Source organism: Chiloscyllium punctatum, chromosome 28 (assembly GCF_047496795.1).
Source record: "Chiloscyllium punctatum isolate Juve2018m chromosome 28, sChiPun1.3, whole genome shotgun sequence".
Classification (NCBI taxonomy): Eukaryota; Metazoa; Chordata; class Chondrichthyes; order Orectolobiformes; family Hemiscylliidae; genus Chiloscyllium; species Chiloscyllium punctatum.
Genome location: NC_092766.1, coordinates 55259955 through 55331783, shown reverse-complemented (window position 1 = coordinate 55331783; position 71829 = coordinate 55259955).

Genomic DNA, 71829 nt, shown 5'->3' with positions numbered 1-71829 from the left:
TCAGGGAGAGAACCGCGACAGAGAGAGACAGGGGACAGAGTGACAGGGGGACAGAGAGACAGGGGGACAGAGAGTTGGGGCACGGAGAGGGTGAGACGGAGAGGGTGGGACAGAGAGGGGGGACAGAGAGAGAATGGGGACAGAGAAAGGGGGTACATAGTGAGGAGGAAAGAGAGAAGGGGATAGACGGCGAGGGGACAGGGAGAGGGCGGCCAGAGAGAGGGGCGAAAGAGAGAGGGGCAGAGAGAGGGGGACAGAGAGAAAGTGAGTACAGAGAGACGCGGGGCAGAGAGAGAGGGGGCAGAGTGATCGGTCAGAGAAGAGGGGAGACAGAGGGCGAACAGAGAGAGGGGTTCAGGGGTAAGAGAGAGGGGGAGAGAGTGATGGGGGACCAGAGAGAGGGGCGACAGAGGAAGGGGGGATCAGAAAGAGAGAGGGGACAGAGAGGAGGATCGGGATGGGGGGACAGACAGAGAAGGGACAGAGAGAGGGTGTCGGTGGGACAGAGTGATGGGGACAGTGAGAGGACGACAGAGGGAGGGGGACAGAGAGAGGGGTACAGAGAAAGGGGGGATAGATAGAGAGGGGGACAGGGGGGGGGACAGAGAGAGGGAGGACAGAGAGAGGAGGCACAGAGAGAGGGGGGACAGAGGTGGGACAGAGAGAGAGGGGCAGAAAGAGGGGGACAGAGAGAGAGGAGGGACAGAGAGAGGGAGGACAGAGAGAGGGGTACAGAGAGAGAGCGGGACAGAGAGAGAGGGATAGAGAATGGGTGACAGAGAGAGAGGGGGGTGACAGTGCGATGGGTGGTAAAAGGGAGAGGGACAGAGGGAGGGGACAGAGGGAGGGTGACAGAGAGAGGGGGACAGAGAGAGGGGGACAGAGAGAGGGGGGACAGATAGATGTGGAACAGCGAAAGAATGGGGACAGAGAAAGGCGGGACAGAGAGAGGGGGAACAGAGAGAGACGGGACAGAGAGACGGGTGCAGAGAGAGGGAGGACAAAGAAGAGGGGACAGAGAGAGGAGGACAGAGAGAGAGGGGGACAGAGAGCGCGGGGAGATAGAAGGGGTCAGAGAGTGGGGGGACAGAGAGAGAGAGGTGACAGAGCGATGGGTGGACAAAGGGAAGGGGACAGAGAGAGGGGGACAGAGAGAGAGGGGGACAGAGAGGGGGAGACAGAGAGAGGGGGACAGAGAGAGTCGGTCAGAGAGAGAGGGGGACAGAGAGAGAAGGGACAGAATGACGGGTGCAGAGAGAGGGGGACAGAGAGGAGGGACAAAGAGAGGGGGCAGAGAAAGGGGGACAGAGAGCGTGGGGAGACAGAAGGGGTCAGAGATTGAGCAGACAGAGAGAGGGTGTCAGCGAGAGGTGGACGGGGTGAAGAGAGGGAGGGGCGGTGCAGAGTGAGGGGCAGAAAGAGGGGGACAGAGAGATGGGGAGAGGGAGAGGGGGACAGAGAGAGGGGACAGAGAATTTGGGGAGAGAGAGATTGGGGACAGAGAGAAAACAGAGAGAGGGATGACAAAGAGAGTGAGTGACAAAAAGAGGGGGGCAGAGAGAGCGGGCAGATAGAAGGGGACAGAGAGTGTGGGGACAGACAGCTGGGGGAAAGAGAGTTCGGGAATATAGTGGGGGGACAGAGAGAGGCGGTCAGAGAGAAGGGGTCAGAGAGAGGGGGACAGAGAGAGAGGCGGACAGAGAATGGGTGACAGAGAGAGAGAGCGGTGACAGAGCGATGGGTAGTAAAAGGGAGGGGGTCAGAGAGAGGGGGACAGAGAGAGGGGGGACAGATAGAGGCGGAACAGCGAGAGAGGGGGACAGAGAGTGGGAACAGAGAGACGGGTGCAGAGAGAGGGAGGAAAAAGAGAGGGGGCAGAGAGAGATGGACAGAGAGAGGGGGACAAAGAGAGGGGAGAGAGAGATGTAGACAGAGAGCGTGGGGAGACAGAAGGGGTCAGAGAGTGACGGGACAGAGAGAGGGGATCAGAGAGAGGGGGACTGGGGGAACAGAGGGAGGGGCGGTGCAGAGTGAGGGGCAGAAAGACGGGACGGAGAGGGAGAGATGAGACAGAGAGAGGGGGACAGAGAGAGGGGACAGAGAAATTGGGGACAGAGAGATTGGGGACAGAGAGAAAACAGAGAGAGGGGTGACAAAGAGAGGGAGTGACAAAGAGACGGGGACAGAGAGAGGCGGCAGATAGAAGGGGACAGAGAGTGTGGGGACAGAGAGCTGGGGGAAAGAGAGTTCGGGAATATAGTGGGGGGACAGAGAGAGGCGGTCAGAGAGAAGGGGTCAGAGAGAGGCGAACAGAGAGAGAGGGGGACAGAGAATGGGTGACAGAGAGAGAGAGGGGTGACAGAGCGATGGTTGGTAAAAGGGAGGGGGTCAGAGAGAGGTGGTCAGAGAGAGGGGGACAGAGAGAGGGGGGTCAGATAAAGGCGGAACAGCGAGAGAGGGAGGACAGAGAGGGGAGGGAACAGAGAGAGGGGGACAGAGAAAGTGGTCAGAGAGTGGGGGTACAGAGAGAGATTGGGTGACAGAGCGATAGGTGGACAAAGGGAAGGGGGCAGAGAGAGGGGGAAAGAGAGAGAGGGGACAGGGAGGGGGAGACAGAGAGAGGGGGACAGAGAGAGTGGGTCAGAGAGAGAGGGGGACAGAGAGGGGGGACAGACAGAGAGGGGAGACAGAGAGGGGGGGACAGAGAAAGAGGGACAGAGAGGGGGAACAGAGAGAGACGAGACAGAGAGACGGGTGCAGAGAGAGGGAGGACAAAGACAGGGGACAGAGAGAGGGGGACAGAGAGAGAGGGACAGAGAGCGTGGGGAGACAGAAAGGATCAGAGAGTGAGGGGACAGAGAGAGGGGGTCAGAGAGAGGGGGACTGGGGCAACTGAGGGAGGGGCGGTGCAGAGTGAGGGGCAGAAAGAGGGGATGGAGAGATGGGGACAGGGAGAGATGAGACACAGAGAGGGGGGACAGAGAGGGGGACAGAGAGAGGGGACAGAGAAATTGGGGACAGAGAGATTGGGGACAGAGAGAAAACAGAGAGAGGGGTGACAAAGAGAGGGGGACAGAGAGAGGGGGCAGATAGAAGGGGACAGAGAGTGTGGGGACAGAGAGCTGGGGAAAGAGAGTTCGGGAATATAGTGGGGGGACAGTGGGGGGACAGAGAGAGGCGGTCAGAGAGAAGGGGTCAGAGAGAGGGGGCAGGGTGAACAGAGGGAGGGGCGTTGCAGAGGGAGGGACAGAGAGAGGGGGACAGAGAGATGGGGACAGCGAGAGGGGAGACAAAGAGAGGGGGACAGAGAGATTGGGGACAGAGAGATGGGGACAAAGACAGAGAGAGAGGACAGAAAGAGGGGGTGACAAAGAGAGGAGGTGTCAAAGAGAGGGGGAGATAGAAGGGGACAGAGAGTGGGGGTACAGAGTGTGGCGACAGATTGGAGGAACAGAGAATGGTGAGACAGAGAAAGGGGGGACAGAGAAAGGGGCCGAGCAGAGGGGGGACTGCGAGTGGGGAACAGAGAGAGGGGTTTCAGGGAGGGGCGATGGAGAGAGGGGGGATGGGGGCACAGAGAGAGCGAGAGAGTGGATAGAGAGAGGTGGACAGAGAGAGATGGGACAGAGAGAGAGTGGACAGAGAGCGGGGAGTCAGAGAGAGTGGTACAGAGAGAGGGGTACAGAGAGAGACACGGGACAGAGAGACAGGAGGACAGAGAGGCACGGGCACAGAGAGATGCGGCATGGAGAGGGTGGGCCAGAGAGGGGGGCAGAGAGAGACTGTGGACAGACAGAGGGGGTACATAGTGAGGAGGAAAGAGAGATGGGGACAGAGAGCGAGGGCACAGGGAGAGGGGGGCCAGAGAGAGGTGGAGAGAGAGAGAGGACAGAGAGGGGCTGAGAAGGGGACAGAGAGGGGGGCAGAGAAAGTGGGATAGAAAGCGGGGGTACAGAGAGAGGAGGAGAGAGAGATAACGATAGAGAGAGGGAGTACAGAGAGACGTGGGGTGACAGAGAGAGAGGGGGGCAGAGAGTGAGGGGGACAAGAGTGTGGGGTGAGAGAGCGAGGGAGTGAGAGGGGGAGAGAGACAGGGGGTAGAGAGAGGGCGAAGAGAGAGAGTGACAGAGAGTGGCGACAAAGAGAGAGGGGGCAGAGAGGGGGAGAGAGGGGGTAACAGAGAGGGGGAGAGTGAGGGGAGCAGGGAGTGTGGGAAAGAGAGAGGGGGACATAGAGAGGCGGTGAGAGAGGGGGACAGAGAGAGGGATTTCAGAGAAGGGGGATAGACAGAGTGGGGGACAGAGAGAGAGCCGGGACAGAGAGAGAGCGGGGAGAGAGAGAGGGGGATAGAGAGAGGCGGTGAGAGAGGGGGACAGAGAGAGGGATTTCAGATAAGGGGGATAGACAGAGTGGGGGACAGAGAGAGAGACGGGACAGAGAGAGAGCGGGGAGAGAGAGAGGGGGATAGAGAGAGGGGATGGGGCAGAGAGAACGAGAGAAGGTATACAGTGTGGTGGGAGACAGAGAGAGAGAGGGGACAGAGAATAGAGAGAGGGGACAGAGTTGGGGGACAGAGAGAGTGGGACAAAGAGACGGGGACAGAGAGATCGGGCAGATATAGGGGAGACATAGCGAAAGAGACAGAGAGAGTAGGGCAGAGAGTGGGTGCAGAGAGAGGGGGCAGAGAGGGGATGCAGAGAGAGGGGGGACAAAGAGAGGGGGGACAAAGAGAGAGGGCAGAGAGGGGGTGGACAGAGAGGTGGGGAGAGAGTGGGGGGCAGAGAGTGGGGGAACAGAGAGAGGGGATGAAGAGGGGGAGACAAAGTGAGGGGGACAGTGAGAGGGGAGACAGAGAGAGGGCGGACAGAGAGAGGGCGGACAGAGATATAGGGGAATAGAGAGGGTGGGACAGAGAGAGGGGTATCAGAGGGGGAACACAAAGGGCGACATAGAGGGGGAGAGAGTGGGGACAAGAGAGAGGGGAGACAGATAGAAGGGGGTAAGAGGGGACGGACAGAGAGTGGGGGAACAGAGAGAGGGAGGGACAGAGAGAGGGTGATAGACAGCGGGGAGAAAGAGAAAGAGGGTGAGACAGAGAAGGGGTGAAGAGAGATGTGTGACAGAGAGAGGGGGGCAGAGTGTGAGGGGGACAAGAGTGTGGTGTGTGAGAGAGAGGGAGAGAGAGAGGGGGAGAGAGAAAGGGGGTAGAGAGAGGGGGAAGAGAGAGGGGGACAGAGAGTGCTGACTCAGAGAGAGGGTGGCCGAGAAGAGGGAGATAGAGAGGGGGGCAGAGAGGGTGGCCTAGAGGTGGGAGAGAGAGGGTGGCAGAGAGGGTGGCCGAGAGGGGGGAGAGAGAGGGGTGCAGAGAGGGGGGCAGAGAGTGTAGGGAAGAAAGGGGGGGTCAAAGAGAGGGGACAGAGAGGGGGGGAAAGAAGTAGGGGAGAGAGGGGGGGACAGAGAGATGGGGACAGAGAGACGGGGACAGATAGGGGGAGACAGAGAGAAGGGGACAGAGAGGGAGGCAGAGAGAGGGGGCAGAGAGGGGGGCAGAGAGGGAGGGACAAAGAGAGGGGGCAGAGAGGAAGAGGACAGAGAGGTGCGAGAGAGAGAGGGGGTACAGAGAGTAGGGGTGTAAGAGGGTGAACAGAAAAGGCGACAGAGAGGGGGAGAGTTAACGGGGATAGAAAGAGGGGAGACAGAGAGAAGGGGAGACAGAGAGAAGGGGGACAGAGGGCACGGACAGCGAGTGGGGGAACAGAGAGAGTGGTTGACAGACAGAGGGGGAGAGAGAGAAAGGGTGGGACAGAGAGGGGGGAGACAGAGAGGGGTGTGACAGAGAGAGAGTGGGCAGAGTGTGGTGGGGACAACAGTGTGGTGTGAGAGAGACGGAGAGAGAGGGGGGAAGAGAAACAGGGGGTAGAGAAAGGGGGAAGAGAGAGGGTACAGAGAGAGGCGACACAGAGAGGGGGCAGAGAGGGGTTAGAGAGAGGGGGACAGAGAGGAGGAGAGAGGTGGGGCAGAGAGGTGGCCTGAGATTGTGGGAAAGAGAGAGGGGGACAGAAAGAGTGGGAGAGAGAGGGGGAACAGAGAGAAGGGGACAGAGAGAGGGATGACTGAGAGTGGGGGGCAGAGAGAGGGGGACAGAGAGGGGGGACAAAAAGAGAGTAGAACAGCGGGGGGCAGAGAGAGGGGTGCAGAGAGGGAGGAGTTGCAGAGAGAGGGGGCAGAGAATGGATGCAGAGAGAGAGGAGGGACAGAGAGAGAGGGCTGGCAGAGAGGAGGGACAGAACGGGGCACAGAGAGACCAGGACAAAGAGACAGGGACAGAGAGAGAGGAGACAGAGAGAAGGGGTCAGAGAGAGGGGGACAGAGAGTAGGGGCAGAGAGAGAGAGGCAGAGAAAGGGGGAGACAAAGAGAGGGGGACAATGAGAGGGGAAAGAGAGCGGGGGACAGAGAAGGTGGACAGAGAGCGTGGGGAGTTAGAAGTGGTCAGAGAGTTGGAGGACAGAGTATGGGTGGACAGAGTGGGGGGACAGGGAGAGGGGAGACAGAGAGAGGGGGTCATTGAGGGGGGAGAGAGAGATGGGGAGAGAGAGATTTGGGACAGAGAGATTGGGGACAGAGAGAGAGGACAGAGAGAGGGGCTGATAAAGAGATGGGGACAGAGGGAGTTGGGAAATAGAAGGGGACAGAGAGTGGGGGGACAGAAAGTGGAGGACATAGTGGGGGAACAGAGAGAGTGGGTCAGAGAGAGGGATGCCCGGGCGTAACAGAGGGAGGGGCGGTGCAGAGTAAGAGAACGTGAAGAGAGAGAGGGGATGGAGTGAGGGGAGTGAGAGAGAGTGGGGACTGAGAGAGAGGCGATAGAGAGGGGGCGAGAGAGAGAGTGGAAAGAGAAAGAGAGGAGAGAGAGAGAGGCGAGATGGAGGGAAGAGAGATGGAGAGATGGGAGATGGAGAGAGGGGAGTTTCAGAGGGGAGAGAGAGAGGTGGGAAGAGAGGGGAGAGAGAGAAGGTAGAGAAACGGGGTTAGAGTGAGGGGGGAGACAGACAGTGCAGGGTAGAGAGAGGGGGAAGAGAGGGGGAGAGAGAGGGGGACAGAAAGAGGGTGGAAAGAGAGTGGGGGACAGAGAGAGGGGGACAGAAAGACGGGGACTGAGAGAGGGGGAACAGCGAGAGGGGGACAGAAAGAGAAGGGGGAACAGAGAGAGTGGGACTGAGGGAGCGGGGCAAAGAGAGAGGGGGCAGTGATTGGGGGACAGAGATAGGGGTAGAAAGATAGGGGACAAAGAGAGGGGGATAGGGAGAGGGGTGGGAGAAGGGTGAGCGAGAGATGGGGAGAGAGAGATGGGGAGAGAGAGAGGGAAAGAGAGAGGGGGAGAGAGAGAGGGGGAGACAGTGGGGGAGATAGTGGGGGGAAAGAGTAGGGGAGAGAGTGAGGGGGAGAGAGTTAGGGAAGAGAGTGGGGAAGAGAGTGAAGGGGAGATAATGGGGGCAGAGTGGGGTGAGAGTGGGTGGGAAATTGGTGGGGAGAGAGAGTGGGGAGAGGGGGTGGGGAAATTGGGGGGAAGGTGGGGGACAATGTGGGGAGAGAGGGGGAGAGAGACTGTGGTAAGAGCGCGGGGTATGAGTGCAGAGTAAGAGAGCGGGGAGAAAGAGGGGATGGAGTGAGGGGAGGGAGAGTTAGGCGATAGTGAGGGGCGAGAGAGCGAGTGGAAAGAGAGAGAGAAGAGAGAGCGGTGAGATACAGGGAGGCGAGATGGAGAGATGGGAGATGGAGAGAGGGGGGTTTGGGAGGGGAGAGAGAGATGGGAAGAGAGGTGAGAGAGTGGAGAGAGAAACGGGGTTAGAGTGAGGGGGAGACAGACAGTGCAGGGTAGAGAGAGGGGGCAGAGAGAGGGGGAGAAAGGGGGACTGAGAGGGGGGACAGAGAGTGGGGGGGCAGAGAGAGAGGGACAGAGAGAGTGGGCAGAGAGAGATGGACAGAGGGTGGAACAGAGTGAGTGGGACAGAGGGAGGGGGACAGAGATTGGGGTGTCAGAGAGTGGGGGGACAGAGAGGGTGGACAGAGAGGGTGGACAGAGAGGGGAACAAAGAGGGGGGACAGAGAGAATGGGAGAGGGGGCAAAGAGTGGGGGGACAGAGACAGGGGGACAGAGAGAGCGGGACAGAGAGAGATGGACAGAGAGAGGGGTAACAGAGAGAGGAGATGAAAAAGAGAGGGGACAGGGGAACAGAGGGGGGGGCACAGAGAGGGGGGCAGAGGGTGGGGGAACACAGGGTGAGGAGACAGATTCTTGGGGTCAGAGAGTGGGGGGACAGAGAGTGGGGAGAGAGAGAGTTTGGGACAGAGAGAGTTGGGGAGAGAGAGTGGGGGAGAGAGAGAGAATGGGAGGACAGAGATAGGGGGCAGAGATAGGGAACAAAGAGAGGGGGACAGGGAGAAGGGGACAGAGAGAGTCGGATAGAGAGAGGGGAAGGAGAGAGGTGAGGGAGAGATGGGGGAGAGAGAGATAGGGAGTGAGAGAGGGGGAGAGAGAGAAGGGGAGAGAGTGGGGGGGGGAATGTGATATTGGTCAGAGTTGGGGGGAGCGTGGGTGGGGAGATTGGGTGGGGAAAGTGGGGGGAGAGTGGGGGGAGAATGTGAGTTGGGTTGGAGGGAGACTGTGGTAAGGGAGCGGGAAGAGAGAGAGGATGGAGTGAGGGGAGCGAGAGAGAGGGGAGGGAGAGAGAAGCGATAGAGAGGGGGCGAGAGAGCGAGTGGAAAGAGAGAGAGGAGAGAGAGGCGAGATGGAGGGAGGAGAGATGGAGAGATGGGAGATAGAGAGAGGGGAGTTTGGGAGGGGAGAGAGAGAGGTGGAAAGAGAGGGGAGGGAGAGGGTAGAGAAAAGCGGTTAGAGTGAAAGGGGAGACAGACAGTGCAGGGTAGAGAGAGGTTGGACAGAGAGAAGGGGAGGGATGGGGACAGAAAGAGTGGGGACAGAGAGTGGGGGACACAGAGAGGGGGACAGAGATAGAGGGGAATAGAGAGAGGGGGACAGAGATATGGGTGTCAGAGGGGGAACAGAAAGGGCGACAGAGAGGGGGAGAGAGAATGGGGAAAAGAGAGAGGGGAGACAGAGAGAAGGGGGTCAGAGGGCACGGACAGCGAGAGGGGGAACACAGACAGGGAGGGACAGAGAGAGAGAGGTTGACAGACAGAGGGGGAGAGAGAGAGAGGGTGAGACAGAGAGAGGGGAGACAGAGTGAGGGGTGACAGAGAGAGAGTGGGCAGAGTGTGATGGGGACAAGAGTGTGATGTGAGATAGAGGAAGAGAGAGAGGGGGAGAGAGACAGGGCGTAGAGAGAGGGGGAAGAGAGAGGGGTACAGAGAGAGTCGACACAGAGAGGGGGCAGAGGGGGGGAGAGAGAGGGGGAGAGAGAGGAGAGAGGGGGGTGCAGGGAGGGGGCAGAGAGTGTGGGAAAGAGAGAGGGGGACAGAAAGAGTGGGAGAGAGAGGGGTGTCAGAGAGAGGGGGACAGAGAGAGGGGTGACAGAGAGTGGGAGGCAGCGAGAGGGGGACAGACCGAGGGGGGACAGAGAGAGTGGAGGACAGCAGGGGGCAGAGATAGGATTACAGAGAGAGGGGTTGCAGAGAGAAGGGCAGAGAGTGGGGGCAGTGAGAGAGGGGGGGACAGAGACAGAGGGCGGGCTGAGAGGAGGGAAAGAGGGGGGGACAGAGAGAGCAGGACAGAGAGACGGGGACAGAGAGAGTGGGACAGAGAGTGGGAGGCAGAGAAAGCGGGGGGACAAAAAGAGGGGAACAATGAGAGGCTCAGAGAGCGGGGTGCAGAGAGCGTGGGGAGATAGTAGTGGTCAGAGAGTCGGGGGACAGAGTGTGGGAGGACAGAGCGGGGGGACAGGGAGAGGGGAGACAGAAAGAGGGGGGTCAGAGAGGGGGGAGAGAGATGGGGAGAGATAGATTAAGGACAGAGAGCTTGGGGACAGAGAGAGAGGACAGAGAGAGGGGCGGATAAAGAGAGGGGGTGACAAAAAGATGGGGACAGAGGGAGTGGGGATATAGAAGGGGACAGAGAGTGGGGGAACAGAGAGTGGGGGACATAGTGGGGGAACGGACAAAGTGGGTCAGAGAGAGGGGTGACCGGGCGTAACAGAGGGAGGGGCGGTGCAGAGGGTGGGACAGAGATAGGGGGGACAGAGTGGGGTGGCAGAGAGAGTGGGACAGGGAGAGGGGAGACAGAGAGACGGGGACAGAGCGAGAGCAGAAAGATTTGGGGGGGAGAGATTGGGGACATAGAGAGAGGACGGAGAGGGGGGTGATAAAGAGAGGAGGTGACAAAGAGATGGGGACAGAGAGAGGGGGGAGATAGAAGGGGACAGAGAGTGGGGGACATAGTGGGAGAACAGAGAGATTAAGTCAGTGAGAGTGGTGACCGGGGGAACAGAGGGAGGGGCGGTACAGAGGATGGGACGGGGGGTGTTGACAAAGAGAGTGGGTGACAAAGAGAGGGGGACAGAGAGGCAGAGATAGAAGGGGACAGAGAGTGTGGGTACAGAGTGTGAGGACAGAGTGGGGGACAAAGAATGGGGGACAGTGAAAGGTGGACAGAGAAAGGGGGGACAAAATTTGGGGACAGAGGGAGGGGCAGAGCAGAGGGGGACAGAGAGTGGGACAGAGAGAGGGGGTTCAGAGAGGGGGAACAGTGAGAGGGGACGGGAGAGGGAGAGCGAGAAAGGGGATAGAGAGAGGCGGAGACAGAGGGAGTGGGCAGAGAGAGAGAGGGGACAGCGATAGAGAGACAGGGGGACAGAGGGACGGGGACGGAGTGGGTGGGACGGAGAGGGTGGGACAGAGAAGGGAGGACAGAGAGAGGGGGGCAGAGGGGGTAACAGTGAGAGAGACTGGGAACAGAGAGGGGGGGAACAGAGAGAGGGGGCAGAGAGAGAGAGAGAGAGGGGACAGAGATAGAGATACAGGGGGACAGAGAGACGGGGACAGAGAGGGTGGGACGGAGAGGGTGGGACAGAGAAGCGAGGACAGAGAGAGAGGGCAGAGGGGGCAGAGAGGGGTAACAGAGAGAGAGACTGGGGACAGAGAGAGGGGGACAGAGAGAGAAGGGCGACAGAGAGAGACAGGGGGACAGAAAGACAGGGGGACAGAGAGATGGGGACGGAGAGAGTGGGACGGAGAGGGTGGGACCCAGAAGGGGGGACAGAGAGAGGGGGGCAGATGGAGGCAGAGAGGGGTAACAGAGAGAGAGACTGGGGACAGAGTTAGGGGACCAAAGAGATGTGTGGACGGAGAGAGGCGGTCAGACAGAGGTATTACATAATGAGGGGGAAGAGAAATGGGGACAGAAAGCGAGGGGACAGAAAGCGAGTGGACAGGGAGAGGGGGCAGAGAGTGGGGCGGAGAAATGCACAGAGAAAGGGGGGAAGAGGTGCAGACAGAGAGCGGAGGGCAGAGAGAGGAGGGACAGAGAGGGGGGGCAGAGAGAGGGTGTGCAGAAGGGGAGACAGAGAGAGGGGGTCGTGAGGGTGTCAGAGAGAAGGGGCAGAGTTGTGGGGACAGAGAGAGGGGCGACAGAGGGGGAGACAGAGAGAGGAGGGTAAAGAGGGTGTGGACAGAGAGGTGGGGGAGTGAGAGGGGGACAGAGAGGGGGGAACAGAGAGAGGGTGTGTAGTGGGGGAACAGAGAGAGCGTGTGTAGAGGGGGAGACAGAAAGAGGGTGACAGAGAGAGGGGAGAAAGAGGGAGGTCGGACAGACAGAAGGGGACAGTGAGAGAGGTTGACAGAGAGAGGGGGACAGAGTGAAGGTTTCAGAGGGGGACAGAGAGGGAGGCAGAAAGGGGGAGAGAGAGGGGGAAAAGGGAGAGGGGAAACACAGAGAAGGGGCGCGGAAGAGAGAGGAGGACAGAGAGAGGGTGGGACAGCAAGAGAGGGGATAGAGAGGGTGGGTCAGAGAGACAGGGAGGACAGAGAGAGAGGGGGACAGAGAGTGAGGTGGACAAGAGTGTGGTGTGTGTGTGAGAGAGAGAGTGGGAGAGAGAGGGTGAGCGAGATAGGGGGCAGAGAGAGGGGGAAGAGAGAGAGGGGGACAGAGAGTGGCGACACAGAGAGAGGGGGCAGAGAGGGGGGAGAGAGAGTCGGGGACAAATAGGGGGAGGGAGATGGGAGCATAGAGGGGGCAGAGAGTGGGGGGACAGAGAGAGGGGGACAGAGAGGAGGGGTAAGAGAGGGGGAACAGCGAGAGGGGGAGGGAGGGGGACAGAGAGAGGGGGTACAGAGAGTGTGGGAACAGAGAGAGGGGGGACAGTGTGTGGGGATAGAGAGGGGGACAGAGAGAGAGGGACAGAGAGAGGGGGGGCAGAGAGTTGGGGGGACAGAGAATGGAGGTCAGAGCGTGGGGGACTGAGTCGGTGGGACAGAGAGAGAGGGGGCCAGAGATTGGGCGACAGAAAATCGGGGGTCAGAGAGGGTGGACAGAGAGGGGGACAGAGAGGGAGACAAAGAGGGGGTCAATGAGGGTGTACAGAGAGTGGGGGCACTGAGAGAGGTGATAGAGAGAGGGAGAGGAAGAGGGCGTGTGAGAGGGGGTAAACAGAGGGGGACAGAGAAGGGTAGGGAGATGTGGACAGAAGGGTTGCAGAGAGAGCGGTGCCAGAGAGGGGGGGCGCAGAGAATGGGGGTACAGCGATAGGGGGACAAAGAGGGGGACAGTGGGAACGGGACAGAGAGAGTGGGATAGAGAGAGGGGTGAGAGAGGGGTGAGAGAGATGAGGAGAGGGAGTAAGGGGAAGAGATGGGGGAAAGAGGGGGGAAGAGGGGGGAGAGAGAGTAGGGGAGAGAGTGAGGTCGAGAGAGTGAGGGGGAGATAATGGGGGCAGAGTAGGGGGGAGAGTGGGAGAGATTGGTGGGGAGAGTGGGTGGGGAAATTGGGGGGAGAGTGGTGGAGAATGTGCGGAGAGAGGGGGCGAGAGACTGTGGGAAGAGAGCGGGGTAGAGAGCAGAGTAAGAGAGTGGGAAGAGAGAGAGGGGATGGAGTGACGGGAGGGAGAGAGAGTGGGGACTGAGAAAGAGGCGATAGAGCGGGGGCGAGATAGAGAGTGGAAAGAGAAAGAGAGGAGAGAGACGCGAGATGGAGGGAAAAGAGATGGAGAGATGGGAGATGTTGAGAGAGGCGTTTGGGAGGGGAGAGAGAGAGGTGGGAAGAGAGGGGGGAGAGAGGGTAGAGAAACGGGGTTAGAGTGAGGGGGAGACAGACAGTGCAGGATAGAGAGAGGGGGAAGAGAGAGGGGGAGAGAGGGGGAGAGAAAGAGGGCCGTCAGAGAGTGGGGGCAGACAGAGAGGGACAGAAAGACGGGGATTGAGAGAGGGGGGACAGGGAGAGGGGGACAGAGAGAGGGGGGAACAGAGAGAGTGGGACAGAGGGAGCGGGGCAAAGTGAGAGGGGGCAGAGATTGGGGTGACAGAGAGTGGGGGACAGAGAGTGGGGGGACAGAGAGAGGGGGATAGAGACTAGGGACAGAGAATGGGGGGACAGAGAGGGTAACAAAGAGGGGGACAGAGTGTGGGGGGCAGAGAGAGGGGGACAGAGAGTGGGGAGACAGAGAGAGGGGGACAGATAGAGTGGCAGGGAGAGAGGGACAGGGGGGAACAGAGTGAGTGGGACAGAGGGAGGGGGCCAGAGATTTTGGTGTCAGAGAGGGGGGACAGGGAGAGGGGCGAGAGAAAGGGGGGAAAGAGAGGGGGACGCAGAGAGGGGGACAGAGAGTGGGGGACAGAGAGTGGATGAATGAGAGTGGGGGGACAGAGAGTGAGGGAACAGAGAGAGGGGGACAGAGGGGGGTAAACAGAGAGAGTGGGACAGAGGGAGAGGGACAGAGAGAGGGGGGACAGAGAGTGGGGGGGACAAGCCGGGCGGGACAGAGAGACGGTGGGACAGAGAGAGGGGGACAGAGAGAGGGGGACAGAGAGAGGGGGCAGGGAGAGGGGGAGAGAGAGAGGGGGCAGGGAGGGGGGACAGGGGGAACAGAGTGAGTGGGTCAGAGGGAGGGGGCAGAGATTGGGGTGTCAGAGAGTGGGGGGACAGAGAGTGCGGTACAGAGAATGGGGGACAGAGAGGGTGGGCAGAGAGGGTGGACAGAGAGGAGAACAAAGAGGTGGGACAGAGAGAATGGGAGAGGGGGACAAAGAGAAGGGGGACAGATAGTGGAGGGACAGAGAGAGAGGGACAGAGAGAGAAGGACAGAGAGAGGGGGAACAGAGAGAGGGGGGCAGTGGAACAGAGGTAGGGGACACAGAGAGGGGGGACAGAGGGTGGAGGAACTGAGGGTGGGGAGACAGAGTGTGGGGGTCAGAGAGTGGGGGGGACAGAGAGTGGGGACAGAGTGAGGGTGGGACAGAGAGAGAGGGGGAGAGAGAGTGGGGGCAGAGAATGGGAGGACAGAGATAGGGGACAGAGATAGCGGACAAAGAGAGGGGGTCAGGGAGAAGGGGACAGAGAGAGTGGGATAGAGAGAGGGGTGGGAGACGGGTGAGGGAGAGAGGGGGAGAGAGAGATAGGGAGTGAGAGAGGGGTAGAGAGAGAGGGGGGGAGGAGATATTGGGGCAGAGTGTGGGGGAGAGTGGGTAGGGAGATTGTGTGGGGAAAGTGGGGGGAGAGTGGGGGGAGAATGTGAGGATCGTGGGGAGGGAGACTGTGGTAAGGGAGCGGGAAGAGAGAGGGGGGATGGAGTGAGGGGAGGGAGAGAGAGGGGAGGCGATAGAGAGGGGGCGAGAGAGCGAGTGGAAAGAGAGAGAGGAGAGAAAGGCGAGATGGAGGGAGGAGAGATGGAGAGATGGGAGGTAGAGAGAGGGGAGTTTGGGAGGGGAGAGAGAGAGGTGCGAAGCGAGGGTATAGAGAGGGTAGAGAAACGGGGTTAGAGTGAGGGGGGAGACAGATAGTGCAGGGTAGAGAGAGGGGGGACAGAGAGAAGGGGAGAGATGGGGACAGAAAGAGGGGGGACAGAGAATGGGGGGAACAGAGTGAGAGGGACTGAGACGGGGGTCAGAGAGAGGGAAAGAGAGTGGGGGGACAGAGAGTGGGGGGACAGAGTGTGAGGGACAGAGAGAGAGGGCAGAGAGAGGGGAAGAGAGAGAATGGGACAGAGGGAGGGGGACAGAGATAGTGGGGGACAGTGAGTGGGGGGACAGAGAGAGTGTGGGACAGAGAGAGGGGAACAGAGAGTGGGGACCGAGAATGGAGGCAAAATAAAAGTGTTCAGAGAGTGCGGCGCAGAGAGTGGGTGTACAGAAATAGGGGTACAGAGATAGGGGGACAGGGTGAGGGGGACAGAGAGAGTGGGATAGAGACAGGGGTGGGAGAGGGTTGAGGGAGATGGGGAGAGGGAGAGAGGAGGAGAGAGAGATGGGAAGAGAGAGAGGGGGAAAGAGAGAGGGGGAGAGAGGGGGGCGGGGAAAGAGTAGGGGAGAGCTTGGGGGAGAGATTGAGGGGGAGAAAGTGGGAGGGAGAGAGTGATGGGGAGATATTGGGGGCAGAGTGGAGGGGAGAGTGGGGTAGAATTGGTGGGGAGAGTGAGGGAGAGTGGGGAGAGAATGGGGAGGGGGAGAGAGACTGTGGTAACAGGGCGGGGTAAGAGAGCAGAGTAAGAGAGCAGGGAGACAGAGAGGGAATGCAGTGAGGGGAACGAGAGAGAGGGGAGGGAGAGACAAGCGATAGAGAGAGGGTGAGAGAGAGAGTGTGGAAAGAGAGTGAGAGGAGAGAGACTCTAGATGGAGGAAGGAGAGATGGAGAGATGGGAGATGGAGAGAGAGGAGTTTGGGAGGGGAGAGAGAGGTGGGAAGAGAGGGGAGCGAGAGAGAGGGTAGAGAAACGGGGTTAGTGTGAGATGGGAGACAGACACTGCGGGGTAGAGAGAGGGGGCAGTGAGAGGAGGGAAAGTGAGTGGGGAGAGAGAGTTTGGGAAGAGACAGTTTGTGGAGGGACAGTGGAGAGAGAGGTTGGGGAGGGGGCAGAATGGGAGAGAGAGGAGGAGAGAGAAAGGGTGTGAGAGAGAGTCTTATAGACGGTGTAAGATATTGTGTGGGAGAAGATGTGAGAGAGGGGGTGAAAGGGGGAGAGTGGAGGGGAGAGAGGCGGTTGGGGAGAGTGGGGAGAAAGGGGAGAGAAAGGGGGAGAGAAAGCCAGAGAAAGGAGGGAGGGAGAGAGGGAGAGAGAGGGGAGCGAGAGAGTGAGGGGAGTGCGAAAGAGGGAGGGGGAGAGAAGGAGGGGATAGAGAGAGGGCGTGTGAGAGGGTGGAGAGAGAGGTGGAGAGAGAGTGGAGAGAGGGGGAGAAAGAGGGAGAGAGAGAGGAGAGCGAGAGGTGTGTGGATAGAGATGATTGAAGAGAGAGAGGGGTGAGAGAGAGGCGAGAGAGAGGAGAGAGAGAGGGGGCATAGAGAGGGGGCAGGTAGAGGGGGCAGAGTGAGGGGGCAGAGAGAGGGGGAGAGAGATGGGGAGAGAGATGGGGAGAGAGATGGAGAGAGAACGATGAGAGAGAGTTTGGGGAGAGATGGGGAGAGAGAAAATGGGAGAGAGAGTTTGGGGATAGAGGGGGGAGAGAGAGAGGTGGGTGGATAGAGATGATTGAAGAGAGAGAGGGGGTAGAGAGAGAGAGGCGAGAAAGAGGGCAGAGAGAGGGGGAGAGAGAGGGGGCAAGAGAGGCAAGAGAGAGGGGGAGAGACGGGGAGGTGGGGAGAGAAAGGGGATAGAGAGTTTGGGGAGAGAGAGTTTGGGGAGAGTGAGGGTCAAGAGCGTTTGGCATGAGGGGGAGAGAGGGGAGAGAAAGGGGGAGACAGAGGGTGTGAGAGAGAGGGTGTAAGCGAGAGTGTGTGCGAGAGAGAAGGTGAGTGAGAGAGAGTGAGATAGAGGCGGCGGGAGAGATGGGGTGAGAGTGGGAGAGAGGTGGAGAGAGGGGGAGAGAGAAGGTGTGAGAGAGAGGGTGTGTGAGAGAGGGGGTGAGAGAGGGGGAGGGGGAGAGCGCGAGGTGGTAGAGTAAGCGGAGAGAGCTAGCGAAGAGAGAGAGATGGGGACAGAGAGGAGTAGACAGAGGGGTTAGGGTTAGGGTTAGGGTTAGAGGGGGTGAGCGATGGAGGAGGGAGAGGGGAGAGAGAGTGGGGCGACAGAGAGGGGGAGACGGGGGGACAGAGGAGGCGAGAGAGAGGGGGCGAGAGAGAAGGGGGCGAGAGAGGGGGTCGAGAGAGGAGGGCAAGAGAGAGGGGAGGGAGAGGGGGAGAGAGAAGGGAGAGAGAGGGGGCGAAAGTGGGGAGAGAGAGGGGTGAGAGAGATAGGTGAGAGAGAGGGGGTAAGACGGGGAAGAGAGAGAAGGGGAGAGAGAGCTGGAGAGAGACGAGGAGAGAGGGGGAGAGAAAGGGGGAGAGAGAGGTTGGCTTGAGGGGGAGAGAGGGGGAGAGAGAAGGTGTGAGAGAGAGTGTGTTTGAGAGAGGGTGAGAGAGGGGTGAGAGAGAGGGGTTGAGAGAGGTGGTGAGAGAGGGGATGAGAGAGATGGGGTGAGGGGGAGAGAGACATGGAGAGAGAACGGGGAGAGAGAGGGTGGGAGAGAGAGGCTGTGAGAGAGGGTGTGAGAGAGAGGTTGTGAGAGAGAGGTTGTGAGAGAGCGGTTTGAGAGAGTTGGGGATAGAGAAGGTATGAGAGAGGGGGTGAGAGACAGGGTGTGAGAGCGGGTGTGAGAGAGAGGGGTTAGAGAAAGTTGGTGAGATGGGGGTGAGGTAGGTGAAGAGTGGGTGTGGGGAGAGAGGGCTCAGAGAAAGGGAGGAGAGAAAGCAGGAGGGAGATGGGACAGAGAGTGTGGAGAGCGAGGGGTACAGTGAGAGGGAGAGAGTGGGGTGAGAGAGGTTGGGGAGAGAGGGGGAGGTTGGCAGAGAAGGGGAGACAGAGAGAGGAGAGAGAGATGTGTGTGAGAGTGGGGAAGAGAGTGGGGAAAGACAGTGGGGGAGAGAGAGGAGAGAGTGAGAGGGAGAGAGAGGGAGGGAGTGAGAGAGGGAGAGAAAGGGGAGAGATTTAGGTGACAGTGTGGGGGAGAGAGTTACTGAAGAGAGAGGGGGAGAGAGATTGATGGGTAGGGAGAAGTGGTGAGCGGGGTAGAGAGAGGGGTAGAGAAGGAGGTGAGAGAGGGTGTAGAGGAGGGGGAGAGGGAGGGGTGAGAAGTGGAGGGAGAGAGGAGGAGAGAGGGGGACAGAGGGAGGGGGGTAGAGAGTGGAGGGAGAGAGAGGGGGAGAGAGAAAGAGTGGGAGAGAGGAGGAGAGAGAGGGGGAGAGAGGGGTGAAGAGAGTGGGGGGAGAAAGTGGGTGGAGAGAGTGGGGGAGAGGTTGGGGAGAGAGTGGGAGAGGGGGAGAGAGTTAGGTGACAGAGTGGTGAAGAGAGTGAAGAGAGAGGGGAGAGTCTGTGAGGGGTGGAGAGAGGGGATAGAGAGAGAGGTATAGAGAGAGTGGGTGAGAGAGAGAGAGACGGTATAGAGGGGGAGAGACGAGTGGCGAGAGATGGGGAAAGAGGAGGGGAGAGAAAAAGAGGGGAGAGTGCGAGTGTGGGGTGAGAGGAGGGGTGGAGAGAAGGGGAAGAGTGGCGGTAGAGAGAGAGGTAGAGAGGGGAAGAGAGACGGGGAGGGGGAGAGAGGGGGAGAAAGATAAGTGAGAGAGTGTGAGGGAGAGGGGAAGAGAGAGAGGGAGAGAGAGGAGGAGAGTGAGGAGGAGAGGGAAGGGAGAGAGAGATGTGTGTGGAAGGGAGAAGTGGAGTTGCGGAGTGTGGGGTTGAGAGAGTGGGAGAGAGAGCAGGGAGTGAGTGGGGGAGCGAGCAGATAGTGGGTGATAGTGCGAGAGAGGGAGGGAGTGAGAAAGGGAGGGAGAGTGAGGTGACAGAGTGAAAGGACAGAAAGGGGGCAGAGAGAGGGGCAGAGAGAGAGGAGTGAGAGAGGGAGGGCGAAAGAGACGATGGAAAGGAGACATGGAAGAAGGGGCAAGGGACGGGGGAGAGACGGGCGCGAGAGAGAGAGGCGAGAGAGAGAGAGGGGCAGAGAGTGGAGGGATAAAGGGGGTAGAGAGAGGGTGAAGAGTGAGGGGGAGAGTGAGTAGGGTGTGAGAGAGGTAGTGAGGTAGAGTGAGAAGGAGAGAGGGTGATTGAGAGGGCGGGGATTGAGAGGGCAGGGATGAGAGAGCGGGGGAAGAGAGAGGGGAGCGAGAGGGTGGGAGAGCATGGAAGAAAGGGTGGAGAGAGGGGGAGAGAGTGGGAGTGAGGGAGGGAAGAGGGGGGAGAGAGAGGGGAGAGTGATGGAGAGAGAGATGTGAGGGGGAGAGAGATGGGGAGAGAGAGGAAAGCGAGTCGGGGAGAGAGTGGCGAGAGAGTAAGGAGCTAGAGAGGGGAGAGTGGGAGGGAATGGTGGGAGGAGAGATGGGGGAGAGAGAGACAGGGAAGAGAGAGATGGGTAGAGAGACGGGGAGTGGGAGAGAGGGGGAGAGAGAGAGGTATGAGTGGGGGAGAGTGTGGGAGAGTAAGAGGGAGGGAGTGAGAGAGGGAGGGTGAGAGAGGGAGGGAGAGGTAGGTGACAGAGTAAGGGGAGAGAGCTAGTGAAGAGACAAAATGGGGAGATAGAGGGGTAGAGAGAGGTGGTTAGCGATGGGGAGGGAGAGGGGAAAGAGAGTGGGGGAAGAGAGAGGGGGAGACGGGGACACGGGGGTGGCGAGAAAGAGGGTGAGAGAGGGGGGTACAAGAGAGGAAGGCGAGAGAGGGGGTAGACAGAGGGGGAGAGAGGGGGAGACAGAGGGAGAGGGAAAGGGGATGAGAGAGAGGGGGTAGAGAATGTGGGAGAAGGGGGAGAGAAGGGGTGAGAAAGGGGGTGAGAAAAGGGGAGAGAAATAGGGAGGGAGAGCATGGAGAGAGAGGGGGAGCGGGGGAGAGAGAGGGGGGTGAGAGAGGTGGGAGAGCGGGGAGAGAGAGTGGAGAGATAGGGGTGAAAGGGGGTTAGAGAGGGGGGAGAGAAAGGGGAGAGAAAGGGGGTGAGAAAGGGAGAGAGAAAGGGGAAGAGAAAGGGGGAGAGAGGGGGAGACAGAGTTTGGGGAGAGAGAGAGGATAGTGAGTGATAGGTTGAGAGATGGAGTGAGGGTGAGAAGGAGGGGGTGAGAGAGAAGGAATGAGAGAGGGAGGGAAAGTGAGGTGCCAAAGTGAAGGGAGAGAGTGAGAGGGCAGAGAGGGAGGCAGAGAGAGGGGCGAGAGAGGGAGGGCGAAAGAGAGGAGGGAGAAGGGGCAAGGGAGAGGGGGAGGGAGAGGGGAGAGACAGAGGCAAGAGAGAGGGGGGGCAAAGGGAGTGCGAGAGAGGGAGGGGGAGGGGGGATGGTGGAGGGGGAGAGTGGGTGGAGATAGACAGAGAATCGTGGAGAGCGAGGGGGAAGAGAGAGGGGGGGTAGAGAGAGGGGTAGAGAGAGGGGTCAGAGAGCGGAGGAATAAAGGGGGTAAGAGAGATGGGGAGAGTGAGGGGAGAATGAGGGGGAAAGTGAGGAGAAGAGTGAGTAGTGCAAGAGAGAGAGGTAGAGAGAGAGGGAAAGAGAGTGGGATGAGAGAGCGGGGGCAACTGAGTGGGGGTGAGAGAGTGGAGGAGACTGTGGGGAAGAGAGAGAGGGGGAGAGCAATGAGAGAGCGCAGGGAGAGAGAGGGGGAGAGGGGGAAGAGGGAGAGGGGAGAGAGACGGGGAGGGGGAGAGAGAGAGGGGGAGAGTTTGGGGGAGAGAGTGGAGAGAGAGTATGGAGCAAGAGAGGAGGGAATGGTGGGAGAACAGGGGGAGAGAGACAGGGAAGAGAGAGATGGGTAGAGAGATGGGAGGGGGAGAGAGGGGGCGAGAGAGAGAGGGGAGAGAGTGGGGAGAGAGTGGAGAGAGAGTATGGAACTAGAGAGAGGGGAGTGGGAGAGAATGGTGGGAGGAGACGGGCGGAGAGAGACACGGGGAGAGAGAGACGGGTAGAGAGACGGGGAGCGAGAGAGAGGGGAGAGAGAGAAGGGAGAGGGAGTGGGGGATAGAGAGGGGAGTGAGTGCGGGAGAGAGGGGAGAGTAAGTGGGAGGGAGTGAGAGAGGGAGGGTGAGAGAGAGGGAGGGAGAGTGAGGTGACAGAGTAAGGTGAGAGAGCTAGTGAAGAGAGAGAGATGGGGAGAGAGAGTGGGGCAAGAGAGAGGGGGAGACGGGGGACAGAGGGGACGAGAGGGAGGGGGCGATGGAGAGGGGGTAGACAGAGGGGGAGAGGAGAGAGAGATAGTGAGTGATACGGGGAGGGAGGGAGAGACGGAGGGAGAGTGAGGTGACAGAGTAAAGGGAGAGAGAGGGTGGAGAGGGAGGGTGAAAGAGGAAAGGGAGAGGAGGCAAGGGAGAAGGGGCAAGGGAGACGGGGAGAGTGAGGGGGAGAGGGAGAGAGGCAAGAGAGAGATGGGCCAAGGGAGGGAGAGAGAGGGAGGGGGCCTGAGACGGAGGCGGAGAGAGAGAGAGAATCGTGGAGAGAGAGGGGGAAGATAGAGGCGGTAGAGAGCGGGGGCGGAGAGTGAGGGGGAGAATGAGGGAGGATTGAGGGGTTTGGGAGAGAGAAATTAGAAAGAGCGGGGAGAGACAGCGGGGAAGAGAGCGGGGAGAGAGGGGGGAGAGAGATGGGTTGAGATGGGGATAGAGAGGGGAGAGAGGGGGAGAGAGTGGGGTGGAGAGAGGGGGGTGTAGAGAGAGGGGGAGAGAGAGGGTGGGAGAGGGGGGAGAGAAGGGCGAGAGGGGAGAGAGAGTGCGTGGAGAAACGGGGAGAGAGATGGGGAGAGAGATTGGGGAGAGAGAGTGGGAGAGGGGGAGAGGTAGAGAGGGAGGGGGGAGAGAGAGGGGAGAGAGAGGTGGAGGGGAGTGATAGAGAGATGGAGAGAATGGGGGAGAGAGAGGGGGAGAGGGGCAGAGGGTGAGGGGGAGAGAGAGAGACGGAGAGAGAGGGGAGAGATTTAGGTGACAGACTGGGGGAGAGAGTTAGTGAAGAGAGGGAGAGGGGGATAGAGAAAGTGAGGGATAGAGAGAGGGGGTAAGTGGGATAGTGAGAGAGTGTACAGAGAAGGGGTGAGAGAGGGCGTAGTGAGAGGGGGGAGCGCGAAGGGAAGAGAAGAAATGAGGAGAAAGAGGGGAGAGTTGGGCAGAGAGAGGGTAGAGAGGGGGACGGAGGGAGGGGGAAAATGGGGGGGACAGAGAGTGGAGGGAGAGAGTGTGGAGAGAGAGGGGGAGAGTGAGGCAGAGAGAGAGGTGGGGAGAGAGAGTGGGGGAGAGAGAGTGGGAGATTGAGTGAGGGGAAAGAGTGGGGAGAGAGAGTGCGGAGAGAGAGTTTGGGAGAGAGTCGGGGAGAGAGTGGGGAGGGAGAGGGTTAGGGAGGGAGGGAGTGAGAGAGAGGGGAGAAAGTTAGGTGACAGGTGGGGGAGAGAATTAATGAAGTGAAAGAGAGAGGTGGTGAGATGGAGACGGTAGAGAGAGAGGGGAGATTGGGGAGAGAGGAGGGGAGAGAGGGGGTGAAGAGAGGGAGAGAGGGGGCGAGAGAGAGGCGTGGAGAGTGGGAAGGCAGGAGGGAGAGGGAGGTGAATGAGAGGGGCAGAGAGTGGAGAGAAAGAGAAGCGGAGGGAGATGGTGAAAGTGAAGGGGAGAGAGGGGAGGGAGAGAGGGGGAGAGAGAAAAGTGTGGAGGGAGAGAAGTGGAGAGATCGGAAAGTGTGGAATTGAGAGAGGGGAGAGAGAGAGAGGGAGCAGTGAGTGGGGGAGAGAGAGGATAGTGAATGACAGGGTGAGAGAGTGAGGGAGAGTGAGGCCACAGAGTGAGGGGAGAGAGAGGGGGCAGAGAGAGGGGCATAGAGATACAAGAAGAGAGGGAGGACAAAAGAGAGGAGGGAGAGGAGGCAAAAGAGAAGAGGCAAGAGAGAGCGGGAGAGAGAAGGAAGAAAGAGAGGGAGAGCGAGGCGAGAGGGTGTGGAGAGAGAGTGGTAGAGGGGGAGACAGAGGAAGAGACAGAGAAGAAGGGGAAGAGCGAGGGGGAGACTGTTGGGGGAGAGTGAGGGGGAGAGTGAGGGGGTGTGTGAGAGGTGGGGGGAGGGGGGAGAAAGAGGGAGAGAGGGGGAGAGAGTGCGGGATAGAGAGGGCAGAGAATGGGGGAGAAAGAGGGCGAAGAGATAGGGGTATGGTGTTGGGGGAGAGTGAGGGGGATGAGAGAGACAGGGTGAGAGAGAGGGGAGAGAGTGGGGAGAGACAGGAGTGAGTGGGAGGGGCGGGTAAGGAAGGGGGAGAGGGAGTGGGAAGAGAGGGGTACAGAAAGCGGGTAGGGGAGAGAGAGAGGGGAGAGTTGGGGGGTCGAGTGAGGGGGTTCCAGTGAGGGGGTTTGAGTGCGGGGGGTCGAGTGAGGGGGCGAGTAAGGGGGAGAGAGGTGAGAGAGGGGGAAAAGAGAGGGGGAGAGATTGGGGCAGTGAGGCAGGATAGAGAGGGAGTGGGGGAAAGAGGGGGAGAGAGAGAAGGAGAGAGAGGGGGAGAGGCGGTAGAGAGAGGGAGAGAGGGGAGAGAGGCGGGAGAGAGAAGGCAGAGAGAAAGGGAGGTCGAGAGAGGGGGTGGAGTTAGGGCAGTAGAGAGAGGGGGTCAAGGGAGGGGATGAGAGGGAGGGGGTCGTGTGAGGTAGTTTGAGTGAGGGGGGTCGAGAGACGGCGTCGAGAGAGAGGTTGAGAGGGAGGGGTTGAGAGTGATAGGTTCGATTGAGAGGGTCCGAGAGAGGGGGTTCAAGAGAGGGTAGTCAAGTGAGGGGATGGAGAGAGGGGCGAGACAGGAGGAGAGAGGGGGGAAAGTGGGGGAGAGAGAGGTGGGTCGAGAGAGGCGGGTTGTGAGAGGGTGTCGTGAGAGATGTTCGAGAGACGGGGTAAGATGAGAGGGTTCGAAAGAGGGGGATCAATAAAGGGCCGTCGAGAGAGGGGTCGAGCGAGGGGGTCAAGTGAGGGGGGTCGAGAAATGGGGTGAGAGAGATGGGGTGAGATGGAGAGACAGAGGGGAGAGAGAGAGGAGAGAGGGGGGAGAGAGAGGGGGAGAAAGTGATAGAGAGTGGAGAGAGAGTGAGGAGTGAGAGGGGGGAAGCGAGGTCAGAGCAAGAGAGACGTGCGAGAGAGGGGGCAAGTGAGAGAGAGAGGCGCAAGTGTGAGTGAGTGAGGGACGGAAATTAGAGAGACAGTCTGAGAGATTGAGAGAGAGATCGCGATAAGGGGATGAGAGAGAGACAGAAAGAGAGTAAAATAGAAGGGGGAGAGCGAGACAGGGAGAGATACACGGCGAGCCAGAGAGAGAGGGACATGAGGGAGATGCACGCGAGGGAGAGAGAGAGTTGGGTGAGAGAGAGGGATGAGGTGGAGAGTGAGTGAGGTGGTGGGAGCAAGACTGAGTGAGAGAAAAAGTGAATGAGGGGAAGAGCAATAGAGAGGGAGGGTGGGAGAAGGGGTGAGAGAGAGAATGAAAGTGAGGGGATGAGACATAGAGAGTGAAGGAGTCAGAGAGTGAATAGAGAAAAAGAGACAGAGAGTCAGAGCGAAAGAGAGAGAGAGATGTCTCAGGGAGGACTAATACAGCGGAGGTGAAAGCAGGACCCTCACAAGATGGTGGGAATGAAGTTTAGAATGTAGCTGTTCCTTACCCAGCTCTGTATCTATGTCCTGTCTTCCGGGTCTTAATACAGAAGGTCACTAATCCCAACCTGTCCTGTTTACTGTGAGTGATCTTACCGGCTTCAGGATTTACTGAAGGCTCCAGATCTCCCTCTCCATCTCTCTCTGGCTGACCAAGCGTCTTTGATGTGGTTATGGACGAGACAGGTGTTAGGAATTCGGCTGAGACAGGAACATCCTGATGACCTACTGGAGACAGAGAAATAGATAGAATGGGAAATTAGACTGATGCAGTGAGGGTTATACATGGAGGATAGCCCTGAGTCCCACAGAGATCTAGAAAATCCAATGGTCCATCCCTGGTCTGTGCTGTTGCGTCTCTCTGGAGCGGAGAGCTCTGTTGGGTCAGGATCTGGAGTAACTGCAAGAGCAAGAGACACTGAGAGAGGCAGCAATTCCATCCTCACAGTGAGGGATATCACATGGAGAGAGACTGAGTGATATGAGCAGGGTGCAGGAAGATAGCATGATTAAACAATGGTCATGATGAAAGGGGCTTGATTCATAGTGCATGGGGATCAGTACTCACTGACGAGTGGGACTGGTGATGGCCTCGTGCTATTGTCACCTAACTGTTCACCCAGGTTTTAATGCCAGAGTCCAAATTACCCATCTAACTGCCTAATATCATTTCAGGAAGGAAATCTGTTATAGGCAGTGGGTCTGGCCTACATATGAATCCAAACCCAGAGCAATGGGGTTGACTCTCAACTGCCCCCTGAAATGACCCAGCAAGGAATTCAGTTCAAGGGCAGCTCGGGGTGGGCATGCGATGCTGGCCAGCCAGAGACAGCAACATCCCATGAGTGAATTAAACATAACATTGCTGGGAGCAGTGTCCTGGCCAACCATGTCGGTAGGCAGAAAACTCAAAAAGGGATCATGTTGTAAGGTTTAGTGAAGTAAGGGTTGATGGGAAGGGTGAGAGCAGTAACAAATTAAAAATACTATACATGAATGCACGAAGCATTAGACATAAGATGGATGAGCTTGATGCTCTTTTGGAAATTGGCAGATACGATATTGTGGGGATAACTGAGACGTGGCTTCAAGTGGACAGGGCCTGGGAAATGAATACTCAAGGCTACACGTGCTATCGTAAGGACAGACTGACAGACAGAGGGGGGTGGGGTGGCCTTGTTGGTAAGGGAGGATATTCAGTCCCTTGCGCGGGGGGACCTAGAGTCAGGTGATGTAGAGTCAGTGTGGATCGAGCTGCGAAATACTAAGGGTAAAAAGACCCTCTTGGGAGTCATCTGCAGGCCGCCATACAGTAGTCTGGATGTCGGATGTAAGTTGAATCAGGAGCTGAAATCGGCTTGTCGCAAAGATGTTACTACAGTTGTTATGGGGATTTTAGCATGCAGGTAGACTGGGAGAATCAGGATGGTATTGGGCCTCAAGAAATAGACTTTGTGGAGTGCCTCAGAGATGGAATTTTAGAGCAGATGGTGGTGGAGTCGACCAGGGAGAAGGCAATTCTGGATCTGGTATTGTGTAACGAACCAGAATTGGTCAGAGACCTCGAAGTGAAGGAGCCATTGGGAAGTGGTGACCATAATACATTCAGCTTCAATCTGCAATTTGAGAGGGAGAGGGTACAGTCGGAAGTTACAGTTCTTCTTTTGAATAAAGGGAACTATGGAGCTATGAGGGAGGAGCTGGCCAAAGTTCAATGGTGCAATGCCTTAGCAAGGATGACAGTGGAGGAACAATGGCGGATATTTCTGTGTATAATGCAGAAGTCGCAGGATCAGTTAATTCCTAAAAGGAAGGAAGATCCCAGGAGGAGGCATGGGCAGCCGTGGCTGACGAGGGAAGATAAGAAACGTATAAAGTTAAAAGAGAAAAAGTATAACATAGCAAAGGTAAGTGGGAAAACTGAGGACTGGGAAGCTTTTAAAGAGCAACAGAGGATTACTAAGAAGGAAATACGCAGAGGAAAAATGAGGTACGAAGGTAAACTGGATAATAATATAAAGAAGGATAGTAAAAGGTTTTTTAGGTGTGTGCAAGGCAAAAAAAATGGTTAAGACTAAAATTGGGCCCTTGAAGACAGAAACAGAGGAATATATTACGGGGAACAATGAAATGGCAAAGAATTAAATGGGTACTTCAGATCTGTGTTCACTGGAGAAGACACAAGCAATCTCCCTGAGTTAACAGTGGCTGAAGGACCTGAACTTAAGGGAATTTATATTTGCCAGGAATTGGTGTTGGAGAGACTCTTAGGTCTGAAGGTTGATAAGTCCCTGGGGCCTGATGGTCTACATCCCAGGGTACTGAAGGAGGTGGCTCGTGAAATTGTGGATGCGTTGGTGACTATTTTCCAGAGTTCGATAGATTCGGGGTCGATTCCTAAGGATTGGAGGATGGCTAATGTTATACCACTTTTTAAGTAATGTGGGAGAGAGAAAGCAGGAAATTATAGACCAGTTAGTCTGACCTCAGTGGTGGGAAAGATGCTGGAGTCTATTATAAAGGATGAAATTACGGCACATCTGGATAATAGTAACAGGATAGGACAGAGTCAGCATGGATTTATGAAGAGAAATCATGCTTGACTAATCTTATTGAATTTTTTGAGCATGTAACTTTGAAGATGGACGAGGGAGATCAAGTAGATGTAGTATACCTGGACTTCCAGAAAGCTTTTGATAAAGGCCCACACAGGAGGTTCGTGAGTAAAATTCGGGCACATGGAATTGGGGGCAAAGTACTAGATTGGATTGAAAATTGGTTGGCTGATGGGAAACAAAGGGTCGTGATAAATGGCTCCATTTCAGAATGGCAGGCAGTGACCAGTGGGGTACCGCAGGGATACGTGCTGGGACCACAGCTTTTTACAATATATGTTAATGATATAGAAGATGGTATCAGCAATAATATTAGCAAATTTGCTGATGATACAAAGCTGGGTGGCAGGGTGAAATGTGATGAGGATGTCAGGAGATTACAGGGTGACCTGGACAAGTTAGGTGAGTGGGCAGATGCATGGCAGATGCAGTTTAATGTGGATAAATGTATGGTTATCCACTTTGGTGGCAAGAACAGGAAGGCAGATTGCTACCTCAATGGAATCAGTTAAGGTAAAGGGGCAGTACAGAGAGATCTGGGTGTTCTTGTACACCAGTCAATGAAGGCAAGAATGCAGGCACAGCAGGTCGTGAAGAAGGCTAATAGCATGCTGGCCTTCATAACAAGAGGGATTGAGTATAGAAACAAAGAGGTGCTTCTGCAGATGTACAGGGCCCTGGTGAGACCACACCTGGAGTACTGTGTGCAGTTCTGGTCTCCAAATTTGAGGAAAGACATGCTGGCTATTGAGGGAGTGCAGCCTAGGTTCACGACGTCAATACCTGGAATGGCGGGACTACCTTACACTGAAAGACTGAAGCGACTGGGCTTGTATACCCTTGGGTTTCGAAGACTGAGAGGGAATCTGATTGAGACATTTTAGATTATGAAAGGATTGGACACTCTGGCAGCAGGAAACATGTTTCCGCTGATGGGTGGGTGACGCACCAGAGAACACAGCTTAAAATTACGGGGTAGACCATTTAGGACAGAGATGAGGAGAAACTTCTTCACCCAGGGAGTGGTGGCTGTGTGGAATGCTCTGCCCCAGAGGGCAGTGGAGGCCCAGTCTCTGGATTCATTTAAGAAAGAGTTGGATAGAGCTCTCAAGGATTGTGGAATCAAGGGTTATGCAGATAAGGCATGAAGAGGATACTGATTAGGAATGATAAGCCATGATCATATTGAACGGCGGTGCAGGCACGAAGGGCAGAATGGCCTACTCCTGCACCTATTGTCTAGTGAAACCTTGATTCTGTGGTTAAAGGGCCCCAATATGGAAGATGAGGTTTTCTTCCTCCAGGCATCGGGTGACTGGGATTTGGTGGTGGAGGTGGCCCAGGAGTTGCAAGTCCTTGCTGGAGTGGTTGGGGAAGTTGAAGTGGTCGGCCACAGGATGGTGGGGTTGGTTGGTGCATGTATCCCAGAAATGTTCCTTGAAACATTCCGCAAGTTGGTGTCCTGACTCCCCAGTGGAGAAGAGACCACATCGAAAGCAAAGGCCATTGTAGGTGAGGTGTTTGGATGTGCAAGAAAATCTTTGCTGGATGTGGAAGGGTCCTTTGGAGGTGGGGGGGGGGGGAGATGTGGGCACAGGTTTTACATCTCTTGCATTGACAAGTGAAGGTGCTGGGAGTGGAGGGTGGGTTAGTTCGGAACGTAGATCTGACTAGGAATTCACAGGGAATGGTCTCTGTGGAATGCTGAAAGGAATGGTGGGATCTGAATGTAGGTGGTGGAATTGCGGAGGATGATGTGTTGTATCTGGGTGGAAATTGAGGACGAGGGGGTTCTATCCTTGTTGCAGTTGGAGAGGTGTGGTTCAATGGCAGAGTTGTGGGAAGTGGTGGAGATACACTTGAGAGTATTGTTGACCACATCGGAGGAGAAATTGCAGTCCTTGAAATATGGAGCGTTTTGGTATGTTCTCGAGTGTTCTGCCAGCATCATCAAGATTCACTGGAACACTGCAGTAAGCATGAGACAGATGTTAGCCAGGGAACAGACTCGTGTGTTAAAGTGACAGGCAACTGGAAGGTCGGGGTCTGTTTTCCAGCAGAACGTAGATCATCAGCTGCTATTTCCAGCACCTCCACTGAGATGCTGCCAGACACAGATTCCTGTCCCCTCCATTAACAGCTATGCACCCTCCCAGCCAGATTGTTATCCACTCCTTTGTCTTTCCAAATGTTACTGTCTCTCTTTTGGGCTCTGTCCCCACCTATTATTTACTCTTTAACCCCTATCTCCTGCAGTCCAAAGATATACAGGTTAGGTGAAATGACCAAGCCACATTTCCCATAGTGTTCAGGGATGAAAAGGTTAGGTGCATTAGTCAGGAGAAATGTAGAATAATAGGGTCGGGGAATGGGTTTGTTTGAGAAACTCTTCAGAGAGCGGGTGTGGACTTGTTGGTCTGAATGGTCTGTTTCCACACTGTAGGGATTCTAATTTTCCCAGCTGCCGTTGGTTCTCAGGAAGGGTCACTACACCTGGAATGACCCTTGGTGTGTATCGGAGGAGGAAACTGGAAAGGGGAGCTGGATCCAGTTTAGACTAGGAGGGTTTAATTATACTCTGTACATGTCGTTAGGCCTGAATTGGAAACTCTTGGTCAAACGTTGACAGCAAATGGGAAAATGGCTGTGGCCCTCAGGCAGTGATAGGGCCTGGGTTATGGCCACCATCTTTATTGGGGCAAGGTACAGCGAGGCACATGGACATGTCCTCTTCCTGGGTGGGGGAGGGGCAATTTGAAGAGGAGCATTTACACATCAAACACATACCAAGAGAAGTGTTTGCTTTCACTATTCATCCTGCATTGACTGTGAGTTTTGTTTTGTGAATTCATTTTATAGGATATTAATTGAGACAGGGATCTCAAAAGCAATTTTCTATCATCAGCAGGGTCATCAGGATCTGAATACCATTGACATTTAACTGTGTGTCTGTTCTGTCTGTGGGAAAGTATATATATTTTTGGAGCAAAAAGCAGAAAGATATTCAAATTTGTGGTTGGACCAACCTTTGGGTTTGTGCTCTGTTCTGGGCCCTGCAGCTGTGGAAGGAGATATTGCCCTGAGAGGAAGCACAGATTTATCCAAATTACATCTCGTCTCTTTGTAGGAAATGTCAGATTTTGTCCGAGTCACCCACTTCATGATGTTAACCTGTAAACTCCTTATTTCCAATTCACTGCAAACTTCTCATTAAAATTCCTTATGGACTCAAATTCCAGCACCATTTCGGGTGGAATGTTCCAGGTTCTGACAACAGTCTGTTCATTCAGAAACTGCTGAGGTCCATGTTGTCTCTGGGGTTACAAAGGGCTGAATTGAAAGATGAGATGTAGTTCCTCCGCTCCCACTGAGATTCATTAGAACAGTACAGGAGGCTGAGGGCAGTGTAGGTGTGAGAAGGCAATAAAACTGACAGGGCTGCACTGTGAGGGCTGCTTGGCTCAATGAGAGTGTTTTGGAGTTGATTGTAAACAGGGCGAGGGGAGACAGGGGGAAGGTGAAACCCTCAGCTTCAGTTTTAGTGCAGGCCATTCAGAAATTCGCATGGTCCCAATGGGAACAGGCAGTTTGTAAGTGATACCTGCTGAGTTTTTTTTTAAACAGTTTTTAATAATATAAAATGTCAGCTTAAGTCAAGATTGGGGCTTTTGATTATAATGGAAATGTTTGAAGTGAAGGAAGGTTTCTCGCTCATTTAAGTTCTCTTACTGGGAGTAACTAGCTGAATCTCGAGACACATTGTTACAGGAGACCTCAGACCTGTGGTGTGCTCCTCTAGTACAAGGTGGGACATAAGGGACGCTTCCAGTGTCCCTGAAGGCTATGTGTGCAGGAAGTGTGTCCATCTGCAGCTACTGGGAAACAGTTTTTCAGACCTGGAGCTGTGAGTGGACTCACTGTGGAGCATCTGCGATACTGAAAATGTTATGAACAGCACATTTAGTGAGTTAGTCACACTGCAGGTGAGGGTTACACAGACAGAAAGGGAATAGGTGATCCTCAGATCAAGTAAAAGGCTCAGGAAGGAGGTGCAGGACTCCCCAGTGACCATCCCCTTCCCAAACAGATATTGTGCACCGCTTGGGATTCTATAACCGGGGGAACAAGTGGGATGGACTCTCAGGGGAAATCAGCAACAGCCAGATTCATGACACCACAGATAGCTCCGCTGCATAGAACTGGAGGAAGGAGAATGGCAGAGCTATCGTGACAGGGGATCCAGTAGTCAGGGCCAGAGACAGGCGCGTCTGTGCCCACAGACATGAATCCAGGACAGTGGAATTGAACCCAGGTCTATTTATTGATAAGTGCACAGACCAATAAAGGTCAGCGTTCCAAATGCAACCTTCAGCACTTGGTCACCCTGAGACTCTACTTTCCAGGGACTGTGCACTTGTTCTGGGCCCTTCAGAGGGATTGAAGGGGATAGGGAGAAAACAGGAACAGGGTTGTGTTGTAGATCGACAAAATAACAGTCAACCTCCGCTCTCGGTCTCCCCCCTCTGTCTCCCATCCCCCATCATGCCTCCTCCCCACCACAGGGAAAAGACCTTGTGTATTTACCCTATCCATGCCCCTACTGATTTTCTAAACCTCTATAATGTCACCCATCAGCCTCTGACGCTCCAGGGAAAACAGTGTATTCAGCCTCTCCCTGTAGCTCAAATCCTGCAACCCTGGCAACATACTTGTAATACTTTTCTGACCCTTTTCAAGTTTCACAATATTGTTTTGATAGGAAAGAGACCAGAATTGCACTGAATATTCCAAACGTGGTCTAACCAATGCCCTGTACAGCGGTAATATGACCTCCCAACTCCCAACTCCTATGACTTCCCACCTCCTGTACTCAGTGCTCTGACCAATAAAGGAAAGCATATTAAACACCTTCTTCACTATCCTATCTAACTGCAATTCTGCTTTCAAGGAGCTATGAACCTGCACTCCAAGGTCTCTTTGTTCAGCAGCACTCCCGAGGACCTTACCATTAAGTGTATACATCCTGCTAATACTTGCTTTTCCAAAATGCAGCACCCCACATTTATCTAAATTTAACTCCATCTGCCAGTCCTCAGCACATTCAACCATCTGATCAAGATCCTGTTGTAATCTGAAGTAATCCTCTTCACTATCCTGTACACCTCCAATTTTGGTGTCATCTTACTAACATTACTTCCTATATTCACATCCAAATCATTTACATAAATTATAAAAATTCGTGGATCCAGTGCCGATCCTTTGTGACATCCCACTGGTCACAGGTCTCCAATCTGAAAAGTAACCTTCCACTACCACCCTCTGTCTTCTACCTTTGAACAAGTTTTGTATCTAAATGGCTCGTTCTCTCTGTATTCCATGAGATCTAACCTTGCTAACCAGTCTCCCACAGGGAACCTTATCGAACGCCTTACTGGCAACCACGTAGATTTTTTCCACCACTTTGCCCTCATCAATCCTCTTGTTGTTACTTCAAAAAAATTGACTCAAGTTCATGAGACGTGATTTCTCACACACAAAGCCGTTATTAATATCCAGGCACAACTCTGTACATTGGGATCTGCGTCACCCAGTTATGGGTGTTAATATTCTGGATAAAGATCACGTACATCACCTTTATGTTCGTGACTGTGTATTGAGTCTTGTTGATATCACCGACACAGGTGAGTTCCATTTGAAAGGTAGTCCCTATATCCCTAACCCCCAGCCATCTGCTTTGTCTCCTCCATCTCTACCATAGACAGTAAGTGGGAGGAGCTCATGGAGTTTCCATGTGAGTGAGATTGAGAAATTCTTCCCTTCTTTCCACTAGCCCAACAAGAAATGGTGGTAGTGTCCTTACCTCTGGACCAGGAGGATCGGGTTCAGAGTTTGGTAACAGCATCTTTGAAGAAGCTGATTGGAAAACGTGCCCAAGCCACCAGGCCATACTCTCTCCCAACTGTCCCTGCCTGAGTCTCCAAACAGAACCTTCCTGTAGTTTCTCTCCTGTCAGACTCTCCCATTGCTCAGTTTGTCCAGGATCCCGTCCTGCTGCTGCCCTGCTCCTGTCCCTCACTGACCTGTCCATACCCCAGTGTCCTTCACATTCATTCATTGGTTACAATCCCATTGTCCCAGTCCTCCAGCCCTGCCCCCTCCACCATATTGGGCAGCAGCTGCTGTCAATCGCCCAGGCTCCTGTGCGATTTGGAGTATGTGCTGTAGTGGGGAGACCAGTGCTCAGGCGCAGTGCTGGGCAATTGTTGGTGTATGTGCAGTATGGGTCAGTGCCATGGAGGCTGTGGGTGTGTGGGATTAATCTGTCATTGGCAGCTTCCTCCCTCTGAAAGCAGGACCCAGGAGACTGGCCCCTCCCCTGGTATCCTGACGAGTGGTCAAAGTATCAATGGGAAAGAATTTTGCAGAAAGTTATCAGAACTCTTGTGAAGATTCAGGAATGTTATGGAAAGGGACGGGGTGGGCCTGTAATTAGAGTTCTAATTTGTTTCATTTTAGTTCAGATATGATTTGGCCAGTGTGTGCAGGATGGTTCTCATCAGAGGCAGGAGTGGGGGAAATGAGAAAGAGGTTCCAGATTGGGGGGAAAAAAGATCAATGTGGGTCTGACCAGGAAGGAAACCCTGGGAGGTGGGGGGAGGATTCATCAACACCCAGGAGGCTCCGAGTCAGACTCATTGATTAGATTAGATTAGATTTTCTGCAGTGTGGAAACAGGCCCTTCGGCCCAACCAGTCCACACCGACCCCTAAAGAGCAACCTACCCAGGCCCATTTCCCTCTGAATAAAGCACCTAACACTATGGGTAATTTACCGTGGCTAATTAAACTGACCTGCCCTGTCAGTCTTTGGATTGTGGGAGGAAACCGGAGCACCTGGAGCACACCCATGCAGACACGGAGAGAATGAACCCGAGGCTAGATCGAATCTGTTACCCTCGTGCTCTGAGGCAGCAGTGCTAATCACTGTGCCATCGTGCCGCCTCTTTTTTTTTGGTTCTTAGTCTGCAGACAGGAGCAAGGAAACTGAATTCAAAGAGAGGAGAGCGTGTTCGAACTGGGTGTGGAGGGAAGGAGTGAAGAGATTGGTTTGGATTTCAGTTCACAGAAGAGAGAAATTGTGGGACTGAGATTTAAAGCTTTGGGGGAAACAAAGAAACTACAATTTAATCCTATAATTGTCTTATGAATTTCCATCCCGTATTAACAGTGGTGACTTGTTTTTTCTATTGTAGGGTTCTGAAAAGGCGGATTTGTGAATGAGAAATTCAAACTAAACTTCCTGTTCGGTTTTGATGGTTACTTGATCCGTGCCGATCTGAATATCATTGGCCTTTTCATGTGGAAGGAAAGGTGTGTATTCTGTCCGTGAGGGAATATTTCAAATGTCAGTGTGACTGGAAAAAAATACCGAGACACAGCCAAGTCCATGTTTGTGAGGTGACTGTTGAGAGAGAGTTCATTTGTTTTTAAAAGTCTGAAAAATGGCACATTTCCCAGGAACGATTAAGCTACAGATTTATTTTGTATGAGAACAAGTTTTAAATTAATCATGCAACCAGAAAGACACAAGGATACCTGTCACCATGGAAAATACTATGAAAACAGAGGTTAATTCTCGATCATGGTTTGTAATCCGTTGGCGTTGTCACGTCAGTTCCAATGCCGTGGGGAAACACTGGAATTATGATGAATGCAGTGTAGGTTTCAGGTATTAAACTGTAAAAAGGTGCAGAAGAAATTTACAAGGATGATGCCAGGTCTCAGGGGTCTGAGTTACAGGGAGAGGTTGGACAAGCGAAGATTCTTTTTTCTTTAGAGCAGTGGAGACAGAATGGGGGATGTTTTCTGGAAGTGTATAAGATCATGAGAGGCATGGGTAAGGTGAATGCACTCAGTCTTTTTCTCAGGAAATCAAGGAGTGGAGGGTATCAGTTTACGGTTAGAGGAGAAATTATGAAAGGGAACCTGAGGGGCAACTGTTTTACGCAGAGGGTGGTATGTATATGGACTGAGCTGCCAGTGGAAGTGGTTGAGGTGGGTAAATTAACAACATGTAAAAGACATTTGAACAAATACATGGATAACAAAGGGTCAGAAGCAGATGGGCCAAGTGCAGGGAAATGGGGTTAGCATGGATGGGCATTCTGATCAGCATGGGCCAGTTTGGGCCAAAGGGCCTGTCTCTGCTGTAGGACACTGATTGCAAGTATATTTACTATTTCTTCCGCTATCTCTGGAAGCACCCTGAGATGTATCCCATCAGGGCAAAGAGACTTGTCTACCCTAAGCTCCATTAGCTTGTCCAGCTCTAACTCTTCCATGATAATGGTTATTATCTAGGTCCTCACCTTCCTCAGTCTCCTTATCAATTACTGGCATGTTCTACGTATCCTCCACTGTGAAGACTGATTGCTGTGTACTTATATTCCTGAACTCTGCTGGATAGGAATAACTGGGCACAGAACTCTGAGAGGTCTTATTTGAGTCTTTTATTGATGAGACATGGCAGTTACCTGGATAATGTACATGCAGCATCAGGTAACTCCCTGCCTGTCCGATGTGCCGCTCCCATTCTTTTCCCTTTGTGGTTTGTGATTTTGAATGGATGCTGTCTCTCAGTATTATCTCCTTGGCAATGGCAGTTAAAAAGTACAGTTCAGCTCAGCACTTTGTGGTTAAACCACACACCCCTCGCTCACGCCCCTGTGGCTCAGTCAGGTATCTGACAGGCACTTCAATTTCAGTGGGGTATCTATCAGGATTCTGATATGGAGGAGCCGGTGTTGGTGCGGGGTGGGCAAAGATAAAAACCACACATCACCAAGTTATAGTCCAACATGTTTATTTGGAAGTACAAGCTTTTGGAGTGTGCTGTGATTTTGAACTTGATCAGGATTATCTCTATGGTAAAAGTTAAGTGCTTCAACAACTACAGAGGCCATATGTTCCCCACACAATAGGTTTCCCTCTAGCAGTGTAAACTGCTATTCTGGACCTGGGGATAGCTACTCATCACTTTTCTCCCCCAATCCCATCTCGCTTTCTGTTGATCATTAAAGTTTTTCTAATCTCCTAGTTTCTCCTTGGTCTTTGCCAATTTGTATGCTTTCTATTTCAATTTGATAGACTCCCTTATTTCCTTAGCCACCCGTGGCAGATTACTTCTTTTCCTACAGTCCTTCCTTTTCACTGATATATACGTTTGCTGTTGCGTTTTGAAAAATTCATTGATATTCCTCCACTGTCTGTCAACTGTCCCACCTTAAAATCTTTGCTTCCAGTCTACATTAGCCAACTCCTGCCTCATCCTATTGTAGTCTCATTTGTTTAAGCACAGGATATTGGGATTGGATGTAATCTTCCCGCTTTCCAACTGTATTCTAAATTCAACCAGACTTATCACAAGATTTTTTTTATCAGATTACGAGGTGAGGCGGTGTTACCTGGGTGTTTTGGTTTTCATTGTCAGAGACCTTGGCTTTGTAATAATGTACAGGATAGATATTCAAAACATAGTATTCTGGATGGTGTGAATGTACTACACAGTCTAAAACCATAAATCACTGTCTCCCCTTAGTTTCAATGATTTGGAGATTCCGGTGTTGGACTGGGGTGTACAAAGTTAAAAATCTCACAACACCAGGTTATAGTCAAACAGGTTTAATTGGAAGCACACTAGCTTTCAGAGCGAAGCTCCTTCATCATGATCCAATTAAATCTGTTGGACTATAACCTGTTGTTGTGTGATTTTTAACTCCCCTCAGTTTAAAATTGTAAAATCATTAGCTCCTCCATGCTTCCTCACTATCTAAGTTTGAAATGCTAATCCACCTGACTATCCTACATTTTCTGAAAATCTCCTTTGGTGAAGGTGGTGAGTTTTGGATTCAGCTTACGCGTTATTACCGTAAGAAGATAAGCCCTGCGCACAAGGGAGGCAATGCAGCCTTTCGAACCAGCTCCAACATTTAATGTGGTGATGATTGAGCTCATCTCGGTCTCAGCTGGATGTTCCCGCCTGCTCTCTCTCACCCTTCAACTGATTGCAAGTTCAACATCTGTATCTCTTCAGTAAATTTGCTCTTTGTCCTGGCATCCACCGCATTTTGAATAGGGAATTCCACAGATTCATAGCACATTGAGATAGGTACATTCGTCTTCATGAGAATGGAATAGAAACAGGGTAATCGTCCATGGAGTCCACACCAACCCTATGATGAGCATCCCATTCAGACTCACCCATTCCCTGTATTTCCCGTGGTTAATGGCTTAACCTGCACAGGCATGGACACAGGGAATTTCGCGTAAGCAAACTACTTAACCCGCACATCTTTGGACTGTGGGATGAAACTGGAGCACCCAGAGGAAATCCACACAGACACGGGGAGAACGTGTAAACTCCACACAGACACCTAAGGCTGAATCAAATCCAGGTCCCTGAGGCTGTGAGTCAGCAATGCTAACTATTGAGCCACCTCTACTTAAAGTCTGCACCTCCTATTAACCTCTCCACACCCCAGTTGGCTGAATCTGTATTCCTTACATCAGAAAATCAGGTTGTAGAAGCAAATGTCTCAGTCAAACCCAGTGACAATCCATATGTTCTGTGTGTCTGAATGGGGATCCGATACACAACACCCTCCAGTCCCCAGTCCACAATTTTCATTGACTTTCCAGAGACAGGGCTCCAGTGGCTTCATGGGGACTACATCTCCCACAATCCCTGAAGCAGGGCCCACACGTGTGTGGGGAAACCTGGCACTGTACATGTACCGAATGTGGGCAGGTTTTGGAGCATGTACTTTGGCTAAATATACTTTGCAGAAGGTTTTTCACACTATGATTGGCTGGCGGATGAATGTATCTGCTCATAGTATTGATCTGTTGGAGGAGGGGGTCAATGTGTTACTACGCCCATGTAGGATCACTCTCCATCCCCAATTCATTGTAATGGAGGGAATCAACTAATGGGGAACGAAGAAGGATCTGACCTATTCTCACAGACTGAAGGTTCCTCTTCTGTCCAGGATCTGCCACCTCCCTTTCTGTTTCCTTTTGTTTCATTCTGCAGTTACATTATTGACTTTCAGCAACTGAAGGGAAAGGAAGTGAACCCAGAAAGGGTGCAGAGTCTAACCAGGGACGGGAAGTGGTGGCATGGATCTGTTTATCAACAACTCCATGAGAATATAGAGGGTGTACATTAGTGGGTTGCAGAGTCAGAATGGTGGGAGAGAATTAGTGGGCTGGAGGGTTACAGCTTTGGGGGAAGAAAGGGGAAAAAGATATTCCAGAAAAACTAGAATTGTCTGTTCTGAATTTCTAATCTGTACATATTCCGTTATACAGGGTGCTAGATGGTGAAGATTTGCAGACTGAAATCTCAAAATCATGTGCAGATCATGATTATGTTAACCAGCATTTGAAGAAGCAAAGATAGAGAATCACTCGGCCAAAATCCTGCAACACTCTCCTCGAAGCATTTTCGATCTCTCTGCACCAAATTGACTGTGAATTGTACAAGACATCAGCTCAATACCATCTTCCCATGGGTAACTAGAAATGGGGAATAAATGCTGGCTGAGCCAGTGATGCCCATATCCTGGGAATGGTTTCTATCTCTAGTTGATGAACCCTGCTTGATGTTACTGCAGGATGATGAAGGATGCTGAGTGCATCCTCCAGGAGGCAGCACCATCACATTTCCCCCACCTACACCCACACAGCAACACAGCAACGTTACTGGAACAAAAGACAGTGGAGTCAAAGGAGGGCTTAGATATAGTTCTTCAAGGTAAAGTTATGAAAAGGAATTGGAACACAGCAGGAACAGGAGACTGAGCTGGATGGTCAGCTGTTTTCCATTGAATGGTGGAGCAGGATTGAAAGGCTAAATAGTCTCCTGCTGCTATCTCCCAGGTATGTATATAGTCATGGAGCCCGGGTAGGAAGAAGTGGGGAGGGATTCTCCAGGAGATTGCACTTCCACAACAGTTTTCAGTGAGGGATGGTTTGATGGATTTTATTTAACATTTATCTTTAACGCAAGGTTTGCAAATTTTGGTTTTAAAATGTTGTAAAAGTTTTTTGCACAGCAAATTAAATTAAAGAAAATAACGTAAACTGAACATAACAGTTTTAAAACTTTCAACGTTTATAAAACAAAATCCTGTCTATTCCCGGACACCATCACTTTCCAGCTACTCAAACTCCAAGGGAAATATTCCCTCCTTATCTGAACCTTTGGTTTGATTTAACTGCTTTTCAGTTCTCGTTCTGTGAGCTGTGAAGGGTTCTTTTTCCCCATTTCTCCGACCCAGAAACGTGATCACAGCAACCTTCCCATCATCAAAATCATCATTATGCTATTTTGCTTTTGGTTAACATATAATCACCAGCAGTGCAAAAGTGAGGACTGCAGATGCTGGAAACCAGAGACTAGATGAGAGGGGTGCTGGAAAAGGGCTTTTGACAAAACATTCATTTTCCAGCTCCTCGGATCCTGCCTAACTGCTGTGCTTTTCCAGCACCACTCTAATCTAGACATATCATCACCAGCAGTAAACCATTTGTATAACAGATTGAATATTTCCAAAGAAAGCCCATTGCGCGCCAAGCAAACCATTACAAGTGACAGAGTGAGAAGGGACTAACTCTAAGTAGAGTTGTGCGGAGGGGGCAGTGGTGGAGATAAAGCACTATATCCCCTACGGTGCCCTCCTCTATCTAAAGGCATCGAGAGCATTGATACACACCACATGCTCCTTCTCCAAGGGCACCCTGCTGTGTAGCCTTTATCCTCAATCATCGAATAAAATCCCTCCAGTGTGGGAGGAGAGCATTGGCCCATCAAACGTCACCGACCTTCCGAAGAACATCACGCCCAGAGCACTCCATCACTGTAACACTGCATTTCCCATGGCTGATCCACCTAGTCTGCACAATCCTGGATACAGTGGGCAAGTTGGCATGGCTGATCCACCTAACCTGCACATCTTTGGACTATGGGAGGAAACCAGAGCACCTGGATGGGACCCACACTATCATGGGGAGAATGTGGGAACTCCACACAGGCCGTTGGACAAGGCTGGACTCCAACCTTGTACCTGATGCTGTGAAGCAGCCGTGCTACAGTCACAATTTAAATCAAAACAGATGATCCCTGCTCATTGTCACATTGCTGTTTGAGGAGACGTACTGCCCAGAGAGACATCCTGAGGTTCAGAAAGTGGCAATGTAAGTTCAGTCAGCTCCAGCCCAGTTAATGTGGTTAACAACAACATCAATACTCCAGCAGTGTCATCGTGTACAAGGTCCACTCCTGACTCTGATGGACAGTAACATCAGAATCAGAGTCCTGCAGTCCACACGGAGCAGGTGGATGGCCACGTCCCTGTGAGCACTCACTGGTCTCTCAATCGTGTTGAAGACGCAGCAAATCCCTTGTCACACAGAGGGGTAAACAGCTCCTACCCAGTGTGAACACGCTGGGGTCTCGGGGGCAGGATGAATCATTGAATCCCTTCTCCGACACTGAGCATCTGAATGAGCTCTCCCCTGTGTGGGCTCACTGTGGTCTCAGTGGGACAGGATGAATCACTGAATCCCTTCTCCCACACTGAGCATTTGCATGGCCTCTCCCCTGTGTGGGCTCACTGGGGACTCCGACGGTGCTGCAATTGAGTGAATCTCCCCCCACACTGGGAACAAGTGAATGATCTTTCCCCAGAGTGAGCTCGCTGGTGTTTAAGCAGGTCAGAGGACTGAGTGAATCCTTTCCCACACACTGAGCAGATGAATGGCCTCTCCCCGGTGGGAATGCACTAATGTCTCCGCAGGGGAGAGATTTGAATGAATCCTTTCTCACACATGGAGCAGGTGAAGAATCTAAATCCACTGGGCCCTCTCTGGGGCCTCAGCAGGTTGCAAGATCGAGTAAATCCCTTCCCATACGTGGGGCAGGTGAACGGCCTCTCCACAGTGTGACTGTGTCAGTGAGTGTTCCACTGGAAGGGTTAAGTGAATTCCTTATTCAGATTGAGCCCGTCCTCCTGTTTAAAATCAGTTATTATTGACAATTTCACACCAGAACTTGTTCCAGAGTGTGTTCCAGAACAGGCAGAATGGTCAGCTGCAGCTGGTCATCTGACTAGTCACTGGTCCTGAAAGGTTCACTCTCCACAGATGCTGCCAGATCTGCTGAATCTTTCCAGCGATGTCTGTGGTTTTTTTTCTGATTTCCCAGCATTTGCAGATGTTTAGTTTTCCAATACTCATTTTGTCTGCTGCAGAGGAGTGTATTGATGAAATTAGAGGGTTTTGAAAATTGTACGTTAGGTCACACATCAGCTATGATCATCATGAATGGCAGAGCAAAGTCGACGGGCTGAATGGCCTCCTCCTGTTCCAATGAAAGTTATCCATTGTCAGCTTGTGGTAACAGTTCCCCTTACTGCTCACTTCACCTCCATGTCGAACACACTGTTACTGACTGAACAAACCTTCTGTGTTTGAACTAAACCTGCTAATGTTCAGTTGCTCCCTCTCCTGCCACCCGGGTTTAACTCTCATCATGGAATGCTGTCTTGTATTACTGCAGGAATGCCCACAAAGGACTCAGCCTGGAGTCTGTATCCCCTGGGATCCACAAACCCCGTTTATTTCCTTCTTCCTATTTCATTCTGGCTATTGAACTCTCGTTTTCAATCCTATCTCCTGTCATGCTCCTCAACATGTCCATGTGGGTGGACTAGAGGCAGCTGGGATTTAATGAAGGGAAGTGGGGATTAGGCGGAAGCACGAGGTGCGGTGACAGCAAAGACAGTTCTCATTGAAACGGCAGAGTTTCTCCATGACCCAGTGAGTGGTGAGGCACATGAGATTGTGGGCGGAGACAGATTCAATCAGGAATTTGGTGAGACACTCTGACATCCGATTGTTAACTCAGACAGATAGAAAGAAAGAAGCACATTTAGACAGCACCTTTGATGATCTGGGGCAATGAAACATGCTTCCAACCCAATGATGTCAACCTCAAATCTCTGAAAACACAGACACAAAGCTTTCTACTTGTAACAGGTTGTCTCTGGGTCTACTCCTTTCTTGAGAAAAGCGTTTTGAGCAGTTTAGCCTTTCCTCGTGATTATAACCGCTATGTTCCTGTACGATTTGTGACTGAACCTTTATTTTCCTGTTCCTTGTGAGTGATGAAAGGAGCAGAAACAGTTCCTGACCTGTGAGGGGTTTTGGTTGGAGTATTTATATTTACAAATCCATTCCCACCCTCACATACAGTGTGAAATTGATGTAAAACTGAAGGAAATGAGTGAGTGAGCACCCACAGAATCATAAAGTAAGCTTATGTATCTGAGTTGAATGAACCTGGCATGAGGAAAACAAGACAACAATCACAACTATTTAGAATCACAGAATCCCGTGGGTGCAGAAAGAGTCTATTCGGCCCATCGAGTCGACAATGACCTGCTCACCCACCCTACCCACATAACCACACCCAACCTCCCTAAATTGCACTCTACGACTATCTTAGCATAGCCAATCCAGTAACGTTACACATCTGTGGGAGGGTCACAAATTACATCCAAATGCTAGGAATTGTGGATGAAGGCTCACAAATACTTGACTCTGACACAAATGCTCTGCTTTTCAAAATAAAATTTGGGGGACACTGCAATCGTAAAAATTTCGGATTATCTGAGGAGGAAGACAATTCAAAACTCACGCCTTTGACCCAGGGGGTGCAGTGAAAGTTACAGAATTCTGGGAACCATCAGAAATGTAAAAACGTTGTGAGTAAGGTGTGGGTGAGAAAGGACATAAAGACAGTCTGTCACACGGGGGAAGGCAGGAGAGATTAAACAGCAGAAATGCTCACCCCTCAAGGCCATGGGAATGGAGTTAGAGCTGGGAAAGAAACAAGGAAATAGGTGTGCAACTGCCAAAGAAATACGTTAAAAAACAGATTATATAGGCACAGAGGGCAGAGTTCAGTCTGACATCTTTGCTCTCAAAGGTGAGTACAAAAAGCTGTAAAGCCTGGAGAGTTCTATTTCAGCCAACACATACTCAGGATTGGAAAAGTGTGCTGTAACTTTCTGATATATTTTTTTTCTGACATTTGTAGTTCAAGTCTGATGACGCGATTAACGTTTGAAATTGGACTGGAGTTTAAATTTCTGGAGAAATGTTAATAAATCACATCGATCACATGCTGCAGATCTTAGTCCATTACCCTGTATATTCCAGTATTTCAGTGACATCCATGTCCTGCCGGTGGGACAGGACATACAGGGATGTTCACGATGGTGTCTAGGACAATATAAGCTATGATTCTGTGCGTATGACTGTGTCAGCTTGTTGCTTGACTAGTCTGCGTTCCAGCTCACCCAATACCCAATAAGATGTTAGCAGGGTAAGACAGTACAGTTGGAGCTCCTCTGCCCGCCAATTCCTTTCCTTTCTGCTTTTTTAGAATTTCATTCTCTCTCACTTTCCCCTTTGCAGACTCTGACACAAGTGTCTCAACATTGAATCATGACAAAATTAAAAAAAGAACAAGAAAACCAATGGAGGAAAATATATTATTCTTGCATCAACTGCATATTTAAACAAAAACAATCGTGTTCAATAAACACTGTCTCATTTTTTCCTTCAATTCTATCAAGCGAGCTATTATATTTTGTCCCTCAGTTTACTGATCTTAATAAATATCCAATCATTTTCAGAGCAACATGCTGACAAATTATTGAACCAATTTATCTGTTTAGGTTTTACCATTAGTTATCAAGTCATTACCATTACAATAATTGCATAATAATAGGTCTGGGTAACAAGTATACTGAGGTTCACAATTTAATTTATTGACTGTTTGAAAAATGGTACAATATATCCTTTTTCAGGATTCTAACAATAATTATTAAGGCATTTGACCGACAATAATTATAGTATGCTTTAGTTCAATCTTGCTAACAACTACAGTGAAGTTCATACTTGAATTTAATCCAATCTTCCCAAGTACCTATACGGCAATATAAAAATCCATTTTATTTCCAATCAACACACCTACAAAAGAATCAATTATTTCTGATGCAACGTGCACTGTTAAAAATATGACTTTTGCTCATTTGAATGATCTGTGTAATCCCAGCGTTATAAATTTAGAAAATCCTAATTACTTTTCCCTGCAACAATTCCTGTTCATTTTTGGAGATAGCACAGTCAAATAGCAAGATGAAATTTATCATTATTCTTAAGTAAGCTAATAAAACTTTGAAAATCTATATGTTGCTAATATATAATAATTGTTCATTTCAATCAATAGAATATAGAAAAGTAGAGCACAGTACATGCCCTTTGGCCACAATGTTGTTCCAACCTTTTATCCTACTCTAATTCAAACTAACCAACTTGCACTTCATTTACTATCATCCATGTGCCTATCCAAGAGTCACTGAGATGTCCCTGATGGATCTGAATCTACTTCCACCACTGGCAGTGCATTCTTCGCACTCACCACTATCTATAAAGAAACTATCCCTCACAACTCCCCACAACTTCCCCCATTCATCTTAAAATTATGCCACTTTGTGGGAAAAAGTCTTTCATTATCCACTCTATCTATGCCTCTCATCATCTTACACAAAGCTATCAAGTAACTATCATCCTCTTTCACTGCAATGACGAAAGCCCCAGCTCTGTCAACCTTTATTCATAAGACATGCCTTCCAGTCCAGGCAACATCTTGATAAATCTCATCTGCATCTTCTCTAAAGCTTCCGCATCCTATGTCTAGTGAGGTGATCAGAACAGAACACAATATCCCAAGTGTAGTCTCATCAGGTATCCATAGAGCTGCAGCATAACCTCGTGGCTATTAAACTCAATCTCCCCGCTCATGAAAGCCAACACACTATGCACTGTCTTAATAACCCTATCACCTTGGATGTCAGCTATGAGGGATGTATGGATGTGCACCCCACGATCCCTCTGTTCCTCCACATTGTCAAAAATCCTGCATTTAATCTGAAAATATGCATTCGAATTTGAAATTCCAAAATGAATAACTTCGCATTTTCCCAGGTTGAACTCCATCAGCCACTTCTCAGCCCAGCTCTGCATCCTGTCAATGTCCCCGAGCAACCTACAAATGTCTTCCACACTATCCACTACTCCACCAACCGTCGTGTCATTGGCAATCTTCCTAACACACGCTTCCCCTTCCTCATCCAAGTCATTTGTAAAAATCACAAAGAGCAGAGGTCCCAGAACTAATCCGTTCAGAACACCATTGATCACCGTGCTCCAAGCTGAAAACTATCCATTTAATCTCACCCGGTCTTCTATGGGTTCAGCCAATTTATTATCTAACCAGGCAGCTTTCCCTATATCCCATGCCTCATTACATTCTAAATGAGCCTACCATGGGGAACCTTATCAAACACCTTGCTAAAATCCTTATACACCACATCCACTACTCTGTCCTCACCAATGTGTTTGCCACAACCTCAAATAATTAAATGAGGCTTGTGAGGCATAACCTGCCGCTCACAAAGCCATGCTGACCGTCTCTAATCAATCTGTGCTTTTCCAAATGATCATAAATCCTGTCTCTCAGTATCCACTCCAATAATTTGCCCACAACTGATGTAAGACTGACTCATCGATGATTCTCAGGATTATCTCAATTGCCTTTCTTGAATAAGGGAATAACATTTGCCAACCTCCAATCATCTGGTATGACTCCAGTGGACAGTGAGGATACAAATATCATTGCCAATACACAGTAATCACTTGCCTCCCTTTTCATAACAACCTATGGCCCAGGGGACGTATGCATCCCCATGATGTTTAAATATTTTCAGCACATTCTCTGTCTTAACATCGACCTGTTCGACCATATCAGCCTGTTTCAAGTTATCCTCACAAGGAACAAGGTCCCACTCACTCTTGAATACTGAAGCAAAGTACTCAGTAAGGACCTCCCCTACCTGCTCTGACTCCTGGCACAAGTTTGCTTCACTATAAGGGGTATAAATGTGGAATTATGTCTCAGCACTGAAATAATGTAAAGATATTGCAGTGTACTCGACTACTTTGAATATTGAACGATATTTTAACTGAGAAAACACAGTTGAATTGATTTGATTATATTTCACTTCATGCTAACATTTATTGTATTTAGAACCACGGTAAGAGTTTTGGGCGGCACGGTGGCACAGTGGCACAGTGGTTAGCACTGCTGCCTCACAGTACCAGAGACCCGGGTTCAATTCCCGCCTCAGGTGACTGACTGTGTGGAGTTTGCACATTCTCCCCGTGTCTGCGTGGGTTTCCTCCGGGTGCTCCGGTTTCCGCCCACAGTCCAAAGATGTGCAGGTCAGGTGAATTGGCCATGCTGAATTGCGAGTAGTGTGAGGTAAGGGGTAGATGTAGGGGTATGGGTGGGTTGCGCTTCGGCGGGGTGGTGTGGACTTGTTGGGCCGAAGGGCCTGTTTCCTGTAATGTAATTGAGTTTAATAGCCGCGAGGTTATGCTGCAGCTCTATGGATACTGTAATCTAATCTAATCTTATTACATATATGAAACTTACTTAAATGAATCACACGTTTATGTGAAGAAAATAAAATGAACATCTGCTTGTTCCTTCCTTTATCAATGACTGTTCGTTTTGAAATTGTGGAAGTTGTACATTGTTGAAAGGAAGGGAACTTGTCTTCGGCTGAATATTCACATTGAATGATTGATGCATTTTTAAAATTAAAGTACAATGATCACAGCAGTTTTGTCAATTTGTCTTTCAAAGAATTGTCATGACATTCCTCTTTATTTAAGACTATCATTCATTTTTTCTATTGTTATTGTAAAATATTGTTTAATTTCCAGTCCATTACACACAGAAACTACCTAATTAATTCCCATTCGAATTACTACAATAAACAGCTGATTAGTTTTCATTTGTGTAACCACTTTAATCATAATATTGCAGTCCTGCCGTCCTGAGTGGGAACATTACGAAAGGAGCCTGTGGAGCTGTGGCAGTGTCTCTGTTACGAGACCCGAGGGAAGGTTTCAAATCACACCTTCACCACAAATATATCAAGAGCTGCTCTGAATGTTGATTGCAGAGTACCTAAGCACAGATTGAACTGCTTTTCAATCCAACATTAAATCTGCTTTTATCAACAATCACAAAATCTGATAACTATTTCTGTCAGGTTACCAAGAAATATGTGTTCGAAAATTCGCTTCAGCCACTTTGCTTTTACAAAGGACTGACATCTGTCCCTGTTTTCTCGAACTGAAAGAAATATGAAGAGGATTTTCACTTTTACAAAAAAAGGGGAGGTGTTTCCCATATAAATTAATGCTTCTTCGATTTACCCCTTTTCAGTTTATGTAAAGTTTCATAATAACGCTCGACTTTCGGATAGTGGGGATACCTGTATCTAAGTCTGTTGCTTATAAGTTCATGGAAAATATTTGAAAATGTTGCAGAATTAAAAATGACGATGTCTAAGTAATGACATTGATCTTTTTTTGTTGCAAAGGGGCAAGTGCAAACAATTGAAACACATTAAACATTGTTCTCTCGTGCTATAAATTTGAAATAAATTTGATATCTTCTTCAGTAATCTAACAAATGCTACCACCTATTACTTGTCAGTCAGCTGATTACCTACTTTGTTACTAAATATTGTGATTCATCTAAATATTACTCTGTCCTTTGATCAAAGTGAATTTGTAATTGTTGTTTAGTTTATTAATTGTCCGAAACGTGTTTCTATTTTTCCATTCACCTGTTCATTTTGACCGTAAGAGTGAAATGCTTTGGAAATATGGGAGTTTGTTCATTAAAAAATAAGGTTTGCACATCTCTCACATATCTCACTTCTTGTATTATGATTCAAGAATGTTTTCTGGTGGAATTCTCATAAATACCAAACATTTGTTGGCTTCAAATCAGGTCTTTAACACCCAGTTATCAATCTGTTGTTAATGTTTCAGCTGTTACATTGACATTGATTAGGTACTCATTCAGAGAGATCAACTAACAATTATAATCTACTTGCAGATTTATTGAATTGAGAAAAAGAAACAGACGTTGAAACATTTTTTTAGAAGGAATTGCTTTTTCATTCAAATGTGTAGGCTGTTCAAGAATTCTATATCGCCTTCCATTGGTTTTCTTATCGAGAATGTAAATTTATAATTCATGTGAATTTTAATCTGTTCTGTATTTTGAAATTTGTATCAGATTTAAGAAGAAAAAGAGGAGCAACTAACATGAAACCTTCAGTGAATAGAAAGCACAGTAAATCAAATTGACAGAGGCAACTTTTAGTATTATACCTGAATATTTAGTCAAATATTTCTAATGGCAAGAACGTTGTGCCGGTAAAGCACAGCAGGTCAGGCAGCATTCAAGGAGAAGCAGAATCGACGTTTTGGGCATAAGCCCTTCATCAGGAATCTTTTTGATACTCCTGCTCTTTGAATGTGCCTGCACTTTTGCAACACCACAGCTTTCCTCACTTTCTCCAAATATGCTTAATGAACATGAACTGAAAATGTTAGCATCAGCAGTTGAACAAGACCAAATAAACACATTTTTTTGCAATATTTATAGTGAGAACTTCTTTGAGAACAAGCAACAATCAGATCGAACAACATCTCTTGCCGTTAGAACCCTTGACCCTTCATAATAAAGAATAATCATGCTTTGAACAACCAGTATAGTCTATAACGACTGAACTGAAATACCAGAGGACACGATTGCATTTATTGGAGGGAATGATAACCGGATCCTTACTGTGATAGTGGGGATTGATCTCAGAAACAATAAAATTTTACTGTGATTATTCCACTGAACAGTAATTAGATGGTCATGAAGATCTTTGTGTGGCTTTATGTGCAGTGTTTTGTTTGAACATTGATTTCAGTAACATGGAGATATTTTACAAGATTGACAATTGACAGTTAAAGATAAGCTTTCAATTGAACATTTTAAAAACTTGTCAGTTTTGTTTAGCGAAACACAATTCTAAGTTTAGGGAATCGATACTGTGTGGAAACAGACCATTTGTCCCAACAATTCTACACTGACGTTCCAAAGAATAATCAACTCAGCACCATTCTGCTCTCAGATTACTGGACATTTACCCATGACTAATGTACGTAACCTACACATCCCTGAACAGAACGTGCAGCTTAGCATGGCCAATTTACCTAACCTGCATATCTTTGGATTGTGGGAGAAAACCAGAACATGCAAACTCCACACAAACATGTGACCGAGGATGGAATCAAACCCAAGTGCATAACACTGAGATACGAGTGCTAACCACTGATCCTCTGTTCTCAATGCCCTGCCCCCATGTTCAAGAGGTCTATGTAGCTGTTCATTGCTTCTCTTGTCCAGATACTAACTTATAATTCAATCTCACTTTTATTGTGCCCGGAATTTTGAGATGTGTCTCAAAGTTAAGAAGAAAACGAGGAGCAATTAATATGAGAACTTGAGAGAATAGAAAGCACAGTAAATTTAAATTACAGACTGTGAGAATCAAAGCTCACTCACTTCAATAATTTCCGCCCAAGACAAGGCTGAAGCAATCAGTTTGTTTATTAGACGCTTGCAAGCGTGGTGCCTGGAATAAGGCACACAGAGTTGAGCAAATACATATCTTATATAGGACTCACTCCTCCAAACCCGGAGCCCATTAGTATTATTTCTCGCTTGCTTTATCCGGCCTTGTGCTTAACAAATTACAAGTTTTACTTGGCCATTTCACCACATCCTGCTGTGGTCCATTGTTAGGTATATCCTCCATCACCTCTAACTAAATCCCCTACTTGAGATATTCCCTCCCTTTCCCCAACCATATTGATCCTTATCACCTTTTAATTGGGGTTTGTTTTTGTGTTTTTGCAAAAGTGGGAAACAGATTTATAACTACTGCTTGTACAAGCATATCTGGCTTAACTTTCATCCTCACAGTGCCTTATCTCGTTGCCTGTACCATCTACCATTGTTTGCAGGCACGTTTCATTCTTGTATGCACATTTTAGCTAATACAAAAACATTTATATATTTTCTTCACATAGCTTTCATTCTTGTTGTCTCAGCTCTTGCTTGAAACAATTATACACTGTTGTGAGTGCATAAACCTTGCATAAATAATTTTGCTTGCAGAAGTGATACTACTTTAACTATATCCCAAAATTTCCCCCTTTTTCTTTAATTACCATTTGTTATCTTCTGCATTTTTCTTTTAAGCATTGCCCCCAAAATTCGCAAGCATCATTCTGGAGATTCTATCCATCTTGGTCTCACTCAACCCCTCATTATTTAATCGAAAAGGTTCCTCTGCCTGTTTCCATTTCAGGGGTATCTGTTTTATTAAGGCTGTCTGAATCAGTCTTTGGGTGAGCCCTCGTATACAGGGCATGATATAACAGCCAATGGCTACCAATACCTCGGCTACTACTATCAGGGAAGTAAGGATGGCAACACCACCCCCTTCCATTTTCCAAACCATGATTCACGCCATACCGTGAGAGATGTGTCTACACCTGAATTATCAGCCAGTTCCTCTGCTAAGGTAGTCAGTCCCCTTAACACCCGAGTAATTGAACCATCAGGTGCAGTGTTATTAGGAATAAAGGTGCAACAGCTTCCTCCTAACATCACTCATACACAGTTTTTGTTCTAGAATCATATCAAGGGCTATTCTGTTTTCCCATGCCATCCTACTTGTCGCATCAAGCTGTTCTGATATTCCTTTAAACGCATCTCGTGTATAATTTATAAATCACTGTTGATTATAAAAAATGTAATTTATCCAATCTACATTTTTATTAATTGTTACCCACCCAAGTATTTCAGTTCTCGCTCCACATATTGTGGTTTGTTTTTAGAAAATCGCAGTCCCTGATGACCCAGGAAATTCAATATTTTTTTTTAGTGGCTTCTGTTACTCTTTCTCTTCTCTTTCCTGTTACTAAGAGGTCGGTTTACATACTTCAACAGGGTAGTTCCCTTAGGGCTGCTAAATATCTCCAATATTTGTTCTAACATTTGTCCAAATAAATTCGGGGATTCCGTAAACCCCTGAGGGAGCACAGTCCACCAGTATTGCTGTTTCCATCCTGTCTCGGGATCGTAACTTTCAAAGCAAAAAAGTTCCTACTTTCCTCCGCCAAGGGACAAGCTCAAAAGGCATCCTTTAAATCTATCACACTAAACCATTTGTCATGAGGGATCTGACTTAATAAGGTTGAGGGCTTTGGCACCACTGGGTTGCGCCTGACCTGTTCTTTTCGATTCAATATTCTCAAATCCTGCACCAATCGATAAGTTCCATCGGATTTTCGGACTGGTAGAATTAGGACATTATAAGGAGACATACATGGCATCACCAGTCCATCTCTATCCCCTCAATTACTGGCTGCAGTCCTCGTTTACCTTCTATGGAAATGGGATATTGTCGCTCATAAACTTTTTAAACTTAATTCTAGGGGACGGATCTGTATTTATCCACGGTTCCCTTCTCTAGCCCATATAATAGGGTCTATCTCTCTTTCCACGTCTTCTGTCAACATTGCCATTTGTACAACTAATTCTTTTTCCTGAATTCAAACCTCCAGTCCGAAGAGGAAAATTAAATCTCTCCCGAGTAAGTTACTTCCTATATCAGGGATATACAACAGATCCCTTGTGATTGTATACTTCGGACCTTCTATCATCATAGGTTCAAATACTGGAACAGGAAATCCTTCCCCTTTTACTCCTGAAACAGTAATTGACTGTGTTGACATTCCTACTTTCTTTGGTTTAAAATTCAGCTACGACCGTGCTGCCCCCGTATCTACTAGGAAGACTACCTCTTCCCCACAGGGTGCCATCTTCAAGTTTATCAAGAGTTCCTGGTGGTTCCCGGGGGCAGGAACCCCTGCCACCCCGATTCTTCATCAAATGTCATAAGCGGAATTGCCCTTTCTTCCCTTTGTAGGTCAGGACACTCCCGCTTAAAATGCCCAAGTTTCTGCAATAATCGCATCCTGCCTGTGGAGACTTCCATCTCTGCCCCTGTCGCCCGAACCCTCTATCAAATGCTCCCCTTTGTCCTCTCCCTCTCCATCTTCCTCTCTGTCATACATGCTGCGACCCACCGCTCTGGTTGCTCACTATTGGTTCCATTCTTTACTTAACTCCCTCATCAATTGTAGCGACCATTATTTTTGCCTTCTGTTTTTTGCTTCTCATCCTCTCTCTTTGCTAAAACTTTCTGTGCCTCTCTTAACAATTCATCTAATGGTGTTTCGCTCCTCCCTTCTATCTTCATTATCTTTCTCTGTGTCTGGCTATGCCTTTGTCACAAAATGTACTTTCAAAAGACCCTGTGCCGTTGGGTCCTCAGGGTTCATTCCAGATTATTTACGCATTGAGTCTCTTAATGTTTGCAAGAAAGCTGAGGGAGTCACATCTTTCTCCTCTCTAACTTCAAAGGCTTTCATCAAATTCTGCGACTTTGGAACTGCCTCTCTTATTCCTTTTAGAATCAGGTCTTTCAATTCTTCCCTATGCTCCGGGTTTTGATTTTCCCACTGGGTGTCTCTGAGAGGAAACTCCGTCTCTCCCTGTCCAGTATCCCCATTCCCAATGGGAAGTTCCCTGTCCCATATTTTAATGGCTGCTCCTGGTATAAGTCCTCGTTCTTCCCCATTAAATAGTGTATTCAAAATAGACATTACCTCAGTCCACGTATACAGACCGGGCCCCAATAATTGATCAATTTGTTCAGAAACCCCTCCCGGATCCTCAACTAGGACCTTCATTTCCTTTTTAAATGTTCTGACCTCCCCACTGGTGAGGGGACACTTAAAATCCCAATCTCTTTGTCCCCTATTGGTACCTCCCGAAGGGGATAATCTTTACATTCTTCTGCTTTTTTTGTTCTTGTTTTTCCCCCTTAGTCTTTGGTTTAGGTACTCCAGAGGCCTCATCTACATCTACATTATCTTCCCTTTCTTTTGTTGAGGATAGGGAACAACAACATCCCTGTCCACTGCCCCTTCGTCCTCCTCTTGTGGGTCATCCGTTCCCTGTCCCTGTCTGTCTGTCTCTCCTCCTCCCCCATTTTCATCTAATCTGATTTTATCGTACCATGGCTGGGGGAGGGGGGGTGCAAGCAGGCCAAAGGATCCCAGGGACTGGATGGGGCAGAGGGGGAATCCTTTGTCTTTACTACCATCATTGCCAAAAACATGTCCTTCGGTCGACTTTGATTATTAACTCAACACTTGTCTCCGTGAAGCCGGCATTGTGCGCAACGCACAAATTAGATGCTTAACAAAACTCTCTCCATTTGCCGAGGTGGATGCAGCTTCAATACCACTGAAGGAATTGGACACACTCCACAACAATGCAGTCACTTAACTGTATATTGTTCAACACCTGAATATTTATTCCCTTAACTGCTAAGGCACAATTGTAGCAGAGTGCACCACACAGAAGATTCACTGGAGTAAGTCATCCAGGCTTTGTTGACAGAATCTTAAAAGCTCAAAAACTGTACCGACTGTAAGGACAAGGTTGAAGATGCACTGAAACTTCACCATTTGCAAATTACACTCCAAGGCAGATACCAGCATGACCTGGAGGGGAATCAGTGGTAAATTCATTGAGTGGTGAAGTAGTTTGATGGGCAACGATTTATACTTCAGTCGTTTTGGTACTTTGGCGACCAGAACTGTACAGAGTATTCTAAACGCGGCCGAACCAAACTCTTGTACAATTTTAGCAGGACTTGCCTGCTCTTATACTTAATACCCTATCCGGTGAAGGCAAGCATGCCATATGCCTTCTTGACCACTTTATCCACCTGTGCAGTCACCTTCAGGGTACAAAGAACCTGAACTCCCAGATCTCTCTTCTCATCCAGTTTACCCGAGGCTCTTCCGTTTACTGTATACTTGGCTCTGGAATTCGACTTCCCAAAATCATCATCTCACATTTTCTTGGATGGGACTCCATTTGCCATTTCTCCACTCAACTCTTCTGTCTATCTATATTCCCCTTCATTCTTTGACAGTCCCCGATGTTTTCTGGCTATTCCACCAACCTTTGTGTCATCTGCAAATGTAGTGGTGAGATACTGGGCTAGCAACCCCTGGAGATTGGAACATGGCAGTTGTTCATCCCATGCAGCAAGGAACCATGTTTGGATGCTTGTTCCCAGTGAAGTACCAATGTTTTCTGATGTAGATCAATAATTCAAACTTTTTTTTAGGAGTCATGATTTAGAAGTTTAATAACGATACATAGTCGTGTAGTTGACTATGATGAATAATGTCAGGGACCGCAGGGATGTAGCCATCAGGTGCAAAGGAAAAATGGCAAATGGAATTGAATCCAGACCAATGAGTGGTAGTGAATTTGGGGAGTTGAAGCAATAACAGTGAGGATTACAAAGAGGAATTCAGTTACATTGAAGCCATTGAATGTCAATCGAATATGATTAGATTCTCATTTGTCACAGTTATCTTCGCTGTATTTGGTCCTTTTGTGGGTCAATCCGATTCTAATCGCTTTCGGATTTCAAGTTCCAATTCCTGTCTGCGCCTGAAATTTCAACCCGTTTCCTCGCCGAAAGTTCTCCACCTGTCTTAATCATATGTAAGACGCTGCAAGGGACAGCGCAGACTTACTAACATGTTGCTAGCTCTGTATACAGTTGAAAAAAGTGGAATGATTGGTTAGGCTGGGATTATTCTCCTTGAAACAAAGGAGAAAGAGGGGAGCTTTACAATCACATAATAACAATCATAAACGCTCAATGTTCGTGGTATCTAGACAGGGTAGATATGGGCAGGTGGTTTGCCCTATGCTGCGAGGAGAGCACCAGAGGACATCATCTCAGAATTAGATATTGCCCATTTAATTCAGAAATGAGGAGTAATTTCTTTGCTCAGGGGTCAAAGAATCTGTGGCATTGTCCAGTAACCGCTGTTGAGACTGTTTGGTTGGGTATTTTCAAACTGTGCCAGATAGTTAATCAGAAAGATGATGAAACTTTGCCGAGCTAAGTGAGCAGAAAGGAATTCAAAATTATCAGATCAACTATGTTAAAAATCACACAACACCAGGTTATAGTCCAACAGGTTTAATTGGAAGCACATTAGCTTTCGGAGCATCGCAGTGTACAGAAGCTGCGATTGCTGAAGGAAGTTATACAGTTGGCAAGTCAGTAATCACGCTGGATGATGGATCGTTGTATGATTTACACACAGCAGAAATTTGTGAAAGAATGAAATGTTTGTTTCATTGGAGAAATTTTGCGGTTCCAATTACGAGTGACTGTTTGAACTATTGATCAGATCTTTGGGTGAAGTGTTCGATTAAAATACTCATGAACAACCCCACTGGATAAACTTGTGCTCCCGATCTCTTGTTATTTTTTTCTCTTTCTTTCGATGTAAATTCATAGAATGACAAGATGGAATGTAGGGCAGAAAGAAAAATGCGTTCCTTCTCATTCCACCAATTTCATCTACAATTGAATAGAATGACTGCTCTCATTCTTCATTTCGACTTTAATGTGGTGTCGATTATTTTTGAATCGCCCGTGCAGTGAAAGGCAAAAACAAGATTCTCGATCCAGTGTATACCAGACGTGTGAGGTGCAAAGAAAAACTGCTAGAGCGGTGCGTAAAGTTCACAACCAGAGTGTGACTCGAAGCCGTGAATGTGGAGCACAGCGGTATAGTAACCCACCAGCATAATCTCTTGGTCTCCTCTGCACATTTTGTTGAGGGGTGACATGTGACCTCATCAGGTTACATGTGGTGAAAGTCGTGTATGAAAAGGTTCCAGAGCGGAATCGAATCCACACCAATGTGTTTCTGCTTTCACAAGAATTATAATAACAGCAAATTCTAATAAATAGCAATGCTGGTCAGAATGAATAGCTGTCATTAATACATTCTGATTCAGAACTGAAACAGAATGAAACAGGAAAAGAATTTCCCGTCATATTTACACCTACATTTGACAGATAATTTCTTCAGTCACTTTCTCTCTCACATGAAGAAGTAGCCACGGTGAGTGAAATAAAGGTGATCTTGTCACTCAATGGTCTTTCTCATATGGCTGAACCTGAAATGGATTAAATTGCAATAAATGCTGACTTGTTCATTTCATTTAAATTTTGCTGAAACCTCACAATATTTATTGTAATAATCAGAAGTGAATTAGATATATCTCATTGGAACGATTATTGTTGTATTAAAATTTGCTCTGACTTTATTTCAGCTTAAGGAAAATACTGCTTATAAAAGCAGAGGGTTAAATTGCAAATGAAAATCCACAAGTTTTGTCGCTCGTTGCTTTGGCAGATTTCACTGAGTATTAAATGGACCAAACAGCATGGTGTTTGTTCTCACATCCTTAACGCATGTGATGAAAGCAGGAAGTCGATCTCCAAGCAACTAGTTACTTCCTATTCATTATGTAATATCTTCCCTTCACAATAAATAAAAATCCACTCAGTTCCATTTACAATGCTTTAGGTGGAATATTATGCCAAGTCTTTCAAAATGCAGAGTTTTGGAAGCGAATCTTATTCAGCTGCGCACATTAAAGAAAGTTCTTTGCATTTAAAGTCAACCGACTTAGACATTGTTTCCCGCAACTTACGACCGACTACACCCCACCTCTGCACCTTTACCTAGCCACACGCTGTCTCTCTCCTTGTGAAATTTATTCCTTGTATGTCACCAAATGTGCCTTTCCAAATATTTTGAAAAACAGATTCTTGGAGTGACAGCGATTCTGTTCTCATCATTTCTTTGTCCTTCCAAGGTTTTATCAAAGGTATTGAATGCCTGACAACTAGATGTTTAATTACTTGAAAGAGGGAATTTTACACCTATTTAGTCTGTTCAAACATTTCATAACCTGAAAAAAAATCATTTAGGTTTCCTTAGTTCAGGCATAACTCTTCTCAATTTTCCAAGAAGACAAGTGAATAAAATCTCATCCTTAATTCACCCCCATCAGCATCTTCTCTAATGGCTTTACTCCACAGTAAACACCGTCATTATCAATTCATAGAATCACGGAATCCTACAGTGCAGAAAGAGCATTTCAGTCAATCGAGCCGGTATCGGCACTCTGAAGAGCATCTCACCCAGACCTAGCTCCCCTCCCTATTTCCTTATATTTCACCTGAAGAAGAGGGATCCCTCCCCCATATGATTTCAAATAAACCTGTTGGAGTATAACCTGATGTCCTGTGACTTCTGACCTTGTCGCCGCGTCACCCATGACTAATTCACCTAACTTACTTAATTCACTCCCTGGACACGAGAGGGCAGTTTAACTTTGACAATCAACCTAACCCTCCCTCTGAACAGCAGTGCGAATTACTGAGACAATGCTGTATCATTTTTTAATGGTTTTATACCCTGGTAACAGCCTCATCAAAACAAATTAACCCAAATTCAATGTATCGAAACGCTACTCTGTCCTGTACAATTTCATTCGTGCTGCAGGAAATGTTCTGCACTCATATTTGAATGTGTTTATGTGGTTTCTTCCTCAGCTTCCTGCTTCTAGTAAACACTTCAATACCAAACAAGTCTGTCAAATGCTTTTCATTCCAACACAGTCACAAGGTGAAGTTTGCAGAAGTCACGTGTTTGGCCGTTCACTGACACTCTGCCTCCCTGAGAATTGCAGTCCTTCCCAACCTTTAAGGAGAAAGTGAGGACTGCAGATGCTGGAGATCAGAGCCGAAAATGTGTTGCTGGAAAAACGCAGCAGGTCAGGCAGCATCCAAGGAACAGGAGAATCGACGTTTCGGGCATAAGCCCTTCTTCAGGAATCAGGATTCCTGAAGAAGGGCTTATACCCGAAACGTCGATTCACCTGCTCCTTGGATGCTGCCTGACCTGCTGCGCTTTTCCAGCAACACATTTTCAGCTTCGCCACCTTTATTCAGGCAGCACTGTCCTTCCTGTGACATGCCCCATCGAGAATGGATGGACAGGTATCAATACCCGCACTTGGGAATGGAGCGACAGTTTTAAAACGTTTACATTGTCCCCAGCGGATAATTGAGCCCTGTGACAGGCGGGGACACTAACCATTACACTACTGAGGACAAGAGTATCAAAGGAGGCCCTTCAACTAAATGTGGCCTCACTTGTCAAAAACAACTGCCTAATGAACTGAATCCCATTTCAGAATGCTTACCCCACAGCCTTATAGGTCTTGGTATCAAAAGTTCATATCTGAATATTTATTCAGGTTATAAAGGTTTCTGCCGCTTTGAAAAATGCAGACAGTGTATTCCAAATTCCAACCACCCACTGCGTGATACACCTTTTCCGCACATCTTCTCAAGCCTTTCTGTCTTTCTCCTTACGTGTCTGGCCCCTGCTGATCGATCCCTCCATCAATGGGACACTCGTTCAGTCCACCCTGTCCAGACCCGAACTCAATCATGTCTTGTCTCCATCTCCTTTACACTGCGACAAACACTCCACTCTGTCCTATCTTTCCTCACAAGTGAAACTCTTCATCCCAAACAATATCCCGGGAAATATCTCCTGCAATTTTCTCAGTGTGATCACATCCCTGCTATAATGTGACTTGCAAAACTGCACACAATGCTCTTGCTTGAGCCTAATGAGCATTTGTTTTTAAATTTCTGGATTAGTATGAGGGCGATTCTGGCTACGCAGAATTTATTACCCATTCCGAATAGCCCAGAGGGCAGTTGAGACTCAACCATATTGCTGTGAGTCTGAAGTCACATGCAGCCCAGACCAAGTAAGGATAGCAAATTCCATCCCGAAATGACATCAGTGAAACAGATTTTGTTTTCAACAATTGTCAATGGATCTATAGGAATCATTAGATTCTTCCTTGCAGGTATTTTTTGAATCCAAATTTGACAATCTTGGGATTGACATGGTGGGATTCAAGCCCGAGTACCCAGACTATTACCTCGGTCTCTGGATTATCAGTCCTATGAAATTATCACAAGACCAACGCAGAAGGCCATAAAAGCTGATCTTTTCCAATAAAACGTCTTTTCACCAAAACTGCCCTGGCATTTGCCATGAGCCTGACGCTCCAATTGTCTCTGGCCTATGTCAGTAGAAGCTGGTACATGGGGATTGATTTCACAACCGCGGTATCCAAATGGATCGACTTGTTTGAAGGCCCCGATGGTGGGATTGGGGGACGTTCACCCAACAGTCACCGCAGTAACAGCACAGACAGAACAGTATGAGTGTGAAAGAGAGTGATAGGTTGGGCATTGCCTCAGAGAAATGGGGGGAGGGACGGAAAGGAGGTTGAATGATCGTGGGAAGGAGAGGAATCTCCGACAACGGGTGTGTTTGAATCCTGATATATGAAACACAGAGATGTAAGAGAGCGGAATTTGAAGGTAAAACGATTAATTTCTTTGCATTTGTCACACAAAGGACAACGGAGAGAATACAAAGTGCCGTGATTCGGTTTCAAATCGAGGTTGCTCTGGTCACAATTCAAAATACCGACAACCACGATCAACAGTAACAACAGAACAGGATGCTTGCAAGCAGCAATAAGTATACTAGCAGAGGAAATGTTCGGAAGAACAGGAAATGTACAATAACAGTACCCAGCGAACAGTGACAGACATGTGGGAACTGAGAATGAGCTGAATCGTTCAGGTTGATGTCCTCAGAGGCTGTGGAGATCCCTTGAATGAGAATGTTGAAAGATGAGATGATTGATTTCGACAAAACATCAAAGACTGGCGGGTCAGTACAGGATATTGTCGAAATGTATGCATCAATAGCATTTTAGCTTAACATTGGCACAGCCGCCCAGATCAAACCGGAAATGGGGATGGGAATGTGTGCGAGGAGTTACTCTCTGACTCCAGTGATGAAATAGGTGAACGTCCTGTCCTTCTGTGATGGTATAGGTGCGCAAGAAATTCCTCAGTGGAGTGTGCTCCTGCTCAAGGGAATGGTTGTCCCGGTTTATACTATCATAGCGATTTCCGGTGCAACTTTCTAAGACAGCTGAGTGGCACAAGTGGAGCGTGTTGAGCCCCTAACTTTGCAGTGGTGGGTTTAAAAGATGATTTTTCTATTTGGATCTGTGTTTCCGACACTGGCGGTGGCAGCTACATTTGCTCGCATCAGCTCAGTATCAGTTTCTTCCACACAGTCAAGACTTCAACCTGGAGAAGGTGGTGTTGGGGTGATATTTTAAACTAGTCATCCTTGGGGGTTGGGACACGGAAACGGTGATGTATACGTTCGACGAATAAAACATGAAATACAAGCCTGACCTCAGGAACAGAGATCATGACTTTAATTTCCTGCAATCCCATTCATTCATGACCCGTATGCAGGGGATTCAACCATCTTCACCCAGTTATGCCTACAAGAGACTCCAGGATCAGAAAAACATGAGCTGACCCTTAATTCAAGAATCTCCACAGTGTGGGGAAGCAGTCTAATCGGCCCTTCCAGTCCATACGGTACATCCGAAGCGCATCCCACCAGACCCCCAGGTTATTCTCTGTCCCTTAAGCCTGCATTTCCCATTGTTGATCTCTGTAACTGGCACATCTTTGGTCTGAGGGAGAAATAAAAACGCAAACACACAGAGAATGTGTAGACTGCCCACAGAGAGACATCCGAGGCTGGGATCACACCGGGTTTGTGGTGGAGCCAGACAGCAACGAACGAGGGGCGAAGAATAAATGTTGTCCTGACCAGCGATACTCACACCCTGTGGGTGAGTGAGGAAGAATGAAAACACATTCACAACATGGAATGTTTGTATCTGTGTTGACACAATTTGAAACGATCGTTCACCCTGTGTAGAAAAAAGGACACTGATACCACAGAGAAAGCAGGGCAATGTGGGAACTGTTGGAAGGGAATCAATTAACCATAGAAATGGAAACTCATTTAATCAGTAACACTGGGGAGAGACCGTTCACCAGTCCCGTGTGTGGGAAGGGATCACTGAGCAAAACAACCTCCGGAGACTCCAGCAGGATTACATATCCCATCAGGTGTTCGGTTATGCTGTCAATGCTGCTGTTAATCCCAACCAGCTGCTTGCTCCATAGCGTCAGTCAGAGTCATACAACATGAAAACAGGCCCGTCAGTCCAACCGATCCATGCTGAACATACTGCCAAACTAACCCATTCCCATCTGCCTCCTCCTGTACCCGCTGAGTGGTGATAATGCCCTTGTAGTTTTATTACTGTGTTGTCAATCCAAAACCCAGGTAATATTTTGGGGACAAGGGGTTCAGGTCCTGGGATGACAGAGAGTGGAGTTTGAATTCAATAAGTACCTGGAGTTGAAGAGTCTCGTGGTGACCTGAATCAGTTGTGTGGAAAATCCCATCTGATTCACTCATGCCAGTTCGGGAAGCAAACTGCCATATTCATCTGCTCTGTCCCACAGGAGACTCCAGATGTATAATATCGTGGTTGACTCTTAAATGCCCTCTGGGAAATAACTGATGTCCTCGGCATGAATAAATTTATTTTAAAAATCCCACTTTCCCATTCATGTTTGGAATCAATTGTCCTTTAAATGTTGCAAACATACCATCATCCATCACTTCCTCAGCAAATAAATTTCACACGTAAAACACCATCCCTAAAATAATGCTGCGCATGTCTTTTTTTAAAAAAATATCTCTTTTCATCGAAAACATATGCCCTCTCGTCTTGAAATCCCCCTCCTGGGAAAAGGCCGCTATCGTTAACTCTAAACTTACCTCTCAATAATTCATAAACTTCTGTCATGTCGCCGCTCAAACCCCGAAGCTAGAATGAAAGCACTCTCAACTAGGATAAAGTGAGAACTGCAGAGGAGAGATCAGAGTCGATCGTGTTGTGCTGGGAAAGCACAGCAGATCAGGTAGCATTTGAGGAGCAGGAGAATCGACGTTTCGCGGAAGAGCCTGGTGAAGGAAACTTGCGCGAAAAAATAATTATTCTCCTGCTCCTGGGATGCTGCCTTACCTGATGTGGTTTTCCAGCACCCCGATCTCGATTCTGAAAATAGTCTCAGCCTATCCAGCCTTTCATTATAACTCAAACCTTCCACAGGCAACACGCGTGTTTACCTTTTGTGAACCTACACCAGCTGAATACTATCATTCCTACAACTGGGCGGCCAGAACAGGCCATAATATTCCAGAAGAGGCCTCATCAATGTCCTGCAAAACTTCACGATAACGTCACAACTAATGTACAGAAACGAATGAGCAATGAAGGGAAGTATGTTAAATGCCTTTGAACCATCTTGTCTGTTGGTAATGCAAATTACAAGGAATTATGTACCTGCACACCGAGCTTCCATGTTCTCCAACATACGCAAATCCATACTCTTTTTGTTATACCAATTGCAATATCTTCCATTTATCCAGATTGAACTCCATGTTACATTTTTTAGTCCAACGACTCATTGGATTAAGATCCTTTTGAAACTTAGATAATCTTCCTCACTGTCTACAATTCTGGTATCGCCTGCAAACCTACGAAGCATGCCTGCTGTTAGTTCCACTGTTTTCTCATATAGATCAGTGATTCCTATTTACTTGTAGTTGCGGTGATTTAGCAGTGTGCAGATCATACAACAGTTAGTCATGCAATTAACCATGAGGAAGAAAGCCGCAGACTGCAGGGAGATATTAAACAATTGGAAATAAAAATTGTGAAAGCAATTCATTCCAGGGAAGTAGGTGATAGTGAAGCAAAATTAAACTTCAAACCAGCTGCCCGCGCTCCAGTTGTGTCACTCAGCTGTCTCAGCAAGATGCACTGTAGATTGCTGTTATTACAAACGAGAACAAATTTTCCCTTCTGCCCCGCCTTTGACCAGAAGCACTCCCAACCTCGGAATTGCTTGCGCCTCTAAACCATCATAGAAACACCGTACATTCTCACTTGAGCCATCGAGTATCTCTGCAACCTCATCCCATCTCGATTTCAAGTTGGATCTTCGCGACTGCGCCACTCAGTTCCTCTGATTCTGGGGCTGGGAACTGGGACTATATGGCAGCAGTGGTTACTGCCTTGTGTGGGAAACCTCGTGAAGTAACCGAAGTTAAACTGCATTGCTATTGAAATATACATTTCAACAAAAGCTTGGTAAAAAAAATGACTGCAGATGCTGGAAACCACATTCTGGATTAGTGGTGCTGGAAGAGCACAACAGTTCAGGCATCATCCGAGGAGCAGTAAAATCGACGTTTCGGGCAAAAGCTTTTCATCAAGAATTCAGGCAGAGAGCCTGAAGGGTGGAGAGATAAGTGAGAGGAAGGTGGGGGTGGGGAGAAAGTAGCATAGAGTACAATAGTCAATTAGGGGAGGGGATGAAGGTGATTCGTCTGGGGGGAGGGTGGAATGGATAGGTGGAATAGAAGATCGGCAGGTAGGACAAATCAGGACAAGTCATGGGGACAGTGCTGAGCTGGAAGTTTGGAAATGTGGTGAGGTGGGGCAAGGGGAAATGAGGAAACTGCTGAAGTCCATATTCATGCCCTGGGGTTGAAGTGTTCCGAGGCGGAAGATGAGGCATTCTTCCTCCAGGTGTCTGGTGGTGAGGGAGCGGCGGTGAAGGAGGCCCAGGACCTCCATGTCTTCGGCAGAGTGGGAGGGAGAGTTGAAATGCTGGGCCACAGGGCTGTGTGGTTGATTGGTGCGGGTGTCCCAAAGAAGTTCCCTAAAGCGCTCTGCTCGGAGGCGCCCAGTCTCCCAATGTACAGGAGACTGCACCGGGAGCAATGGATACAATAAATGATATTGGTGGATGTGCAGGTAACAAAAGCTGCACTGTCCCCGGCGTCTTTGATGTTTTGGAGAAATCTATTTATCTCAGCCTTCAACACATTAATGATGGAATCACCACAGCCACTGGGGGAACCGATATTAAATGGTCAGCCCATTCTGAGTTCCCACATATCTGCCACTGTTCGCTCAGCACTGATATTGTGGATTTGGTGCTCTGCCTAACATTCCTTATGATACTGTAGTTATTGTGGGCATTTTGCGTGTTTGTCTGTGGGTTGCCGTGATCATATAGTGGTTAGTACTCTGCGTTGTGGCCGCAGCAACCTCGGTTCAAATCCGAGTCATGGCACTAATTGCACCATGTGCCTCAAGCTCTTGTGAAACACAAAGGAATAAGTTGCTTTGATTTTCTCCAAGGTGATGTTTTCTCCTTCAAGCTCTGCTCACTTACATCTCTGTGTTTCATATGTCAGAATTCAAATCCACCCGTTCTCAGAGATTTCTTCCCTCCTACGATCACTAACCGAACTTTCCATCCCATACCCCCATTTCATTAATTTGGAGATGCCGATGTTGGACTATGGAGTACAAAGTTAAAAATGACCCAACACCAGGTTATGGTCTTACAGGTTTAATTGAAGCAGTAGCTTTCGGAGCGCAGCTCTTTCATCTTGTGTTTGCGGAGTCATTTCCTATTTCACGAAGGCATTGCAGAATCTAACACTGACTCTCCCGTTGATACCGATCAGTCTGTGCTGCTGCGGTCACTGTTGCTGGGTGAACGTGCCCCAACCCCACCATCGGGACCTGCAGACTAGTTGATCCATTTGCTTACCACTGTTGTGAGATCAATACTCATGTAGCAGCTTTTACTGATTTGGACCAGATACTAATGGGGGGAGGGGAGGTGGTCAAGGTCAGGAAAATGGCACAGAACAGTATCAGGGGAAAGCGACTTAATTGGATAATATCACTTTTACTGCATTTCTGCAATGGCCAAGCGCTCTTACCACTGAACACTGAACTGTTAAATCTCTCACCAGGGACCTGGGTTTGACTCCGACCATGCTAGGTGGTAGAATTGGGATTCAATAAATATCTGGAATTACGAAGCTAATAACTCCTATAAATCCATGTTCAATTGTTTAAAAAACGACAAAACCATCTGACGTCATTTAAGGAATGAAACTGCCACTCTTACCTGCTCGGGCCTCCATGTAACTCCAGGCTCACTACAAAACTTTTGAGTCTCAACTACCCGCTGTGCAATTCGGGATAGCAATCAATACTGCCGAGTCAGCGACGCTCTCATACTGGAACAGATTAGAAAAAAAAGTTCATTCGGCCCTGGCTCGATTACTGTGTGCAGTTCTGCAGTTCAGAGTACTGCATGGATGTGATCGCACTGGGAACGTTGCAGTAGAGATTCACTGGGATATTGTCTGGGCTGAAGAGTTTCAGTTGTGAGGAGAGATTGGACAGACTGGGGTTGTTTGTCGCTGAGCAGAGGAGATTGGAGAAGACATGACTGAGATGTACTAAATAATGAGGGATATGGATAGGATAGACTGAAATAAGCTTTTGTTATTGATGGAGGGATCGAACACTGGGGCCAAGAGACTTCGGGAAAAGGCAGAAAGGTTTGAGTAGATTTGTGGAAAGGGTCAGAGGGGCGAAAATCATTCTAACCTTAAAAAAGTTTTGAGATGTTAAATTGTGATGACAAAACATGTAAGATTATGGGCTAAACGATGGAAAACTTGATTCAGGTCGTTAAGAATTGTGTTGGGCAAGTGCAGCCACAACAGGCTGAAGGGCCTCCTTCGATGTTGTTGTCCTCCACAGTATCGTGGTTAGTGTCCCCGCCTGTCACAGGGCTCAATTCTCCGCTGGGGGCATCGTGAATGTTTTAAACCTGTCGCTCTGTTCCCCAGTGAAGGTTATTCATGGCTGGCCTTCCACTCTCGAAGGGACATGTCACAGGAAGGACAGTGTCGACTGAATCAGCTGGGGAAGGACTGCAGCTCCTGCAGAGAGAGAGTGTCAGTGAAATTGCAAACACGTAACTTCTGCAAACTGCAAATTGTGTTTGTTTTGCAATGAAAACCATTATAGAGAGTTGTTCCTGATCGATGTGTTTATTTAAAGCAGGAATCTGAGGAAGAAAACAGAGTAAACCCATTCAGATCTGAGTGCAGAAACATTTCCAGCAGAACTACTGAGGTTGTATAGCGTAGAACCGCGTTTGGATGGATTGAATTCGGGTTGGTGGGCGCAGCTTGCTTTCACTAGGCTGGGTTTACACCAGTGTGTAAAGCCATTACACATGATACAGATAGTGTTCAATGTGATGGTACATTTGCTCAGTGGTTCGAACTGCTGTTAAGTCTGCAGGTTTGGTAAAATGGTCATGTTAAACTGCACTGATGTGTCCAGGGAGTGAATTCAGTAAGTTAAGTGAGTTAGCCATGGGTAACGCAGTGATAAGGTCAGCAGTCACACGATGCCAAGTTTTATTCCAGCAGGTTTATTTGAAATCACAAGCCAGAGGCCTGTGGGGATAGAGACGAGAGCTAGGTCTGGTTGAGATGCTGTTCAGAGTCTCCCTACAGACTCGATTAGCTGAACTATACTTTCTGCCTTGTAAGGAATCTGTGATTCTATCAGAGAGGACACTGCCAGGGTTTACTGGGCCGCTAAGACATTAGAGACGATGCTGACGGCGTTTAGTGGGGATGGAATTTTATTTATTTGTGTGTTGGAAAATTTGAAACTAAACCAAGGAAAACGGAATGGAAGTTTTCCAGAATATTTGAGGTTTGGAGAGAGTAAATATGTGGTAAATTCACTCTTCCAAGTTCATAAATTTCTAAAAGTCAAGATTTCAAATCCATCGATGTTGGACAAAGATTAATGGGAGCAGAATTTCTGTCACTCAGAGAATCCGTTTCCAAAATATTTGGAAAGGCACATTTAGAGACACGCAAGCAGTGAGTTTCACGAGGAGAGAGACAGCCTGTGGCCAGGTAAAAGTGTAGGGGGGTGTAAGGGGTCGACGGTGCGAGGAAACAATATCTAATTTGAACGACTTCAGATGCAAATAAATATCGGAAACGAATGCAGCTGAGTAAGATTCAGCAAAAAAAAACTCAGAGTTTTTAAAGATTTATATTAATATACCACATGAAGCATTATAAATGGAACTGAGCAGATTTGGTATATTGTCAAGGAAAGCTATTCCATAATGAATAGGAAGTGACCCGTCTCTTAGAGATCGATTTCCTGCTTTAATCCCATGCCTTAAAGCTGGGAGGACAATCGCCATGATGTTGGGTTCATTTGACACCCACTGATATCTGCCAAAGTAACTGAGCATCAAAACTGGCATCTTGTTTTGTAGTTTAACCTTCTGTTTTTCTCATCAGTATTTTCTTTAATCTGAAATAAATTCGGAGCAAAATTGAATACAACATTAAACGTTCCAATCATATAAATCCAATTCACATCCGATCATTGGAATGAACAGAGTGAAGTTGCAGCAAAATTAACAAAATGAAACGAACAACACTGCATTTCCGGGAATTTTACCCAGTTCAGGTTCAGCCATATGAGAAAGACCATCGAGCTAAAACATCACCTTTACTTCTCTCTCTGTATATACTTCTTCACGTGAGAGAGAAACTGTCTGAAGAAATTATGCGTCAAGACGAAATGTACCTGTGAATGTGACGGGGATTTCATGCTTGCTGGGTCATTCTGAGACAGTTCCGACTCGAAATAAATCAAGGACAAGGTATTCCTTCCAAGGACGAGTTCAATCCCTTGGATTTTGCTGGTATTATTATTCCGCTGAAACCAGAAACATAATGGTATGAATTCGATTCCGCTCAGGGAATTTCTCATCCCCGAGGTGCACCATATGTGATCTTAACGAGGTCACATGTGAGCCCCTTTGCAATGGGCTGAAGTGGCCCAGAGGTTAAGGCGACGGGTTGCTCTTCCATTGCGCATGTGTGGATTTGAATCCTTCTCTGGCTGTTACTTCCATCATAAGCAACTGTGGTTTCCCTTTGTGCCTCGCATCTTTAGGATACTTTGGGTGGAGAATCTTGCTCTTGCCCTTCATTGCACCAGAGATTTGTGATAAATCGATACCTCATCAAAGTCGAAGTAAAGAAATTTGTTTTTGTTTTTCGTTACATTGGGATAATGAAAAGGAGTGCAAACGTTTCTTTTCTCCTTTCATTCCATCTTGACTTTCTATGCATTTACATCGAATGAAAGTGAAACAAATAAGGAGATATCGGGTGCAATAGGTTATCCAGTGGGATTGTGAATTTTAATGTAATACTCCACACAAAGTTCTGATCAGTCATTTAAACAGTCAATTGAATTGGAACCGCAGGAAACGTTTGCAATGAAACGAATCTTTCATTCTTTCACAACCTTTTGCTGTTTAAATCATACCGCGATTCAACATCCAGCGTGATCACCAAGTTGGCAACAATATTAGATCCACCAATTCTCTTTAGCAATCACATCTGCACATACCCATCTGCGGTGTGCACAGTGCCATTTGTTGTATCCAGGCCACAGCACATTTCCTGTTCATGAACTTATGAGCTCAGTTCCTGATCTGTCTTTTCAGTTTGAGAAACCTTTTCTATCACTTCATCCCATCCTTTCAGAATTCTAAAAGTATCAATAAAATAAGGCGTTAGACCAAATGATGTAGGATTGGAAGTCGGCCATTCAGCCCATCGAGTCTGCTCCACCATTCAACTAATTAATGGCTGATCTGATAATCCTCAACTCCATTCTCCAGCACTGCCTCGACAAAGCTTCATCCCCTTTCTGGTTAAATATCTGTCTGGCACAGTTTGAAAATACACAACAACTCAGCCGCAACAACAGTTTTGGCAAGGAGTTCCACCGATTCATTGGCCCCTGAGCAAAGAAATTACCCCTCATTTCTGAATAAAATCGGCAATATCTAATTCTGAGTTCATGTCCTCTGGTGCTCTCCTCATACCAGAGGGTGAACCACCTGACCGTATCTACCCTGTCAAGATCCCATGAATATTGAACGTTTATAAATATTATTATGTGATTATAGAGCTCGCCTCCGTCTCCTTTGTTTCAAGGAGAATAATCACAGCCTAACCAATCATTGCAAGAAGCTTCATTTTCTCCAGTGTTGACAACATGTTCATTAATCTCTGCTGTCCCCTGCAGCGTCCTTACATATCAGTAAGGCAGGTGGAGACATTTATGCGAAGAAACGGTTGAAATTTCAAGCACAGACGGGAATTGGATCTTTCCCTTAGGCATCTGTTGATGAAATTGTGAGGGTATCCGTTTTTGGCGAATACCTTGTAGAGGTGTTCCTCTTCCTCTTTTTGCAGTTCTGGTATGCTGCAGTGTGTTGTGGCCCTTTTGAATAGTGTCCTGATGCAACTTCGTTTGTGTGTGTTGGGGTGGTTGCTTTCATAGTTTAGGACTTGGTCTGTGTGTGTGGCTTTCCTGTAAACCTTTGTGGTGAATTCTCCGTTCGGTGTTCTCTGTACCATCACGTCTAGGAATGGGAGAGACAACGGAACGAGGACATGCCACAACCCAAAGGACGAGCCACACGACCATATATCAGGAGCATTTCTGAACTGACAGCCAGACCACTGAGACCAATAGGACTCATAACAGCACACAAACCAACAGCCACTCTCAGACAGCAACTCACCAGAACGAAGGACCCGATACCCAGCATGAGCAAAACTAATGTCGTGTACAATGTACCATGCAAGGACTGCACAAAACACTACATTGGACAAACAGGAAGACAGTTAACGACCCGTATACATGAACACCAACTAGCCACGAAACGACATGACCAGCTATCCTTAGTAGCCAAACACACAGATGACAAGCAATATGAATTCGACTGGGACAACACTACCATTATAGGGCAAGCCAAACAGAGAACAGCCAGGGAATTCCTAGAGGCATGGCACTCATTCACAGACTCTATCACCAAACACATCGACCTGGACACAATATACCGCCACTACAGCGGACAGCTCGAACTGACAACTGGAAGCGGCAGAGACAGGCCCGTATAAATGCCGGAGGAAACAGCACAGAAGCGCTTCACAGGAGGCTCCCAAGCACTGAGGATGTCACCCAGACAGGGGACGAAACGTTTGCAAGACAAATTCCCAACTCAGCGAACAGAACCACAACAACGAACAGCCGAGCTTCAAATCTTCTCCCAAACTTTGAAGGGGAACATATCCCTGGTGGTGGATTTCGTTTAGAGGTGGCGAAACTGTCAGTGGATGGTGTGATTTGTGCAGAGGTTGGAGGGCTAGAAGATGAGGACCAGGGAGGTTCTGTCCTTGTTGTGGATGGAGATCTTTTGTTCATGGGCGGAGGTACGGGACATGGATGAGATGCATTGGAGGGCATCTTCAACCACATTGGAGGGGAAATTCCGGTCTTTAAAGAAGGAGGCTATCTGGTGTGCTCCTTTGGGAGCAGATGCGATTCAGGTGGAGGAATTGGGAATACAGGATAACATTTCCTCAAGAGGTGGTGTGGGAGGAGGTATAATCCAGATAGCTATGGGGATCAGTGGGTTTGTAAAAAGTGTCAGCAACACTGACCTCGAGGGATATATTTCCCGCCCCACCACGATCCACTTTTCACAAAGACTGTTTCCTCCACGACTACCTAGTCAAGTCCAAGCCCTCCAATGACCCACCCTCCCTGGTGGCACCTTCCCCTGCCACCGCAGGAATTGCAAAACCTGTGCCAACATCCTCCCTCTCACATCCTTCCAAGGCTCCAATGAGCCTTCCAAATCCATCAAATGTGCACTTCCACACGTGTCATTTATTGCATTTGTTGCTCGCGATGCGGTCTCCTCTACATTGGGGCCAACAGACACCTTCTCGCAGAGCGCTTCAGAGAACATTTCCAGGGCACCCGCAACATTCAACCCCAATGCCCCATGACCAATAACATCAACTACCCCCCCCCCCGACTCTCACAAGGACATGCAGTTCCTGGGTCTCCTCCACCGCCATTCCCTCACCACTGGACGCCAGATCTTCCACCTCGGGATCCTTCAACCCAAGGGCATCAACTTGGTCTTCACCAGTTTCCTCATCTGCCCACGCCCACCTTATCCGAGGTCAAACTTTCTAACTTTGCACCATCCTACTGACCTGTCCCACCTGTCTATCTTCCTTCGTACCTATCCGCTCCACCCTCTTCTCCGACCTATCACCTTTCACCCCATCTGCATCCACCTCTTGCACTCTCAGCTAAATTCTTCCCAGACCCAGTCCTCGCGTTTATCTCTCCACCCTTGAGGCTCCCAGCTTTATTCCTGATGAAGGGCTTTTTCCCGAAACGTTTTTTTTTTCTCTGCAACTCGGATGCTGCCTGAACTGCTGTGCCTCTTCAGCACCCCTCTAATCTTGATTCTGATTTCCAGCACCTGCAGTACGCACTTCCATCCAACTGGCTACCCTGTTCATTGATCTTGAATAGGCCATTGCTAGAGTTCCAGCATCATTTCGCTGCTCTTCTATTCCCACCTGCGGTCAAGAACAGAAAGTATCTCGAACCCCTCGAGACCACTTGATC